The sequence below is a fragment of the Rhineura floridana genome, chromosome 11, assembly GCF_030035675.1.
Source record: "Rhineura floridana isolate rRhiFlo1 chromosome 11, rRhiFlo1.hap2, whole genome shotgun sequence".
Lineage (NCBI taxonomy): Eukaryota > Metazoa > Chordata > Lepidosauria > Squamata > Rhineuridae > Rhineura > Rhineura floridana.
Window position 1 is genome coordinate 34053219 of NC_084490.1, and position 72089 is coordinate 34125307.

The window sequence follows — 72089 nt, forward strand, 5'->3', positions numbered from 1 at the left end:
AGTATGCAGTACTGTAGTATGATAAGCAAGTCTGTGGGACATGAAAACTATTTCCCTCAATCTTGAACATGCTGTATGGTTTTAGGGAATTCATTATCACTCAGCCTCACTCCCTATCTAAAATTTGAGGGATACTGAACTAACCTACAGGACTGTAAATTCTAGTATGAGAAAATAGAAAAAAATGTTGCAGATGATGAAACATCATTATCATCTTCATTTTTAATTATGCTCATTGACAATGTTTCATTCTTTCTATATTCCTTTATCTCTTCTCCACAGTATAGTACCACAGAAATATGCGTAGAAGCACTATGTTTAAAACCTACAACTCTCTTTTTGTTCAAGGAGCTTTAGTCTATGTCCGATAATTTTGATAGTATTTTGTTTCTCTCCTCATAGGGTTTAAAACAGTATCAGAATGTTCAATGGCAATAAAAGCACAGTGACCCATTTCATCATCTTGGGCTTCCCACGTCTGAAGAATATTCAGCTTCTTCTCTTCTTTCTGGGGTTGGTTGTCTACATCTTAACCATGTGTGGACACCACATCATTGTCACTATAGTACGCATTGACCAACGTCTCCAAACTCCCATGTACTTCTTCCTCAGCAACTTCTCCTTCCTGGAGATATGGTATACCTCCAATATTGTTCCAAAGATGCTAGAAGTCTTCCTAACTAAAAACAAATCTATCACATACACAGGCTACATTACTCAACTCTACTTTTTTATTACACTTGGTACAGCAGAATGTTTCATTCTAGCCATCATGGCATTTGATCGCTATTTAGCCATATGCAATCCTCTGTGATATCCGACATTCATGAATAACAAAGTTTGCCTTCAGCTGGCTGTGTGTTCTTGGATTGGTGCCTTCATAGTCAACATTCCCCCACTGGTTGCACTCTGTAGGCTCTCATTCTGTGGCCCCAATGAGATCAACCATTGCTTTTGTGATGCACCACTCTTGCTGAAACTTTCTTGCAGAAACCCACAATTTCATTGTGGCCACTAGTGTCATTGTTAGTTCCTTCCTCCTCATTCTGGTATCATACATCCTCATCCTCATCACTGTTCTGAAAATTCCCTCATCAACAGGTCAGCAAAAAGCTTTCTCAACTTGTGGTTCTCATTTGGTTGTAGTCACCATTTTCTATGGCACTCTGATGTTCATGTATGTCCGCCCAACGTCAAACTTCTCTACCAGTTCGGTGAATTTCAACAAAATAGTGTCCATGTTCTATACTGTGGTCACTCCCATGCTGAATCCAATCATATACTGCCTGAGAAACAAGGAGGTCAAAGATGCCATCAGGAAAGCAATCAAGGGGAAGCGTATGCTCCTACCAAGTAGCATTATCAATAACGTAATGAATTAGACTGAAGGTTAGATGATTATACAGTATGTGCAAAAGTTAGGGGAAGCAGAAATAATTAGCTTATGTAATTGTAACAAACACAGCAGCTTGTTTTCCCCATGTTTAAGTATCTCTATACAATATGTCTTAATATCCAGTTAAACAAAATGGGCATCCAGAGAAGCTCCCTCAGATGGAAGCAGCTCCAACTAAGTATAGCTTTTCTGAGCCCCCCCAAACCATTATTTAGATTTTGTATAAGTTCAGTTAAAACCTTTTCATAACAATTCTGAATGCTTTGCCCCTCTTTCACTACTGGCATTAACATATTAAAGCTTAGAAGGGTACTTAGGCTGCTTTCACACATGGGACTGATTGCGGTAGTTTAACAAATTAAAATGGTAGTGCTTCTGTGCCAATTTCTAAAATTCCTTTCACACTGCAGTACCTGTTGCATTAAGGAACAGTAGCTTTTTCAGCCAATATACCGGCATTTCACTCAGCTGTCTTTCACAAGGCTTGTATTTGTCCCTCACCCGTTATACACATGTGCACTGCTTCCCACTGTGTAGGAGATCTAAGAACTTGTCCCATTGCCATGCATGCCCTTTAGGGTCTGACTTTTAAAATATTTTAGTTGTTTCAACACAGGGTGTGTGTGGGAAAGGCTGCTGCTATCTGCACCTATGCTGGAATACTGGTACAATTTTCTTCAGGGAAAATAACCCCAGCACGACTAAAGGGCGGGAATGCGCTGCACGCTGGGATGCCTGACACGTGAGCGGCTGCAGCTAGTGCAAAACTCCCACAGTCTTCCGGGTTCCCAGCCTTGCAAATGGAATATTTCTGGTATATTATTATTATTATTATTATTATTATTATTATTATTATTATTATATTTATGTCCAATCCTTCCTCCCAAAAGGAGCCGAAACAAACAAGCATAAAAACATTTTTATTTTATATTTTTTTTTAAAAAAAAAACCAATTCCAGTGCAAATGCAGACAGGGGATTAAGATATCTACTTTAAAAGCTTGTTGAACAAGGAAGGTCTTCAGTAGATTTCAAAAGAGAATAGTGATGGTGCCTAGGTTGCATAGCTGCAGTGTAAAATTCCTCAGTGTGAATTATGGTCATTAGTTATGTTCACCCAAATTGAGCTAGGGTTCTAATTGAATGGGTGAGATATTGTACATGCAAATAGGTGGTCTATAATCTTGCAACTTTAAATGTACACTATTATTTTGCATCTTGAAATGTATACTTAAATGTGCACTCGTCAAATGTGCAAAAACTTTTTTTGAAAAACTGGGAATTTTGAGCCTACAAAAGAGCCGCTTAGCCCCTGCAACTCAGCTCTTACTGAGGCGTAATTAAAAACAAAACAATACCAAAAAGCCCTCACACTTTAAACTTATACATTATTTTCCTAAGTGCCATCTTCACCTCGTTATTTTTCAGACTGTAAATGATGGGATTTAACATGGGGGTTAAGATGCTGTACTGGATGGAGATGACTTTGTCCAAGTCTAATGAGGATTCTGTGGTAGGTTTCATGTACCGAAAAATGCCTGTTATGTAGAATAAGCAAACAACAAGGAGATGAGAACTGCAGGTGGAGAAAGTTTTGCTTTTGTCCTCTGTGGAAGGTATTTTGAAGATGGTCGAGATTATGTGAACATAGGAGACCAAGGTGAGAATAAAGGCACTCAAGAAAAACATCACAAGAGAAACTAGCAGTACCACCTCATTCACTAAAACATTGGAGCAGGACAAAATCAACAGGGGAGGAAGTTCACAACTGTAATTGCTCACTGTGTTTGGCCCGCAGAAGTGTACTGTTAATAAGGGAAGAGTATTAGTTAGGGCATGAAGAAAGCCAACTGCCCAGGCACCCCCTACCATCTTCTTGCATATTTGTTTGTTCATGATGTCTAGATAATGCAGTGGGAGACATATAGCAGCATATTGGTCATAGGCCATTGCTGATAGGATTAAAACTTCAGTGCATGCCAACATCATAATGAAAAACACCTGAGTGATGCACCCATTGGCAGAAATGGTCTTCTGCTCTGCTACAAAATTCTCCAGCATCTTTGGGACAGTGACTGAGGAATAGCAGATATCCACAAAAGATAAGTGAGAAAGGAAGAAGTACATTGGGGCACTAAGGTGAGGATTAACCACAATAACAAGAATAATAGTCAAGTTTGCAACCAGAGTAATGAAATAAATAAGTAAAAACATCACAAACAGTAAACTCTGCAGTTGTGGGTCAGTAGAAATTCCTTCAAGAGTAAACACTGTCACTACAGTGAGGTTTGCCATCCAAGCTTGTTCAGCAAAGCTGTTAGCTAAGGAGAATCACATTTTCAAATAAAGGTTAGTTATAAGACAGTTCTCTAACACTACAGTCCTAAATGTGTATCTTCAGAAATAGGACCCTTTTAGTTTATTCTTCGGGGTCCAAGGAAGACCGGGGTTTTGAGATGTCACTCCCACCACAACCTATGACAGAGTATAACACTGAAGACCATCAGACCCATTCTAATCCTACATTTTTATGAAGTAGTAGTTTTCTGTCTATAATTCCCCAAAGCATTTATAGTTTATACTTTCTAAACAAAGGTTGGTCCAATAATATGTACCGTATATTCCCAGTGTTCCTCTGATTCTTTAGGTCAGATATGAACAACTTGGGACCCACCATGCCAAATGCAGCCCAACATCTATGTATAGCAGTCTATCTGAGGCTTAAAATGCAATCTGCTTTTCTATATGTCTGGGACTGCAAAAAAAAAAGGGGGGAGCTCAAGGACATGGTGGTCACAGTAGATAGCTATTGGACCACATTTGACTCAGTGTCTCACAAGCTGTACAGATTTTCATTGGACAGCAATATGCAATTAGATCAAGGAATCCTTTGGGAAATGGAACAATCACTTCATCATCATTTAGCACTTCCTAGGAGAGAGACAGCCAGTGTGATGTAGTGGTTAAGGTGTTGGACTACGGCCTGGGAGACCAGGGCTCAAATCCCCACATAGCCATGAAGCTCACTGGGTGACCTTGGGGCAGTCACTGCCTCTCAGCCTCATGGAAGCCCTATTCAGAGGATCGCCATAGGTCGGAATTGATTTGAAGGCAGTACATTTACATTTTAGGAGAGAAAGACATAATTTTAAACCAATGCTCAGTGCCCAACTCCTCACCTAAGACTAACGTGTTGCTTGTAGTCCATAAGAGCTCTAATCTTCAGTTTTGATGTTCTCACACCCAACCAAATAAACTCCATGGTATTATTTGTGCAATCTTGAAGATTCTTAAGATAGTGTGGAGCCCCGCACCCACCATTTTTCTTAACAAATAGCACTGGGAGTGAAAGAACCTAATGAAGACCCTACCTTTCAGAGTGTTGTTATTGCTTTCCTTAGTCTCATGTGAAGCTCCTGTTTTATATCTAGAAAACAGATGACTGACTAATCCCATTTCTCTCCCTTTTCCCTTTGGGAAATGTGATCCCTTGAAGTGTTTCCTCAGCAACAGTCAAATGCATACTGAAGAGAAGTATATGTGGTTCACATACGCTGTACTTAAGAGGCTCAATGAAACATGAATGCAGTGTATAATATACTTTCTCTGACATAGGGACCTACTGTAAAAAAATAAGTTCAAAGAAAAATGGGAATTTCTGAAATGATGACAGGTCTTAAAGCAAGGGTGGCCTCAAAAGCAGGGGTGGTTAACCTGTGGCCCTCCAGATTTTGATGAGCTATATTTCCATCAACCCCGGCCAGCATGACCAAAAGCACATTTCCAGTGTCCCTCATGTGATTTTTTTAGGGCTATAATCAAGAAATATAAATGTGAGAGGAATTATGTATTCAGGGATGATGGGGCTTGTGGTTCAGCAACAACTGGAAGGCTACAAATTAGCCATCCCTGACTTAAATAAATCCAGATCAATTGTTAAAGTACTGAATAGTTAGTCAGCCAGACATGCCACAACGGTAGCTAAGGGTAGCTAAACTACAGAAACTGGATTATAGAACCTCATTTTGTTCTTAAGCAGCAATCTCAGGCTGCATTCAGACATGGGGTTTACTGAAGTAGTTTAACTGATTATAATGGTAGGACTTCTGTTCCAGTTTCTAACATTCCTTTCACACTGCAGTACTTTTACCAGTATAGCACCATGTCATGCTAAATTTCATTCACACCGTAACAACAAACAATTAACTTCTTGCCATTGCTCACCCGTTATGCAGATGTGCAGTGCAGTTCCCTCCTATGCTAAAATACAGGCACAATTTTCATCAGGTAAACTGACACAAGCCTAAAGTGAGGGCACACATTGTATGTCAGGATACCTCATCGCAGCATGTCACGTGAGTGGCTGCAGTGAACGGCAAAACTCCCACAATTTTCCAGGTTTCAAAGCTTGCAAGTGGTTTATTTGTGGAATCATTTATCCAGGAAATGAGCACTGAACTTCCACTATATTTCATTTGATTTCTGAAAGTGGCTTCTGTGTTGTGTGAAAGATCAAATACAATGTGGAAATTATGAGGTAGGGAATTGTTGGGGAAGCAGGATAAAGTGCAGGGTGAATACAGCCTCATATGAGCAAGAGAAGCATGAACAGCTCATCCTTCATTTATCTGGCACAAGGCATGGCTTTTGTGCCATGAATGGCTGAGATAACAAAAGGGTCAGAACATTTCACACCTATGGGGAAACCTGTTAAAACTGGTACAAGGGACAGTTGGATGCATCTCAGAAGTCAGTCATTGCATATAATGTCTGTTCTGGACTTTCTTTCTTTGCTGCCACACCCGTGAAAAAGAGTCATGAGACCAGGCATTGGATTAATGTTATATTTATTAAAATGTAACAATATGCAAATCAGAATTAAACATCTCCAATGAACCAAATTAGAAATTACTAGCAGGTGAGGAATTCATCTACTTCTGGTAGGGAAGTCTCCCTCCAAACCCCATGGGCATGTACTTCAGCTCATAGTTGTGACTCCCCAGCAAAGGATGTGGAATAACTTTCCCTCCTTGCTAAATGAACCTTGGACATGGATCCCTCATGTGCAATCTGGCCCCTCTGTATTCACGTTCACTCAATGTGCATAACAGTCTACAAAGGGGCACCCCTCCAGTTCACCCCAGACCTGAAGGCCTAACAGTTCCCTGGAGGGTGCTCTTTACCCAGTAATGCCTCAGTATACCTAATTATTACCCTCCAGTTTCTCATCTTTCCAAACTCAAAACTGTAACAGGCATACTGCCACATCTCTCCCTAAAGCCAAACAAATTAGACCCAAGGCAAAACGTGAAGGGTCCCAACAGAGGAGGCCCAACTAAAAAAATCCTACTTGCCACCAATAAGATGACAGGCATAGTCCATACTGCATGCAGGGAGGGAGCAAGGGAGGGTGGAAACAAAATGTAAGGAGGAGGTTTGGGGGGCACAGCAGACTTTTAAGCTCTGCTATACCCCTCCCCATAGGCCAAGAGACATCATATGTCCCTTCCCAATCATGTCTCCCTTTGGGACACACCCTCCTGAGTCTTTTTTTCCAAAGGGAGGGGTAAAGGAAGACACCCCCCCGAGTGACTGTGGGAACACTGTTTTTTTCTTTCGTCCTTGTATGTGATTAAAATCATGTGTGGGAGAGTGGGACTGTGGTGGCATACTCGTGAGTTTTCCCGTTTATGGATCTCAATGAGTTTAAGGGTGAATATATGGTTCAGAGAGCATCTTGTATATGTGAAGGATTCTACCCACTTTAGAACTCTAATTATGTGGTGTTCTAAATCATGCAGGGAGCATGTAGATGTGCAGGACACTCCATCTTGTAGAAGATACCGTACAGGTCATGAAGGGTTGTAAACAAAGGGGAAGCTGAAATGCCTGCCGGGATGGGTGTTGCCAGCACATCTCCACTTTCCCTTATGTGATTTTTGCACTCAAGTCCTGCTTACAGACTTGGTTGGCCACTGTGAGAACAGGATGCAGGATTAGATGGGCTACTGGACTGATCCAGCAGGCTCTTCTTATGTCCTTATGCTTACTTGGGCTATAATGAAATAGTGTAAACATCTAGAGGAATTATGTATTCATCAGTGGAAAAAAATGAGAAAACTGAGTGAACACCAAAGAAAGAAAGAAAGAACCCCAGTTGCTAGAAAATGTAGTTTATTGTAAGCCCACATGTGCACAGATGTACACACACACAAACACAGGTACAGGAACTTTTTAATTTCTTTGGAAAAAATCAGTGGGATACACACTCTTAAAATAAATAACACTTTTTAACAACATCTATCTATCTATCTATCTATCTATCTGTCTATCTGTCTGTCTGTTATGTGTTGTATTATGTGTGTGGTTTTAAAAAACAATTTGTTCCTTTACAATAATCCTTACAGACAGGGCCAGCTATACCATTATGCGAGTGAGGCAAGTGCAGGAAATGGTTTAACTTTTTAATTTTATTATTATTGCATTTTTTACTACCAGAAGGAGGAGAGGTACTCATGAGATTTTCTGCCTCAGTGTCAATACAGTGTGATTGGATTCTATGTTTTCTGGCTTGGGGATAGGGAGCTTTTATGTTCTGTTTTGGGCAGCAAAACATCCAATACTGATAAGAAGTGCTTTAAAGGTGTTAGTTAGGGATACTAAGAAATTAGACTGTAAGTAGAAAACACATTTTTGGCCACCTTTTGATATTTGCTTCCGTTTTGGGGAAATTACATCTAGATACTGTGTTTTACATCAGCTAGCTTTAAAGGACTAGTAACTACTTAACCTTAATAGGTTTTACCTTGTTCAAATGCTTATTCAAATGCTTATTAGTACTACATTCAAATGGTTATTAGTTAAGGTTTATGTTTTAAAAAATGGATTCAAATAACCAAAAGGAGTCCCAAAGCAATTTACAAGAAAACTAAAATACAAAATTGCATAATAAATTACAGATAAAATCAATACGTATGCATTGTTTATGCAAAATCACCTGAAACAGAGAGTTGTATCCAATGCTAGACATGCTCAGAGTAGACCCATTGAGGTTGATGAACATGACTGACTAAGGGTGTAATCCAAACCCAAGGGCTCCTACTGGGAGAAAGGGTTGGATATAAATAAATAAATAAATAAATAAATAAGAAAGAAAGAAAGAAAGAAAGAAAGAAAGAAAGAAAGAAAGAAAGAAAGAAAGAAAGAAAGAAAGAAAGATCTGCTGGGATGAGCAGGTTAGGATCTGATGGCTGTTTCCCTGCTCAGCCATACATCTGTGAACTTAATTTGGTCAGCCGGCTTAGCCGGCTGAGCTGAGACTGGCATGACTTATGCCGGTATAAGTCCTGAAAAATGGGTATTCCAGGGAAGTGGAGGGAACAAGACCAATGGGTGGGGTCTTACATGGATCCTAACTCCATTCAGGTCAGCCACATAGCCTGGCAACCCATTAAACCATACTCCAGTCTAGGGATGGAGGAGAAATTCAATTTAGTTAGCAGTTAAAGCTGAGTTAATCAAATTTGTTCTTTCCAAACCAATACGAGAACTGAAACTCAGCCATCTTTCAAAATTTGCACTTATCTGACTTTTTTGTTGCAGTTCTCCAACTAAACAACACACAAATGTACATATTAGGGAAGAATGAACATATTAGTGAAAATACCATACAAAAATACATTACATTAGGATAAATTACTTGCAAAAATGTGTATAGTCAAAAGTGCAGACAAAACTATGTTTAGTAGGATAAATTCTCACTAAAATATTAGACAGTTTTCATGAGGATTTTTAAAAACAAATTATTTCAGAAATGTGGAGAACCAAATTTAAGATTAGAAAAATGAAAACTGAGAGAACCAAAATTGATAGATCCTTCCAGCCTTACACTTATGTAAGTCAAACTGTATTTTACAAGCTTGTTTTCCATCCACTAGGTTTGGGTCAGATCAGCCAGCAGTAGGTCCACTTTGAACAGGGTTTGGATCAGCTGCACTTTATGCCGGCTTAATTTAAAGTGACATAAATTATGCCGGATTCCAAGGCTCAGCGTTGCTCTTTAACTTAGATTCATTAATTTCAATGGGTCTACTCTGAGTGGGACTAGCACTGGATACCACCAAATAAATTCACCTCTCTCTCACACACACACAACACAACACAAAAATGGACACAAATGGAGTAATAAAAATTGGGACTAATATATGAGCCAGCCTTATTTTGTACACTTTTTGTCAGGATCCCTTGAAAAAGGTTTTATGAACCGACTCTGTGAAATCCAGAATTTGGCCATTTTACACACAGCCACTTGGATATCTTTATTTCTCAGGCTGTATATTATGGGATTCATCAGTGGCGGCAAAACTGTATACAGAACAGCTGCCAGCAAGTCTGTGGATGGGGAGGATAATGAACTTGGTCTCATATTGGAAAAGGCAGAGGTAAAAAGAAACAAACAAAAGACAGTCAGGTGTGGGGTGCAAGTAGAGAAGGCTTTGTGTTTACCCTGAGCTGACTGAATTTTTACCACAGTAAAAAAGATGTAACCATAGGAAACCAATATACACAAGAAACAGAATAATCCCACAGTAACAACGCTGGCAAAAATGACCTTCTTGTTTGCCAGTGTATCACTGCAAGAAAGTATTAGTAACTGAGGGATATCACAGAAAAACTGCTTTATAACATTAGAGTTGCAGAAGTTTAACCTAAAGGTGTTTGCAGTTTCCACCACTGCATGGACCACACTGCTTATCCAAGAAACAGCCGCCATTCGTAGACAAACGCTCCAGTTCATGATCAGCGTGTACTGCAGAGGGTGGCAAATTGCTACATAGCAGTCATAAGCCATGGCGGTGAGAAGGAAAAGCTCAGCACCAGCAAACAGAATCACCAGGAAAACCTGACAGACACATCCAGAGAAAGAAATCAGCTTGTTGCTTGTCAATGAAGTGGCCATGGATTTTGGGATAGTGACAGAGATGAGGCAGACATCTGACAAAGATAAGTTGGCCAGGAAGAAATACATGGGGCTATGAAGGTGTGCATCCTGAGTTAGGGTTACGATGAGGAGAAAGTTCCCCAACAAAGCTGCCAAGTAAACAAAAAGAAACACCACAAAGTATAAAATCTGTAGCTCTCGGACCTCAGAAAAGCCCAGGAGAACAAATTCTGTCATAGTAGTTTGGTGTAGCATTTCCTTTCTTGAAAAAGAAAATTATGTGGAAATAAGAGGGATGGAGGGAGGGGGAGAGGGAGAGAGAATGAAATTGAAAACAAGTGGGTTGGAAGTTGAGCTACTTTCATGTCTTTTAAAGAGAACCTAAGGAAAGAAGAGCTGCCATCAGAAATGTGAATGATCCTACATTCTCTCTGACACAACCTGAGCCGTCCAGGGTCATGATGGAACAAAAATAAAAAGCTGGGAAACTGGGAGGGAGGGACATGGCTCCTCATTAATACTCTTGAATCACCTTGTCCTATTTCCAGTCACACCCTTTGGGTGCTTAGGTAGGTGCAAAATTGGGTGCTTGGGTAGGTGCAAAATTGGGGTTCTAGTCCACTTCACCAATTCTAAATAGAGCCATGCATGATAGGTAACCACACAGTGTGTAGGAGCAGTGAAAAAAGGCATATTGCATCAGTTCCAGCCCCAGACATTTTGCTATCTCAAGCAGAGCATACACACCTTTGGGGGTAACACACGAGTGCATGCGCACATGCACACACACCAATGAGACATCAATTCCTGCATTCATGTATTTCCTTCCCCCCAAAAAATGGCCATCTGAAGCAGCCTACTTTACCATCAGCCACAGCAGGGTTGTTCCTGAATTCCATGCTATGATTTGGAAAGAGACTGAAAAGAAGTATTCTACTGTCATTACACACATCAGTGGTGCAGCCACACATGAAATACCGGACTTTGTATACCTGGAAGAGTGGAAGAATGGAACAGTCATGTTTTCTATAAGGAAAGGTTACAAAGCTGTTTAATAAAAGTTGACCAGCTGCAATATTTATAAAAAAAATTGGCATAGTGAAGAACGCAGACAAAGAGAAGTTTATCTCCCTCCCTCAAATAATACCAGAACTTGGGGTTGTCCAATGAAACAGATTGGCAGGATATTTGAGGTAGAAAAAGGAAGAACTTCTATACACAACACATAATTAGCTTATGGAATTCAGAGTCACAAGATATGGTGATAGCCAAAAGCTTAAAATCAGACAAATTTATAACATACAAGAAAAGTTACTTTCAAACAATTCATTATCTAATTTCAACCAATTGTCTGCCTTCGTTTAAATGAGTAAACCTTGCTATTTTTGACATTATTACATACATGGTACCACATTTTTCTTAAGTGATGGTATCTTTCTTTCTTTCCAGTGTTTGGTGTTAATTAACTCTTTCATGTCTCTATACCTAGTACTTTCTAAGCCTTGGAAATAGTTGCACCACTTCATTAAAGCTAAAATATGTTTGCACTGATGAACTAATGAATCCCTTTTGAAATCCCCAATCCATACACCTGTAGACTTGGTCCTTCCAGCTTTTCAACAGCCATCCGTAAATGGTGTGCATCAATAGCTGCCATGCCTGGGTAAGGTTAGTCCTACCATTAAGCAGAGTGAGGCAACTGCCTCAGGCCCACTTCATTTGAGAGCCACGATAGGACAGCAAATTATAGGCTAATTAATTTCTTGCTTTTGTATTTACAATCTGGGAAAAGAGGCACTTCTGAGATCTTCTGGCTCAGGTGCCAAAATAACTTGGCTGGCCTTAGGGTGCTACTCACCTTGATTTTGGATTGGAGTGGGGAATTTTCTATTCCATTGCAGGCAGAAAATTGTTTTGGACTAGCCCTGACTATATGTCATCCAATTACATTACCTCTAACTGTAGTTGCTTTGCTTTGTCTTCACATAACTGTCCTATTTTATTGATACTTATTTTGCCATGGCTTTAGCTGCATCACTGAAAATCAAATGTCCCATTGAACCATTGCTACTCCAAATATTATTGTACAATCTTTTATTCCTTACCTTTTCTCCTTTTTCCCCTCTTCACTGTGGCATTCTTGGAAATAAGAAGATGAGAATGCATGTAAACATTTATCGACTTCTACTCCTATTTGGATTGTCTCATGAAGCAGCTCTCCAGAGCCCTGCACTTCCCAGGAGCATAGAGGCCAAGTGGCACAAACCCTAAACGCAAGACTATTCTCCACTTTTTGCCAGTGTGATACAACACTTCCTCCACTTCACCATCCTGTGTTATTCTATTCTCTTGTAAGGAAAAAGCATCCATGCAATACAGCCATTAACTGTGTTTGGAATGGGGGCAACATGTCAGCATTCTATAGTTAGGATTGCTCTGTTAAAAACAAAAACAAAATTCCCAAGGCAGTCTACGATATGATGATGTTACAACATTTTTTTAATTTATAATAAATATATTTATAAATAAATAAATATACAGTTCAAAGGGTGCAATAATATATATCAGAATAATAGCAACATCTAGCCAAACTTCATTGATAAAAAGCCTGGTGAAATATTAATAAAAATATCATCAGAGCACGATCAAAAGCAGGAAGAGAGGGTGTTTGATGAAATTGTGCAGACGCAACTGATAAGGTCCTGTCTCTGGTACCTGACAATCTGATCATTACTAACCACAAGCCAGAGAGCAAACCTTCAAAGCTGATCTTAAGGTCCAGGTAGTTTCATAATATGGCCATAAAATGACCTTCATGTAATCTAGTCCTAGCGGTTAAGATTAGAGTGCATTCTCTCATAGGCAACATTCTGGGGGTCACATGCCAGTGGTAGAAGGGACCAGAGGCAAAAAGTGGACAGAGACAAAGTGAGCAAAGCCATATGCATGAATATAGGGTTCATGCTGTAAGGGATATTCCAACCACAAAAAAGCTAACAGTTTCTAACCACCACCCCCATCTCTCTATCCTGCATTCAGGCAAGCAAGAGGCATTATCACAAATCAAAAGCATATCCTACTGAGTGAAAAGTTAATAACCTGGAGTCCTGATGGCAAGCTAGAGAGGACTGGATGGCCACATTCAGCCCCGAGGCCTGAGGTTCTCCAACCATGTCCTAGACCACTAAAGACCTTTAAAAGTTAAAATCAGCATAATCTACATATTATAACTATCATGTGGTTACTACATGCTTCAGCCCTTTTCATGTCAATGTAGGCAGAATTGGGGATGCACATAGGGATCAGAAACAGATTCCTCCCCTCAAGACCTATGTGCATTCTGTATCACAGGGACAAAATCCGGTGTGTGTATTCACCTGTACATGATGTGGGGCTTTTGGCATACATTGTAGTGAATGTGCATAAAATGCATTGCCCCCCTAATTTGTGTGCACTCATTTTGTTTTGAAGACTGGAAAAGGATCAAAAAGGTGTTTTTCAGCTCCTGTGGTGCACGGGGGGCTAACAGTTTCCTCCACTTGCCTCTTCCTGATGAAAATCATCTCCCAGATGCTATTTGCGATTGAAAGTTCTGTTTTTCAGTAACATCAGATGGATGGTGGTTTTGGTTGGGAAAATGGTATAGAGAGAAAAGAGATAACCCCCATCTACTCCACATGCTAAAGTCCTGAACCAGCTGCAGACCAATGACACAAGTGTTAATAAGTAGTACACTGAGTAGAAAATATTAAGTGGTATTTTTAAAAGCATGGCTTGAAGTGACTGATACATCTATTACTGAACAGGGGGCAGATTATCTTAATGTTGTCATAACTCTGCCATGATTTCTAGTTCTATATATAGCCACCACCACCCACCTCACCAAGGGAGGGCAAGGAGGAGGGAAGCGGCCCGAGAGCAGGACAGTTGTTAAGCAGCTGCCCTGTCCTGTCCTGAGTAATCCTGTGTGGCTGACCTTAGCTGGCCACCTCCCTCCTCTGCTTCCCTCCTCCTTGTGGGAGAAGGATTGTGACCTGAGGAAGAGGGGAAAGATGGCAGGCAAGCAAAGTAAGCAGGAGAGAGAGAGAGAGAGAGAGAGAGAGAGAGAGAGAGAGAGAGCTGGTGGCACCATGTCAGTGGGGCAGTGGAATCCACTCTGGATTTTCCTGGAGCTGTCCAATGTACTGAAATCTCAGCACCTTGGGTAGCTCCAGAAAAAAACCAGAGTGGGTTCCACTTCTCCATTGACATGAATCCACTAGTTGCATATATATGTGCTGGTATTACTGTAGTTGTGATTTTGTACTTTGTATTTTATATTTTGCATTTTGTTTCATTCAATAAACAGCTGACTGACTTCAGATAGCATGCTTAACACAAAATGTAGTTTGGCCCTACAAGAAAGAGGACAAGTGAGCTGGGAGCTGGGGAAAGAGTGATTATGAAGTAACAGAAGACTGAGATAATACAATGAACAACAACTAGGGTCACATATAAGGTTGGCAAAATCTGGGGAAATAGATTTCACCTTTCCCCTGGAATGAAAACACAAGACAGTTGACTGGAGTTGCCCCAATTTTATTCATTAAAAAGTACCTGCAAGAAGTACACAGAACATTCATAACTCTAGTGAAGGCACCCTGGCACTCTACAGTTAAGTGGTCCCTCCATCTGTCATCCCAATTTGGGCAACACCACCATGGCTCAACTCAGAAAACTGGCACAATTTGTAAATCAATACCTTTCCTGGCCCATTCACCATAAAGGTGAGCTGGGTTGTCATTCTGCTTCACTCCACCCCTGCTGGTCAGCATTTGGTGTAAAGTTATCCAAGGCCCATGGAAAACCCCACCCCCTCATCCTGATGAGCCAACCATCAACAAGATTTAGGTCAGAACAACACCTTTTTATCCTCTAGGAGGTAGGTACCACAGGGTGTTCACAGGATAGCCTATCTTACTAGATCATGGCCTGCCAGTTGTGGTCAAGAAAAAAAAACCCTGCCATGCAGCCAAATCTCTCCCTCCCTCTCCCTCTCTCACTCTCACTCTCACAAGCACATACCACCACCATACCCTCACCATACCGAATGGAGTAGGTGAAAAAAATCCACACTCTGACAAATTGTAGGAACATCCAAGAAATAGAAATGCCTACTCAGCCCCTATTGGGTGACTGCTACTCTGTGACACTATTTACCAAGCAGGTGGGCTGGTTGTCACTCTGGAACTTAGAAGCCAGGGCCATCTTAAGAAAATTTCTGCCCTTTTATTCAAATCCCACTCCTGGGATGCAAATCCTGTGTCTCCCTCCCACTGAGATGGGGTGAGAGTCAGAGAAGAAGCATGAGATAACATGACTGAGGATTGGGAAACTGAATAGAAAACAGAGGAAGATGAATTGCTGAAGAAAGAAAGATATGGAAGGGAGAATAAGTGATAAAGAGACATGGAAGAAAGAGGAATTGATGGGACTGGACTGAGGAAAGATGTAGATTGGGGTAGCCAACTTGTGGCCCTACAGGCATTGTTGAACTACAACTTCCATCATTCCTGACTTTTGGCCATGCTGTCTGGGGCCAACAATATCTGAAGGGCACCCAGTTGAGTACTTCTGGCATAGATAATAAGAATAATGCCTGCATGTATTGGAGCTGTGGGACCACACACACACAAACACACGCACACACACACACACACACAAATTCTGCATCTTCCCTCAGGATGTAGTAAGTACAGTGATAGTGTCTTCTTGGCAGAAAGATAGAACAGGCAAGGCATTTTGCATCAGGGTGATTGTGAGTCACAGAGCATACAAGAACAAGTGGCATGGGAGTGAGGTGGAGAGCAAATCTGAATATGACATATTGATGAATATGAATATAGACCTATGTTATGAATTTGAATTCTGTGGTTGCACATTCCTACTCCATTACATTACTGAAAAGACAGAAGTCATGCTTCCACTATAACAATTCATTATGGACTCCAAGTACAATGAATTAAATAAGCTAGCACCATGTCCATGCTAATAAACTAGGTCTGAAATCCTATACCACTTGTCTGGGGTTAAGCCTCATTGAACTAAATTGGACTTCTGACTAGTGATGAGGGAGAAATTTGATTCAGTTCACATTTTACAACTGAATTTATCAAATTCACACTTTCTGAAACAATAAGAGAACCAAAACATGGCCATCCTTTGAAATTCGCATTTATCCAAATTTTGTGATGCATTTCTCTAATGAACCAATCTTTACAAAAATGCATATATTAGGGGGAAGCATTCATTAAAAATGAATATATTAATGAAAATAATGTACAAAATCCATTACATTGAGAGAAATTCCTTGCAAAAAAAATGTGTGCATTAGTGTGTGCATGGGGGAGAAATTTCAGTTTGGTTCTGATTTTAATACAAAACTTATTGGCAGTTCCTGAAACAATATGCAAACTGAAACACAGCTATCATGTGAAATTCACCATGCAGGTCTCCAACCACAAATGCATGTAAAGTGTTTTAAAAATGCATAGATTGGTGAAAATTGCATACAAAAAGTGTACACATTAGGAGAAATGTGCCCTGAAATGCTGGCAATTTTTGAAAATGACTTTTAAAATATAAATTTCAAGAGCTGATACGGCAATGTGGAGAATGGAACTCAAGAATGGAAAAAATATAGAGAAACTGAAACTGACAAATCAGTCCATACCTCCACATGTGCTGGGGAAGTCCAGCTTCCCTAATAGCTTTAGGCTATTACGCTGGCCCCAGGCTGGAGAAGCTGGCCATTTTGTCTTTAAATTACGCTTTGCCCTCTTTTAGAACCTTATCATGCCCATGGTTATAGGAGCTAAATGAGGATTGTTTCTGAGGTTCAGAAGGAAATATTAGATAGCCAGACGTAGGGATATCAGATTGATGACATTTTATTTATGGGGAAGGAGCACTGTCACTGATTTTTTAAATTATTTTTCCTGTCAATTTTAAAGCATGTTGTTTATTTATTTATTAGATTTATATCCCTCAATTTCTCCCAGTGGGAGCCCATATATATATATATATATATATTAAAAATCCCTATGTGGAGCAAACCAGTGTCGTCGTCCCCACTGTCTCTACCCTGGATTCAGTTCCCTAGGTTGCATGCATAAAAAGACCTTCAGCAGGATGAGGCCTTTGATTTCTTGGAAGTGGGGCCAATGTTTCCATGCACACAGTGACCGCTGAATTTATACTGATATGGACCCCTGATTAGTATAGTGCACGTTACTGGCTATAACATATTTTTAAACATTCTGAAGAAGGATGTGTGGTAACTCCATGTCTCCCTGCTATCTGTGTTCACTATTAAACGATCAGAAAACCACCCTCAGTGTGAATTCAATGATTCCCACAAGCACAGCAACTGAGTTGTGTAACTCACCTTGTCAGCTCAGCTGTTTTAGTACTATTCTTTTTGTTTGCTTTCTTTCTTTCTTTCTGAGGAAGGTTTTCTTCAAAGCTTCTTTCACATCCTTGTTCCTCAGCGTATATATCATTGGATTCAGCAGTGGTGTGATGACAGAGTAGAAAACAGCCACTATTTTGTTGGCATTTGATTTGTATTTTACTGCTGGGCGTACATACATGAAAATGAGAGTCCCAAAATAGATGGTGACTACAGAGAGGTGGGAGGCACAGGTAGAGAATGTCTTCTTCCGGGCAGCAGCAGAAGACATTTTCAATATGGTGATTACAATTTGCACATAGGAACTTAGAGTAAACAAAAGAGTAGCCATTACAATGACAGAGCTGAAGCTGTAGCCCACCACCTGGATGGCGTAAGTGTCAGTGCACGCAAGGCGAAATATCTGCCCAGCATCACAGAAGAAGTGGTTGATCCTATTGGGGCTGCAGAAGGAAATTTTTGCTAACATGAAGGAGGGGAAAAAAGGGCAGATGAATCCCACAAACCAACACATCACAGCCACATTTCTACATGTCTTAGGGTTCATGATGGTGGAGTAACGTAATGGGTTGCAGATTGCTAGGTACCTGTCATAAGCCATGGCTGTCAGGATAAACAGCTCAATGGCAGCAAAGGCAAAGAAGAAGTAATATTGGGTGATGCATCCAGGAATGGAAATGGTCCTCTTCTGTGACAGCAAATTTTCTAACATCTTCGGCACTGTGACAGTGGTGTACCAGACCTCGACCATCGACAGATTGCAGATAAAGAAATACATGGCAGTCTGCAGGCGGGAGTCCACCACCACAATAAGTATTATCAGCAGGTTCCCCATAAGAGAAAGGATGTAGATGATTAAGAAAAACACAAACAACACCATCTCCAGATTTGGGATGCTAGTGAAATGAAGAAAGACAAATTCTGCAACCACAGTTCGGTTTTCTTTCTCCATTATATCAGAAAGCTACAGGGGCATAAACAATAACAAAAATAATAATCATAATAATTTTTGAAGTGATGGTCACAGGGCTGTCTCAACATTGCAGAAAAGTATATAGGCTAAGTCCTTCATCCTTCCTCTCAATATTTTCCATTAAAATAAAAACCTTTGGCTCAATTTGATATCTATATTTCTTATACTCTTTATATATATATTAAAAAACTTGAATCAATAAGAAAGGTTTGATATTGTTTCCTTGGTGCACTCCAAAAATGACGCATGGGTTTCAAAAGTATAATGTACAGTGATAGCTACTGCCATAAAAGGCTTCTTGGAAAGGATTGCAAATGTGTAGGCTTATTGGTAATAACTAACCTATACAGTGTCAGTGTTCCACTGAAAATCAGATGCTGTAGACAAACAATTAGGGAAGAGTACAATATTTGTTATTTTTTATGAGTATCCAGGTGCATCTGAAAGTGAAAGTGAATGCTAGAGTGGAGGACCTTGATCGGTTTCAGTAAAGCAATCATTGTGCTCTTATGAAGCATTATTTAGAGGCACACAGAATGTCAATCTTCCTCTGTGCCTCGGTAATTGTATATATTTACTTTACATGTACATACTTTTTAGCAGGAAGAATGGCCCTCCATATGTTGTTGGACTCCAATTTCCATGAGCTCCAGGCAGCATGGCCAATAGTCAGAGATGAAGGGAGTTGTATTCCAGCTACACCTGTAGAGCCAAAAGTTAGCCAACTCTGCTTCAGTTTTAGTTTTTTTCTTTTTCCATGTATATTTGCCTCCAAACCTCTCGTTTAGTTTTACTACTTTTTGCCATGATGCTTTTTAATGGTTGGTTTTATTGATTATGACGTTTGGCCTCAGATGCAGTTGCATCAGTAATACCCCCCCCCATTTGAGCTCCCATAACACAAACACAAGAATGTTCTTTGCATATGATTAATCTACAGACTGCCATGGAATGTTTAGAGGAGACATTCATGAAGTGATATAAGAACTTCATTGCCTGTCTCCAATAAGAATAGAATAGCAATTGGAAAATCCTGATTCCACCCAGGTGCACCTATGTCCAGCGCTACTGGTAAGTGAACTATTCATACAAAGACAAAACACTGATAGCAATAGCAGGTTGATGGCTTAAAATGGACATGTAGATAAATTTGTCAATGACATGATAAGACTTAACCTGTCTGCATAGTGTATCATTCCAGACAAATGAGGCATCACAAGGTTCTTTCTAGGCAAAGGGTGCATGTAAGGTTGCAATGTTTTTGCTCTTTTATATTCAACATGAACTACTTAATTCCAAAATGCTACTTCTGTAACCCTGACTGTTTTATTTAAGTCCCCATCCTTTGCATTTTTGGTGTTTTCCAAACTGGCACTAAAGAGGAAACATGTTGGTCCGTACAGTTTATTGGTCAAAAGATTTTATCTCATATATTTCCAACCATTTTTACAACAGGTTAGAAAAAAATACTTGGTATATTATTTGGTTTATTCCCAGAATTTCTTCCCTTTTTTTTCTTTTTAGCATTTCCCCTGAAAGGCCTATCTGTCTTTTTTCATCACAATTCTATAGGCATGTTATCCAGGAGTAAATCTGACTAGTTTCAATATAACTTATTCTTTAGTAAGTGTGCATAGGATCACATTCAAATTGCATTCAAAATGAATGTAGCCATGCATTTAAAATGTTCTACATGTATGATTCTTTTTTTAAAAAAAATAAAAATAATATTTCTTAATTTATAAACAAGACAGAGTTCAGTTGAAAACATGATAACATTAGATGATCAACATTATATGCTCACCCTGTCATTCTTTAGAATCTTTGCTTGGAGTTGTTTTCTGTGATTCCCTGATCATGTCATCTGATGCCCTGATCATCAGTCAGAGAACATGAACAGGTTGTGTACATGTGTGGTGAGTTAGTGTCACTGTTACTGATTATTATACCTGAGCTGCATATCTGCTTACTGCACAGATGTGTAGAAGGATTAGACTCAGGGAATAGGAACTTGTGGCCCTCTAGATGTTGTTGATCCCATCAGCTCCACCCAGTATGGGCAATGGTCAGGGATGACGGAAATAGTAGTCTGGATCACAGATTGCCTGCCACTGCTATAATTGGAGGTGCATAGCAGCAACAACAGCAACAACAGCATTGTAATAGCCCTCCTGGATCAGACCAATGCCCATCTGATCCATCAAATCCTATTTTCAATTGTGGGCAACCAAACATCTCCAGGAACTTAAAATCAGGACATAAAAGAAATATAATCCTCCCCTTCTGTTTCTACCTGGCATCTGGTTCCAGGAGGTATGGTGCCTCTGCACATGAATATTCCATTTAGCTATCATAGCTATTAAGCTATATATAGACTCTCATCCATAAATTTGTTGGATCATTTTCTTCCTTCCATTTTTAAAGGCCATGTAAAAGTAAGTGAATTTCATAAGTTAATAATGGAAGAAGATAAACACATCAACATAGAGAAGTGTTATATAAAGAAACTTACCAGGAAATTTCCTGAAGGAGCAACTGTGAGGACACTTGTTATAAGAAATCTAATTTATTTCCTATAGAAGAAGAAGGAGGAGGAGAAGGAGAAGGAGAAGGAGAAGGAGAAGAAGAAGAAGAAGAAGAAGAAATAGATATGTAACTTTCAGTTGAGTTCAGCCCAAGTCTCTCCAATATTGCTATAGGAGTGATTTATTATAGTAATTGCATGTATTCATCTTAAGTATAAGTATATATAAGTATATACTTTAAAAATGTGATGCTGAATAATGTGCTGATAATGGCTCTTTGTGAAACTGAAATGGAAATATATGCTGTTGATATTGGTCTATGGCGTATCTCCAGAGAGTTCTTAAGAGCTTTCTGCATCTTATGCTTGCACTTAAGTCTCCTAGGAATACAAAGACTGTTCAGTACATTTAATTAAGCTCTCTATTCTGCAGTGATATGTGTAGTCCATACAAACTTTTTTTAAAGTGAGAAAGGGTATTAACAGGCAATGCCGGTTCTGGCATTGTTCTAGGTCAGGCATGTACAATTTGTGAGTACAGCTCATGTCCACCATACTTTCAAGTGCTTGACAACACTCACACACACTGCCGTCATCACTGCAACATTATTTCTGCACTGCTGGTAAAGCAGGAAAAAATAGTATGTCTGTAGAACTACCATATATGGCTGGTGGGCCATTATCAGCTTGATGGTTTACAACAAGGATGGGGAACACTTTTCAGCCTCATGGTTGCATTTCCCTCATGGAAAAGCTTCCAAGGGTGGCATACCAGTTGTGAGCAGGGCCAGGAGAAAAAGTGGGTGGAGCAAGAGCTATGACTCTTCTCTTTGTACAGGAGGCTGCATTCAAACTATGCAAAAGTCAAAGGTTTCTACATAAACTTTCACCCTATATACATCTCTTCATGCAAGTTCAATGATACACTCCAGCCAGGCAAATGGTCTGGCTGTTTCTTGGTGTTCACTCTTAAGTGGGTGGGGTGGTTATTCTATGCTGTTGGGTGTTTTTTGGGGGTGAACATTATCAGTACATTTGTATTGTTTTTAAATAGTGTTCTAGTCTGTGTGAGTGTGTATGTTCTTGTAAATTGCTATTGGACTTCTTTCAGTTGTGTTAAACTATGCTTAAATTGCATAAACTAACTTTGGGGACATTATTTTAAGATGTGCTAAGCAAATTTAACAGTTTGGATTCAGTAATAAACATATGAGGCACACATCAAAATGTTGCAGAATATTCCCAGCACCTAATAGGAATGTTCATGTTCAACCCACATTGGGGAATTGTTAAAGTTTTTCCGCAGCTCAGAAAAAAGACGGGCAAACATTTTATTAGATGAGGCATGAGAGTGTTGCATAAGCTAGAGCCAAAATTTATTTACTTTGGTGGTAACAGGATCTGCAGCCTAAAATGTGTAGGTTTAATTCTTACCTCAGTCTAACTAACTAGCTTACAGATTGGAGGAGTCATGCCACTAAAGTGTTCCCAGAGGCCACACCACAGTTGAGGGGGGACTCCTGGAGCCACTTTCCCACTATCCCCAGCATTCAAGGTAGGTGACCTGGACTGGCCCCAAAGGGGACCGATACTCTGTTGCAGAGTAGGCTTTTATTTCACCTCAAGGAAGATAGACACTACTGTAATCTTTAAAGTGGACCTTTACTTAACATCAGTCATTATAAGAAACAAGCAGAAAAGGTGAAGAAAGAATCTGAAACTCAAAACACAGCAAGGCTACTTAAGTTTTCTGGAACTAGATACATTAACCCTCTAGTGCATTATTTTCCTCTCAGTACAGAGGGTATTAGAGACTGTTGCTTATTCCAACAGGACCTCATCTCTCAAAGGAAAGGTTTCCAGCATTCCCCCCTTAATTTTTCTCTCCCTGTGGTAATTTTTGAAAACAATGTCTTATCTTATTAATTGATGGACAGTGAATGAAGAAAAATACAGGATAAATGTTTAGAACAGCACTGATATGATTTTATTTTTATTGCATCGAATTTCCTGGGGTTGGTGTTTCTGTTTTGTAGAGCTTAACTGGCACACACATGCACTCCATCAATAACACATTGCACAAACAAACCCACAATGGTAATGCAATGGCATCAATTTCTGTCAATATTGTCTCCCCTCCTTTTTTGTGAGTGGGAGGATTTCACATCAGTGCATGGAAACTGAAGGGTGAAGGAAACCTGAAGCAACCTGTGCACACACACAGGAAAATGAAGCCCCACTTACCTGTGCAGCATGGATAAGCGGGGCATAGTTGCGAGGAGGGAGCAATGCTGCCGCACCCATCTTCGTTAAGGGCATTGTTGTGTGTCGCAGCGTTATGTGTGCGTGATGTGTGGCAGGGAGGGGAGGGGCCATGGGCCTATTTAAGGCCAGGCCGCCCCTCCTACTTCCTCTTTCAGCGAGTGATGAGAGGACAACGAGGGACATAGCAGAGAAAGCTGCAGGACAGTCGGCATTGGTTGGGCCTATTAGGCCTAATTGGTTACCCCCAGAGGGGGTTTTGGGAGCCCCAACAGCTGTGGGTGGTAGCGTTGCGGCATGGCTGCGACTGGGGCAGGCCTTGTAAAGGGGCCTGACCAGTGGGCCTCGTAGTGGGGCCTAGCAGCGGCACGTACGATACCCCCCCACCTAGCAGTTGTGGAGGGGTTGATTGAGGCTTTTTATTGAGCAGCGCGATGTTAGTGCTGCTGCTGGTTAAAAGAAAGACACAGGAAGTTTAAAAATAAATGAGACTATACTGGATATACAAACAAAATTAAATATAGTCATGCTAATACACTGGTTAAAGACAGACTCATGGACATAAAGGGAAATTATAAATAAATCAGAATAAAAGGGACGAACAAAAGAAATTGTGTCTAATCCTTCTAGTTTAAGTTCCCTCTGAGCACTCTCCCCCCAACAGGTTCAGCTTAGCACCCCCTGATGATATACACAGGTTGGTTCTTTATTATATTATTACAGGGTGGATGCATGATGTGATGGCAGAGCCCTTTTGTGAGGCTTATGACTTCTTGCTAGGCCCAGACATAGGGGGAGGATTGTCCACCCCCACAGGGTATCCAGCTTAGCCCCCCCGATGATATACACAGGTTGGTTCTTTATTATATTATTATAGGGTGGATGCATGATGTGATGGCAGAGCCCTTTCATGAGGCTTATGACTTCTTGCTAGGCCCAGGCATAGGTATAACTTCTTGCTAGGCCCGGGCATGTATGAGGTTTGAAGTACTTAATTATATGATTATTATACTACATACTAGTATATTGGTGGGGCCTAGTGAGCCTTTTTAGCCTTTGGGCCTTTCATAGTTATATGATAATAAGGGCGGAGATAACAGTTTGCTAGAAAATGTCTAAATCGCTCTATCTTAAGTGAGCAGTCCTTTTGCATTCCAAGTGTTAATTTCAGGCTATTTGTTCACTCTGAGACAGAAGAGGCATTTACCTGAATTTAGTTAGGAATGGAAAGTTTAGCAGATGGTAATCATATTGATTGGGGAATAGGAATAAAGAGGAAAGCCCGATTTGCCTAATAGAGATCCCTCATATTACAGGATCTTAGACTCTTATTGACATAGGGCTGCCTTTTAAGGTCCAGGCAGACTCTTCCCCCATTTACTGAGGATTGTGGCACCAACAACGAAACATCATTACCTGAAATTACATTTTAGTTAGGACTTCTGATATCATTACCTGGAATTACATATAGCATGCAACTGTTGCATCTATTTAGATATGTGTTGGAAAACCTGCTATAGTGCAGCCACATATTGGCGACAGCAACACATCCTCAGCATCTGCTGCTCTTGGATTTATGATATTATTTACTAAAAAGGGATATAGGAAGTTAATGTTGCATTTTGGACATCTATTATGATAGGTGTTTGGAAGCCTACAAGGGGGAGGCCGCTGCAGTGGGCCAAATATGGGTGGCAGCGCCATATCTCCAGTATCTGTGCTTTGGGGAACTGGGTTAGCTGCACTAAAATGGTGGCTGGGAAAGTGTGCTTACTCATAAATTATTTCCTTTCTTTATGTGAAACAGGGAAATATGAGGCCAGTGGCCCTCACAGCAGTGAGGAGAAGCACCCAGCAGTAGCTGCTCAAGGAAAGTGTTCCTCCCCTGTTAAGCTCGAGGTACTGGGACCTTGCTTGCAGACTGCCCAGTTCATGGGCAGGTTTGTTTTGTTATGGGGTTTTCTTTCAGTTTCTGGACCCCATACTGTAGTCTCAGGGCTTGCCTTAAGGGACTGCACTCTTAAATTTGTCTTGGGCATAGATGCAATGGCAATCAGTAATGGCTTCCTACCAGTTAGTTAATGCACTGCCTATGGGAAAGTATGACATCTAATCTGTTTTTTCATCTACTGTGGGGATACAAGGGGATTTATAGCTGCTGGGTTTTTGCCTTTTCAGTCAATTCTATGAGGTAGAGCATTACATATAGGCTGCTCTATTCTCGCATGGAGCACTTCAGCTCCTTCCTTGAAGGGGCTGTTGGGATGAGAGGGTAAAAAAAAATTTGTTTGGATGCATGTTAACACCTGATGTCACAGATTATGGAATGGCTATGTAACTGGTTCATCTTAATGGCTGTGTCAATGGACCATCCTGCCTGGTGTTAACCTTCCTGGGCATACCACCTAATTCACCACCAATCATACTCATGTGGTCAGTCAGTAAGGGTTTCATGACAGTTAGGCCAAGAAAGTGTTTCTTGTCTGCCCTCCAGGTATTAGAGGTCTTTTCCGGTGGTTTATGAGGTCGTAGCAGGGCTTCCACAGCCTTACTACAGGTTCAGGTTTGTGGCTGTATAATAATTTAATGCTTGTTGTGATCAAATATTGATCAAGAAATTAGAGCCAAACTGCAGGTTACATTTTATATTCTTGCCCAAATCATTTGGTCTAGTTTTCCCACACTCCTGGGGAAGAACTAACTAACTTGCTGTAGAATTACGTGACATAGCTCAGGGCTAGAGCCTCTGAACTGCAGGCTGAAGGTCCATAGCATCTCTAGGTAGGGCTGGGAGGTAGAACTGGAAGTCTGTGGATGCATCGGGGTTTTTGTGCTGGCTGCAGGCTTGGACTTACAGGCAGTGAGGCTTGGGAACTCTCCCGTCCATTTTAGGTAGGGTTATGGCCCTTGTCTGTTCCTTTGTTCTCTAGTGCCCAGATTTTAATGTTTTCTTTTGGGGCATGGTGAGGTAGACTCAGGTGGAGCAGTTCAGCTGTGCTGTGCAACTGCACATTGGGAGATTGGGGAGCAGAGTCAAAGATGACCATAAGCCGGTCTGTCGCCCCAGCATGCTCAACAGCTATCAGAATGCAGGAGGGGTTTTTCCCAGGACTTCTGGGCCGGCAAGGGCTATGCACCAGAGTGGCCTATTCAGTGAGTCACCTGCTGGGATTGCCTAGTGAATGGCTGGAGACTGGGCCTCTCAGTCCAAGCACTTCAAGCTAAAGGCTGATGATTTTCCCACTTATTCCAGGGACTTCAGAGTCCACCATATATTAGCTGGGTGGGCTAGAGAACACCCTGCCACCCTCGATCCCCATTGCCCTTTCTCACGGGACGTTTTATTGCGTATGGTGGGCCAGTGAAAAACAGTATGCTCCTCAAGCAATGAAGCCAGACTATTCCAGGTGGCAGCCCTTATGCTGGTTTTTGGAGCTTTTAGGATAGGTGAGGTGGTGGCCGGATCCAAGGGAGATTTGTCTCGACGGGCCCTCCAGCAATCAGATGTCTCCAGGGAAGGGAGTTGTACCTGTATAACATTGATGGACCGGCAATGTTGCTGGACAGGGATGGAGCAGCTGCGCACCCTATCCTGGGCTTACAGTTAGGCCTCAGTCAATGGGCTGCAGTGTGGTGGCTTGGCTGGCGAGGAATACTTTGGGATGGGCTCCTACTCACTTTGTCCCAGCTTGGTTCAGTGCAGACATCTCCGCATATGGTGGTCATTCCCAACTCAGTATTTGAGGCAAGGCCCTCAGGTGGCGGGCATGTGCAGACATGCAGTTCGGGACGCAACAATGGCCTCGGTTACCTAAGGGCATGACCCTCAGTTTGGCAGGCATATGCAGACATGCAGTTTAGGAGGTGACGGAAGGGCATGGCCCTCAGTTTGGCAGGCATGTGCGGACATGCAGATGGTGAGACAACGGAAGGGTATGGCCCTCAGTTTGGCAGGCATGTGCGGACATGCAGTTCAGGAGGCAACGGAAGGGCATGGCCCTCAGTTTGGCAGGCATGTGTGGACATGCAGTTCAGGAGGCAACGATGGCCTCGGTTACTTAAGGGCATGGCCCTCAGTTGCAACGAAAGGGCATGGCCCTCAGTTTGGCAGGCATGCATGGCATGCAGTTAATAAGGCAATGTCAGCCTTGGGTACGTCTGCTTTGGTCAGACATACTCCCGCGAAGGGTTTGGCGTGGTGTCTGGAGCCCGACAGGGATGGACCAAGCGCAAAAGAAGGTCAACCGGCAAATTCGGTTGGCTATTCTGGGGCAGGGGGAGTTGGCTATTTCACACCCTGCATTCAGCATTGGATGGGTGAACTGTACAGGGCTGATGGCGTTCACCTGTCTGACGCAGGTAACGTCTTTTTGGCAGATCTGCAGCGGTGTCTGCGAGAGGTGCTTCTCAGGAGTGGGTAAAAGGGGACTAAATAGAGATTTGTCCCCTTTTTGTGGTGGGAAAGTGTGGAAAGGGAAATAGGTAAGGACAGCTCAGTGGCCTCCTTAGGCACCTTTGGAGGTGATTGGCAGTTCCAGAGGCCTGTCTGTCAGAGCTTTGCGGCTTGAGGGCAGGATATGGGGTGCTTTTGGGGCCAACTTAACTCATCCACCCGAGGGTTGTGAGGCCCTGGGGGGTGGTGACCTGAGAAGGCCCCCCTACTCACCTACTGGGTGTGGCTGGCGGAAGGGGTAAGCAGATGTATGGCAAGATGCTTGCTTATAGATAGTTCCGCACCTAGGTTTCCCTCTGCAGGTCACTTTAAAAGGTGTTTTTGTATAGTTTAATAAAGTGGCCCTTGTTCAACCCAAGCTGATGTGTCCTTGTCTTATTTCGCCCCTTCACTCGCAAATGAAGCCCCTTACCTGCGCAGCATGGATAAGTGGGGCATAGTTGCGAGGAGGGAGTGATGTTGCCATGGCCATCTTCATTAAGGGCAATGTCGTGTGTCGCAGCGTTATGTGTGCATGACGTGCGGCAGGGAGGGGAGGGGCCATGGGCCTATTTAAGGCCAGGCTGCCCCTCCTACCTCCTCTTTCAATGAGCGATGCCCACCCTGCTCTCCCTCTCTTATAGTGTGTTCAATGGTCGCTTTGGGACCGAGTAGGAATTTTTACCCTGCCCACCCTTGTTTGGCGGGCAGGTTTTTTGCCTACTCCACACTGTGAGAGTGGGATGGAATCGGGTTAGGGGGCATTGTGATTAATAGGTGAATTTGGCTAATTTGGCTATTTTGTTATGGTCGAAGTTTAATTGCCGTAGGAGGGCAGTTTATAATTGGGGCACTGGTGTGGGAAGGTGCGGAAAGGGAAATAGGTAAGGACAGCTCGGTGGCCCCCTTAGGCACCTTTGGAGGTGATTGGTGGTTCCAGAGGCCTGTCTGTCAGAGCTTTGCAGCTTGAGGGCAGGTTGGGCTGCTTTTGGGGCCAACTTAACTCATCCACCCGAGGGTTGTGTGGCCCCGGGGGGTGGTGACCTGAGAAGGCCCCCCTACTCACCTACTGGGTGTGGCTGGTGGAAGGGGTAAGCAGATGGGGCTTGCCCTTGTCCCAAGCAGGGGCTGGTCGCCCGTGAGCTGTATGGCAAGATGCTTGCTTATAGATAGTTCCGCACCTAGGTTTCCCTCTGCAGGTCACTTTGTTTTTGTATAGTTTTTGTATAGTTTAATAAAGTGGCCCTTGTTCAACCCAAGCTGATGTGTCCTTGTCTTATTTCGCCCCTTCACTCGCAATGAACAATTACTAATGCATTGGTTTCACTTCACTAACAAGACCAGGTAATTCAGAACTTCAAAAAGCCAGGGCAACATTCAGAGGACAATTTCAGAATCATTCTTAGCCTTCAAGCCTCTTCTGACCATGTAATTCACTAAATCCCCCCAAGAGGATCAATTAATTATTTCAGGCATACTTTTAAATATATCTGCAAATCTGGTACAAAGAGTTCATAATTACGTGTGGATCAGAGTCCCAATGATTGAAACTCTTTGGAAATCCCTATATACATGAGTATCCAGTGAGAATATTCTCTTGTTAGGATCTGTGACAGTGTGTCTCTTCACCTGTAGAAGAAGCCAACAATATATATGTGTACGAAAGAACAAGGCAAAGCAAGCAAGAACACAGCATGCACATCTCTCCTTGCCAGATGATGTTGAAACATCTTGAATTCTAAAAGACAAAGTAATAATAATACATCTCCTATTTTTTGGTCTCAAGAACAATTTGGGTAAGTTTGATTTGCTAACTATGCTGACTGACAAAAGCAGAGCTGAAGACACCTTTATTACTTTTGAGCATAACTTTAATTTGTACCATACTGCATAGAACGGTATAGCCTTGAATTGTCCATTTAACACATATTGCTAAAAGGTTGGTAATACCATCTGTGGCATTAGAACAACTTTCTAATGTGTTCTGAGAAGGAAAGGCATGGATACGATCTAATAACGATGATCATAAATGTTTGCATTGTTATTACTGTGAAATTTAATAGGAACAATGCCCTGAATCATTTGAGATAGGTAGTGAATGCAGTGAATTCAAAGGCTCATATTCCTGGTCATAGTCTGATAGTCTCCCGATATGAACCTACCTGTACACTGCGCTCAACATTGAAGGCCCTCCTCCGGGTCCCTACTCAGAGAGAAGCCCAGAAGGTGACTACAAGAAAGAGGGCCTTCTTGGTAGCGGCCCCCGAACTATGGAACACCCTTCCTGACGAGGTACGCCTGGCGCCTACACTACTATCCTTTCGGCGCCAGGTGAAAGCCTTCCTCTTTGCACAGGCATTTTAATATTTTTAGTAGTTTTAGTATTTTTAGTATTTTGTATTTAATGTTTTAAAGATAGCTATATGCTACATCTTTTTCTAATTACCTTTGACTTATTTAATATGGGTTTAATTATGTTTAACTTTAGTTTTTTGATGTATGTTTAAATTGTTTGACTTTGATGATCAGGTGGTTTTAAATTGTATGTGAAGTTTTTATTCGATGTACACCGCCCAGAGGGCCTTGCTATGGGCGGTATAAAAATTGAACTAAATAAAATAAATAAATAAATAAATAAATAAATAAATAAATATCTACACCTTTAAATATATTGACAAAGTGATAAAAGAGAAAGCTTTGTATGTCAATCATGGAAGAAAAAGTGAAAGGACTGTGAAGGGATTTGTTATTCACATAATCTTTGTACCACAGAAATCTATGGATGGCAATCAGTTTCTACTCATGATGGGCTGCATTGTAAGAAAATGGCACTGGGGCCTAAGGGGTCTCTCATAAATATAATTTGAATACTCACAACCCCCCCTATTCCCATAATGTTAGTGCTTTTATACTGACTTTTAGAAATGCTGCTTCTGGTCCTGTAGTATATCTATACTGCCACCAGAGCCCCAGTTCAGAAAAATGGGAATGGGCAGGGGGCTCAGGGGAAATGAGTGGAAGATGACTTACACTTTCTCTATCCCTGGACATTTACTTCCTGTGGTGACCATCTCACTCCAGCTAGCGGTAGAGCTAATGGTCTAGCTAACGGCAAGATTGAAATGGCTCCCTGAAAGAGGCATTGTCTTACCTCTCCTGTGAGGGCTGTTTCATACTGGTTTTGAAAACAACAAAACTGGGACAGAGTTTTACCTGGGATCTCAGTACCCATCATTTAGGAACTTGTGAGAAGCCTCCTTCAAAAATGCCACTAGTTATTACAAGAGTTATTACAAAAACGATTTTTCTTTCCTTTGATGTTCCTCAGGTAATTTCACATCAAATCCAGTTTTATTGCTTATCAACAAACGAGCCAAATGCCTACTCAGACGTAATTATAAAATCAATAACATAAAACAGTAACAAAACAGCAAAATAAATACCCATAATATGTGTTACCATAATAAAAACAGATTACAAACATTATCCCACAAAATCTGTGCAATGTATGTTAGCATATATCCTCTTCAGAAACAGTTGATGGCTTCCTTTTTCTCAGGGCCAGTTTAATAAATTAGGCAGTTCTGTATGATATATAGTAGTCTGTGCCAGTCAATAAAAATGTAGTAGCATTTTCACCTTAATTGTTGGTGATCTTGGCTAATAAGGGCTTGAGGTATTGAGTCCTCAGATCAGAGTACAGGGGAAATTCTGTTATATACCAGTGAACACCAGTGGTGAAGCTAGCTGAAATACTGTACTGTCTGAAAACAGAAGTAGATGGCTGCTTTGAAACTTTGTAGCAAATCTATTCTTTTTCTTTTTTAAAGAAAAAGGAGCTCTAGTGCTGTAAGATCTCAGTTGGGACCTTACTCAAGCATAATCCAAAACCAAATCAATAGGAGTTTTTCTCTAGAGATGTTCATGTTTGTTTTTAACTTTTTCTCATTTTATAGACGTGCATCATCAGAATAACTGCCCATGGGAAACCAAACTGCTGAATGCTACTTTTATCTTCTCGGCCTCTCCAACAATCTGCAGCTCCAGATTTTCTTCTTTTTCTTTTTCTTGTTGATATATCTGCTAACCCTGGTGGGGAATATAATGATCATGCTGCTTGTAAGGACCAGTATGCATCTTCAGAGTCCTATGTACTTCTTCTTGAGTCACCTTTCTTTCCTTGATGTGTGTTATTCATCTGTCACTGTCCCAAAGATGTTGGAGATCATCATTGCGAAGCAGAAGACCATCTCTGTCAGTGAATGCTTCGCTCAGGCTTCCTTTATTTTGTTTTCAGCTACCAGTGAGGTTTTTATTCTCTCATCAATGGCTTATGACAGATATTGTGCTATATGTAAACCACTGCGTTACATGGAAATAATGAATGTGGCATTCTGCAAAAAACTAGTGGCCAGTGCATGGATGATTGGTGTCATTCAGGCACTTGCAAACACCTTGCCACTGTTGAAGTTACGATTCTGTGGATCAAACATCATAAGGCATTTCAATTGTGAGCTCCCTTCCATCCTCTCTCTCTCCTGCACTGAAACTTTCTCAAACAAAATGTTGTTCTTCATATCTGGAGGCATAGTTGGGGTGTCATCCCTTTTCCTCACTGTGCTGTCTTATATTCACATAATCTCCACCATCTTGAGAATTAACTCCTCAGAAGGGAGACGTAAAACTTTCTCGACCTGCAGCTCCCACCTTATCGTAGTCACTCTCTTCTATGGAACAGGTTACTTTCGATATCTGAGGCCTAGCTCAGCTTCATCAGTACTTTTGGATGAAATATTATCCATTCAATACTGCATCCTCACACCTTTGCTAAATCCCATCATCTACAGTTTAAAGAACAATGAAGTGAAAGCAGCCTTTAGGAAAATATTGAGACTGAAATTTTGATATTCTCTTCCAATTCAAAACAACAGCACAGTGCATAATGAGAAGAGAGTGTCCCATTGGTTGCATGGCCACTGTCATATATTTCCACAAATGAATTGACTTACAGTGTTGCCAATCATTTAGCCTTACACTGCACTCCACAGAAGTTGAAAATATTGGACACCCGTAAGCCCAGTTCTTTCTCCATGCCTGTGTGAATCACCTAAACAATCTCATGGAATAGGTCCACATGATTTGTGATCCACCAGGTGAAGTGCAGCCCATCACCCACATCCAGTCTAGTAGGGGCTCTTTATTGGTCTGCCTGATTGGGATTGCAAATATGGCAGTGGGAGACATTATCAAGCACATGGCAGGCTACATCTTGCGCTGTACAGCGCTGACATGGAAGAATTTGACAGTGTCAGCTGACTCGAAGGTATCTTAGGATACCACATTTAATTATTGAAAAGAAGAGCTGAGAGCTCCATCAGCAAGCACTCCATTTAAAAGGACACCAACCCATCCATCCACTAGACGATTAGCAGGGGCAAAGGAGAGGGCTTTTTCTGTGGTGGCTCCCTACATCTCTAGATCCACTGACATCTTTAAGTCCACCCCACTCCATTTTTATGGAACATTGTGAAAACCTGTGTATTTCAGGTGTTTTTTAGATAGGCAATGCCATTCAACTGTGGGGATCCTTTATTCTTTTTTTTAATGAACTATATTTTATAAAAAATTGAATTTGAATTTGCCTTTATGAGTTTCAGGGAGAGGATTTTTTATTTTAGAGGAGATGTTCTTTTAATATGTAGGCTGCCCTGGAAGAATTTGGATTCAGAAATGTAGTATATAAATGTTTTACATTACATTATGTAATAATGCCGTTGAATTTGGACTGAAGCTGAATGGATTTTCTTTCTTTTTTTGCGTGTTTTGATCGTGTGCTTGGAAATTTTGTTTCTGAGAGGCTGTGCAACTTGCTTGCTGCAGATGGTTTGCAGCCTAATTCATTGTATTCTTAATTGTATCTTCTTTGTTTTCCTAAAAATAAACAGGATACTCATCATAGCCCGAGTGTTTCTTTAGAAATAGAAAAGCATGATATAAATTTTCCTAATGAACATATTTTCTCCTGATGACTAAGTCAATGGTAATTATGGGTAAGTTTGCTAAATAAAGCAGGTGGTTTCATAACATTCGAAATGCAACTGGAGAAAGAAAATGATCCATTTGCACAGAATAGAAAAATTAAACCAATTGGACAACAATAGCATATCTTTCTGATTAAATGGACAACACGATCAGGATTATGTAGAATGTATGTGCATTAGCTAGCTAGTTTGTGATTTGAATGGGGGACTATGAACATAAGATGAATCACGAGCAGAATATAAAGATAGGATATGAATCAACTTGTGTGTGTGTGGGTGCGTTTGTGTGTGTGTGTGTAAGGGGAGGGCACTTCAGAACATCCTATTATTTCAAATATTACATATCCACCATTGCACATAAATGTCTGAAACTTACGCCATGTGAATATTTTGTTCTAGAAAACAAGCTGCTTGGTTGATGTCGAGAAACTTCATGAAGATTTAGACTGGATACAGAACATTTTAATTCAGCAGTGACTTACTTTTTTTTTGTCCCAAAGGCTTCATTTGCCCTTGTCCAGCCACCCAGAAGCTGCACAGATCAGCAGTGAGTCTTGCCAAAAGTGGATGTGGCCATCTCATACACACTAGGGATTGGATATGCTTGGTGGTTCTGGCTGGATCATATTCAGCTGAACCAGCATGCAGTTACAGTCCATTTTGTGTCATTTTTTCCCACTACCATTTGCTTTTTTGTTGTTGTTTGTTCCTGAAAAATAACATTATTGTTATTATTTCTAAAAAAATGTTTTTGGTTCAGAAAGGAAATGAGCTTTCCCTCTGCTCTTTGCCCACCCACCTAATCACCCCTTTACCTCCTCCTTCTGTTCCTGAATCATATTAGATCTTTCCTCTCCCCAGCTGTAGAAGAAAGCCAGAGATTGCATGGTTAATTATCTTGATAGAAAGGGAGACATTGTGTGGTCAGTTACATGTTAGCAAAGCAAAGACACATGCTGATCAGTTAAATGTTAGCAAAGCAGATGCATCCTAGTCAGTTTCACATTAGCAAAGCAAAGACCCAGCTAGTCACTTTCATGTTAGCACAGCAAAGACTCATTCTTATCATTTTCACTTAGCAGAGCAACACAGCACAGGGAATACAATGACAATAATATTGTTATATTGTTATATGGGATGTGTTTTTTTAGAAGACAATAGTGCCAGGAAAAATAATGGGCATTCACAGTATTTGAGACCGGTCCACAAAGATAGTGAACATGTAAACAATGGGGAAATCCAGTGCCAAGTTTCTTTTAGCAAAATTCTCACCCATCCCTAGCACACACATAATATGCACACACAACATAGAAATGAACGCAGGACACACACACAGCTCTCTGTTGAGCCCATCATTGTATTTCGTGAAAACTATCAAATTTAAGGCAAGACAACTTCCATTAGTCTTCTACATACATTTGTGCTCCACCTGTCATTATCTTTATTAATTATTAACTTTATTATTAACATTATTAACTAAGTATTCCAACACTCAAACAACTACGCTACACTGGCTCTCTCAAGTCTAGGGAATTCATTTGGTGTTTGTCATAATTAATGTCAAATTTTATAGTCTCATCTTTGGTATTAACCTCTTCTAAAAATTCAATTTTGTATATTTAATATGTGATTTTGTTCAGATTTGCCCATGAATAAGTTGACAAACATATTTAATATACAAAATAATTTTGGAAAACACATCATCCTATACAAGAGATATTTGGATGATATATTTATGATATGGAAGTGTCCTGAAGATACCATCTTGGAATTTTATCATCATCATCATCATCATCATTTCCACTACCTCATACCTCTGATTGGTGCGGACAGGCTGAAGATAAAAACTTTCATTGTAAAACAATGTATGGTGTTATGACATCATAGCACAACTATCCCCCATGGAAAACTAAGTAGGCAGTAATTGTTAGCCACATATATATAACAGAATTTGGCTTGAATGTGTTGCTGCCTCCACAGCATTATCATCCAACCCAATCAGGACTAGATTAAGGACACAGTCCAAATCCAAGACCTTCCTGGATGAATGAGGTAGGACTCGACTGATCTCCAGCTCAGCCGGCTGGATCCCAGCTCATTGGGGCTACAATGGTGTAATTTGCTCATCCCGGCTCATTCAGAGATAGATCAGCTTAACTTGCTTATGCTGGCTCAGCCAGGGATCAGCCAGTGGAGTCTGGTGTAGCTTATGTTGACATCAGCCCCCAAAATGGCCATTCCAAGGGAGTGGTGTAGGCTGAGGGAGGATGCTGGATCCTAACTCCATTCATGTGACCTGCAAAACTGGCAGAACTTACATGGGAATTGTCCACCCCCATGCTCCAGCTCCCTGCCTCAGCTGAGCTCTGAGAAAAGGCCAAAGGGATTTTTCTTCTCAGACTAAAGCATTCTGGGTGGTCAGGAAAATGCATGTGCCACCATCACAGTTCCCCAGCTGTGGTAGGCAAAGGCAGCTAGAAAGATGTATTGGATTTCCCTTTTTCTTTAAAAAATATCTTTCTAGTTGCTGCTGCAAACTACTTCACCTAGCATGCCACATGGTAAAGAAGAACATCTTTTCTAAGAGCCCAGGTACTGACAAACCCAGGTGCTAGAGATGGCAAAGAAGCTGCCAGGGATGCTGCTGCTATTGCAATGGCAAGGAATATATTTTTAAAAATTAGTAAAGAGGGGGGCAGGGAGAGGAGGAGGAATGGGTGTGGCCAATGGGAAGAGGGGGATAAAGAGAATGAGGGACATACAGTATCAGGGGTCATCAACTGCATGGGCCTTCCTCAGACATTCCTCTCATACACAGGCAAGCTGTGGATCAATCTGTTGAGCCATTTTCAGAGAACAAGCCATTGCACATGCTTCCCACCCCCGCCACCAATTTCTGATTAAATGGAGGAATGTAGTTAATCTATCTCACGCTTAACATAGGATTACCCGGCTGCAACAAGAGTTGTCAAAGAAATCCAATGAAAATAGAAATGGGAGCAGAAATGGCTCATGTTTGCTTATTCATCCCATGTCCAGAGCGGAAATCAATGCAGTGAATACAATCAATATTCATGGTTGTTGTTGTTTTTAGTCCAGAAACTACTGTATATATAATTGATTACTCCCACATTTGCATTGTGTTTCCTTTGCATTTAAATTAATGGGGTGGAATAACATAATGACAACAAAAGTTACAAAATTTATGTAAAGTTGGCAGAGGACAGAAAGATGAATGAACCTACCCGTACACTTCGTTCAACATCGAAGGCCCTCCTCCGGATGCCTACTCAGAAGGAAGCTCGGAGGATGGCAACAAGAAAAAGGGCCTTCTCAGTGGTGGCCCCCGAATTATGGAACGATCTCCCTGTTGAAGTACGCCTGGTGCCAACATTATTATCTTTTTGGCGCCAGGTTAAAACCTTCCTCTTCTCCCAGGCATTTTAACATTCTTAACATTTTAACAGTTTAACAGTTTAGCATTTAGTATGCCAGTATTCTAGTATCTTACTGTGTCTTAAATTGTTTTATATGTGGTTTTAATTGTATATTGATGCTTATTGTTGTGAACCGCACAGAGAGCTTTGGCTATGGGGTGGTATAGAAATTTAATAAATAAATAAATAAGATAAAGTATGTGGTTTTGGGCATAAGACAAACTGCATCAGAACAGAAACAGTGGTGCATGTGCCAAAAACAGGAAGATGATGCATTTGTACTGCAACTACCATATAATTATAACTAACCCTAGCTGCAACTGCCATATAATTATGCTGAGAAAGAGTGGCACAGCCATCTAGTAAGCTTCATGGGCAGTGGCAGCCAAAGGCATTTTGCTGTCTGAAACACAAGGCACTGAGTACCCAAGGCCAACTAAGTTATTTTGGCACTTAAGGAACAAAATTCCATGAGCATCTCTCCCCCTCTCAAACAATAACACTAAAATATAAACAAATAACTATCAATGTGCAGCCCTTTAATCACATCCCAAATCAACTGCCTGAGGTACCCATCTTGATTTGCCTACTGGTAGTTTTCTGAGAAGAGGGTCTGACTGTTATGTTACTCTGATATTATAGTTCTGTGAGGAGAATAGGAGACTCCCATCAACTCTCAGCATCTTAACAAACTACACTTCCCAAGATTCTTTGAGGAAACTGTGACTGTTCAAAGTGAAATAATAGTGGAATCAATGTATGTGTGAATGTGGTCTATTACGGGCCATTCCTTCTTTGGTAAATGTATAGACAAAAGATGGCTGCTCTTTTGTACCTACAAGGACAGACATCTTTTCCCCCATGCAAAATCCTTCTAAAGCTACAAGAGCCATTTACAGAAACAATATGGCTGTCCCACACTACAACAGGCAGCCATATTTTTCTCCAACCAATTACCCAGGAAGGAATGGAAGATTGTTAAGTGTCGCTACTTCCTGGATATTTTAAAATATATTTTCAATTAGCATGGAAAACACTGTGCATTCTAGTTGTTCCAAATGGCTTGAAGTTAGAAAAGCCCTCAAGCCACCAAGTGCTTTATGTTAAAAGCATGCAGATTTTTAAAAGGATGCTTTCCATAAACTATAGCACAGACATGGAGAAGAATGGGTCTTGCAAGACATCATGCACAAAAGGGACATGAAGTCGATGAAGACCATTCTGCCTATCTCTAATTAAAATGGGCTAGAGTAAGTAATGGTCTGAGTAAGGAAGCTACATGTGTACAAGAACTTACTCTTAAACTGACTATAGATTTTACATCTATAATGAACATGTGTGGGTTTTTTTGGAAGAATAAACTAACAAAGTTGGCTTTGACTGCACAGGAATCTCCAGAGAAAATTAGATAGAAGAAGAATTTCATGGGATCATTTCCAGAAATAGAAAAGATGACATCATATCACCACCCTTTCTATATTATCTTGCTCAATAAAACATTCTCCAGTACTGAGACAGAATGGAGACTGAACAACGTACCGAAAGATTTGCGGCATTTATGTGTGTTGAGCAAAGGAGGGTAGCTGATTTTTAAACTCTTAATGTGATTAGACTAAAAATGAGGTTTAGTATAGATCAAGGATAAATCAAGAGTACTATTGGACTCTAGCTCCTATGAGCCTCAGCCAGCAAGTTCGGTGAAATGCAGCAACTGGTTCTCTGGCCATTATCTCAATGAGCAAGATAATATATGAGTGGTATTTTTTTGTTTTCTTTTTTTTTAGAACAAAATTTATTTCATAGTTCCCAGAATTATTGTAAAATGGATGGATCTGTCTTTCTCATACAATTCTGATCAAACCTACACAGTGTTGCAGTACTTGCACATCTGGATTCACTATTGGGTAAGTAGCAATCTGTTTCTGGTGGCTTCATTCAGTGGACTGCATGTTTCAGGCTGACTCAAATAGAGAGTAACCGGGACAAGATATCCATTTAAGGAGAGATTCAGTATTGTCTTCAAGACTCTACTGTCTTGCACAGTGAAACGAGAAATCAAAGTAAACAGTCAGATCTGGGAACATAGGAAGCTGCCTCACACTGAGTTAGATGGTTGGTCCACCTGGCTTAGTACTGTCTACAGTGATTAGCCATGGCTCTCCAGGGTTTCAGACAGGACTCTCTCCCTGCCCTGCCTGGAAAAGCCAGGAATTGAACTTGAGAACTTCTGCATGCAAGGTAGATGCTCTACCACTGAGCTATATCTCTTCACTGAGGAGTGCCCCTCTGAATTCTTCAGATCTTGAAGAATGGTTGCACATTCTTAGGGCACCAGTGAATTAGACCTTAGGAAAACACACACAAACAACATGGTACATTTAGAGATTCCTTCCTGGACAAACCATTTAAGAAGCACTCTTTCAGTCCTTCTTAGATGGTCTGCCCAGGTAGGAATCTCAAAACACACCTTGTTATTTGTTATCCAGTATTTTTTTCTGTGCTTTTAAATATGAGTACATCAAGATTATTTCTGTGCAGTGTCTTGTCAATGTGAGTGTGGGGTTGCAAATGTGAAATATCTACAGGAGCAATTATTTCATGAACAAACACCCTGACTATTGTTCAGCCATCTTTCACTTTATTACAGTGCAATCCTCACCAACACTACTCAGAAATAAGTCTTGTAGAATCAATAGAGCTTAGTCCGAGGTAAATTGGTTTAGGACTGCAGCCAGGATTTCCTCCTACATTAATCTCCTCCTACATTGATGTTTTTATTAGCCACTGCTCAGAATTTATTTGTTTTCCATTTCTACAGATGTTAGGGTTGTTTCATTGCTTGAGATGGAAAATCAAACTATAATAACAGAGTTCATACTCCTTGGACTCTTCAGAGATCCACGGCTACAAGTGATTTTCTTCTTCTTGTTCCTGATGATATTTTTGGTAACGCTATTAGGAAACTCGGCAATCATACTCATGACCAGGACTGAGTGTAGCCTTCAGAACCCCATGTTCTTCTTTCTCAGTCATTTAGCTTTTGTTGACATCTGCTATTCATCTATTATTGTTCCCAAGATGTTGGAAAACATCATAGGAAGACAGAAAACAATTTCCAAGGAAGGATGCATTGCACAGATTGTCCTCGTTTTCCAGGTTGCTGGTACAGAAGTATTCATCCTTGCAGCAATGGCTTATGACCGATACGTTGCTATATGTGAACCATTACATTATACCACAATCATGAAAAAAGAAATTTGCAGGTATCTAGTGAGTGGAGCCTGGGTTATGGGTTTCTTGTATTCATTAGTGAATGCCCTGCCTTTACTAAATTTGCATTTCTGCAAAAGCAATGTTATTGACAACTACATGTGTGAGCTTCCTTCAGTCTTGGCACTGTCTTGCATTCAGACCCTGACCAATTACATTGTTCTTCTTATATCTGTGTTGGTCTTTGGTTTCAGTCCATTCCTCCTCACCCTCATCTCTTACACTTACATTATTTCCACCATCTTGAAGATTCGTTCAGCGGAAGGCAGGCGTAAAGCCTTCTCCACTTGCAGCTCCCACCTCATTGTGGTGGGGTTATACTACATTGCAGGTTTTTTACGGTATATGAAGCCAAGTTCAGAATCACTCATCTATTTTGACAAAGTGACGTCTATCCAGTATAGTATATTAACTCCCATGTTAAACCCTATCATTTACAGCTTGAAAAACAAGGATATCCAAAATGCTCTGGCAAAAAAGTTTGGAAAGTGTAAATTTCTTAAATAACGTTACTGTCTATTCTCTAGAAAAATGTACAGTACAATAAGTTATGGTGTTAAGGTTGCATAGAGAAATCAATCACAATCTTAAGGGCAAAAAAGGAGAGCAGCTGATTTTAAAAATGTCTTACTTCTCTTATCACTTGAGGTAGACCCTGAAAAACAGAGAGATGATATAAGATTAGGTCAAAGAAAATAAAAAGGAAGAAAGGACTGGATAAAATTTACTTTTGGGGCAGAATAATGGGGGCAATTAACTAATGGGAAATCTGAAAGAGATTTTTTTTAAAGGAAATCTGGGAGAAAGTAAATTTTGTTTCTGAAGGAGAACAATGAAATCTTTGAGATATGTAGTCAAATGGCAGTACATGACATTTGCAGAAGTAATAATTGGTTTTGGTTGTTGCAGAAGAACATAGGAAGATCAATCCAATTGAGAGCAAGGTCCACAATTCCACACTGCAGGAATGATGAGCCTGTGGCCCTTTGTGCACTGTTTGACTCCAACTTTCATCAGCCACAATCAGCATGATGGTTAATGATGATGAAAGTTGAAGTCTAACATCATCTGAAGGGCCACAGGGTCCCCCATTTCTGCTGCAGTGACCAACAATATGTCCCTGGACATTCACAAATAGAGAATATTGTATGTCTGTTGACATTTGATTTTCTACTTCATCAACCTGTTTTCTATAAAATGGACATATGTGGGAGGAAAAGAATGGCAACTGAATTTGGTATTTATGTCTTGGAGCCCAATCGCTGCCTCACATATAATTTAGGTTCTCGGGAAAGTCTGTTGCTTCCATCTAGTCTGGCACTGTGAACCCATCCAGTAGCCAACCAGCCAAATGTCTCTAGGAAGCTTACTAGCCAGGTTGAAGAACCTATTTCTTGTCTTCAGCATCTGAGCCACATAGTTAAACTGTCACGGAACATAAGGCCAGGGAAAGGAGGCCTGTGTCCCCCAAGATGGTGGATAACTCCTGTAATCTCTGACAATTGGCCATACTGGCTGGGGTAACGTCAAAATTACATCTGGAGAACCATTAATTCTCCATCCCTGTTATGAGTGTAGCTGGGTTGTGAGGTTTTGTGTATATATTGCTGAGGAAACCTGAGGTAGGAATGCCTATTTAAGGTATGTGGGACTTTAAAGGTGGTTAGGATATTCTAATCCATATCACTTTCATTCATAAATCCATTTCATACTAGTTCTGCATTTTTCTGTTACGAATTGTGCATTTAAATATGTATTAAACATACTTTTGAGCTTGTTTTCTCTTAAAATATGCACTTCTAAATACATCCTATTGCAAAGTACTCACTTCTGAGTGTATTTGATATCAAAATAAAAACATTACATATATTCTTATATGTTTTTTTAAAAAAGAAATCCGCACATTAATCCAGAAGGTGCAATTTGAAACATTTTGCATTGTAATTTGCAAATGTATTCTTTAAACATTTCTGCTAGAGTATCCACATATTCTACAGCCATTAAAGTTATGATGGCTGGCTAGCTAACTAGGTAGCTAGATGGGGCAAAACATACACGTAACTATTGCAACTTAACATTTATATCTGCTTTGGGGACAATCTTTGTGACTACTACTTATAAAACACATGCTCTGTATCCACATGAATGTCAAATAAAGACATAGATAATCATTGTCCGTTATTTCTCCTTCCCCAAATTCTTTGGTCAATTTCATTTTAAACAAATTAATTTTCTTTGGTGTCCAGACATCTTACAATGTAGAGAAGGAATCTCTCTCAAAGGGCTAGTCATGCTTGGAGACTAGGTATACTTCTAAAAATTCCCAGATTCACAATGGAAACAATTGAGAATATTGATGACAATAACACTCTAGCTATTAAGACTAGCATGGAGGATTGTTTTGGTTTGTTTTGGTTTCTGACTTTTCACTTTGAAACTACCCAATCCTCCTGTAGGCAGAGATAGACTTATATCAGGTTCCCCATTAGAGCTGCCTGCAATCCCTGCCGGTTGAATCATATCTTCACAACCACAACCTCTAGATAGCAGTCCAATTCATAGAGCACTCATCAATGTATCAACTAGGATGTTCCTTCTTGGCACCTTCTGGTGCTACCCCTATTTTATTTTAGATGAAGACTAATTCTTCTGCCAAAAGTAGAGCCAAAAGAATAAATTAGCCAAATGACCAAATTAACATTCCACCCAGAAGGTGAAATGTATGTCTAGTTAGTCATTCAGAGTTCATATACAAATTCCTTCCTGCCCCCTCTAAAGAGAGACCATCCAGTGAACTCTTTTACTCAAGTGAGTCAAGTGAGTCACTTGTACATTTTTCCTGCCCCAACTGATTGATGGGAAAAGTAGGAACCGGGTCTTTATTTAGTAAGAGCCTTAGCTCAGTAGTAGAGCTTTCCTTTTATGTGCAGAAAGTCCAAGGTCTATCTCTAGCATCTTCAGGTTCTGCTGGGAGAGACCCCTGTTTCAAATGCTGGACACCTGCTGGTGGTCATTGTAAACAATATTAAACTAGATGGACCAATTTGGGCTGTCTCAGTATAGTATAAGGAAGCTTTCCATGCTTATTGGTTCCTTCCCACTTCTTTCTCAAACTCATGAAATCCATGACCAAACCAAAGGTATCACTAAATGATGATGATTTGTTATTTTTTTAAAAAAATGGAAATTACAAACTAACATGGAGAACTGATTTTAAGAGTGGAAAAATAGAAACTGAGAGAACCAAGACTGATTGATCCATCCACCCTTACAGAGCAGAAGCTGTTCTTTTGTCAGAACCTCAAGGGGCAGGATTCAGTGTATTGATGACATGTGTAGTTGTAATTGCCTCTCTTATATGTCATGGCCCCTGAGTTGGTCCTTGTAGAAGAGAAACAAGCAAAAAAATATTCTGTGGAGTTTGTCCCAGCCAGTATATCATCATAAGACACTTACTATTTGGTCTTAGCAAGGATGAGAACCATACTTATTAGTTTTTCTCAGGTATTCTTGCAAAGAAGAAGAAGGCAGGTTCACACATGATTGTATTTTGTTTTAAGGCAGCAGTCTGTCAGGCCCCTTCCTGTGGTCACCGTCTTGTCATGATCCCACCTCAGGGTCCTGGTCTCTTAACGGTTCTCTCACCGGCTCTCGCAAAGATCTCTCAAGATCCCTCTGCTAGGCAGCACCACCAGACACTCTCTGTAAACAATATTGCCTTGAGACTGTGCCTTTGTCTCCTCCTGGCTTATTGCTGCTTTGTGTCTGGGTGTACTTACAGGCCTCAACCCCCCTGTATCTTTGTGCCTGTAAAGATTACAGCCCTGGGTTGCTCTTGACTCCTGATGATGTTACACTATCTCTTCACCACTGCCACCATTGATACTGTGCCCAACCTTGGTATATGCCCTGCCCACCCTTCTGGTCTGTGTAAACCGAGCCAAGGATCAGGCGTTTTGGTAAACCAAGAAATATTTATTTATATACACAGGGAATAACAAGATTACTTAAAAGTATAGTCAACAAGTGTGTGGTTTCATAAGATGCGTTACTCTTCATGTTTCTAGTCGTCAGTAACCTGCCTCACTACCCACCTAATCCAATCCACCCTCCAAACCCAAACTACAGAACCAACTGAACCAATTCTATCTCAACTGTCATCCTCTCATTTATACCTTCAGACACTCAAATGCTCAGCCAATAATCATACAACATTCTCCAACATTCCAACCCATGTACTCCCCCCTCACTCAGTCTACTTACCTCATTTACTCTAATAAACCCACACTTACCATATTTACAATATTATATATATACAGGGACATCACACAGTCCTTTACCCAACAGCAAGCTCCATTGAATGGAATGGAACTCAATGAATCTTCTGAGAAGATGCACATTTGACTGTACTGTTAGGCTGCAAGCCTAAACTCAACTACCAATGTGGTTGGGATTTACTTTATTTATCTTTCCTTTTTTTTTAATTTTAGAACTTGTAACCACTCTACATTCAAGGAATACCTGAGTAGTGTACAGAAATAAAATATAAAATATAGATGTGATCATAAAACTGTATTTAAACCATAAAAAGCAGCAATAATTAAAAACTGCATAGATAAAATACTCTAATTTGGGAAGTCTTGGGAGAAAAGGAACATTTTCAACCAATGTTAAAACGATGTTGTAACATGCTTCATTTCTAAGGGAAGAGAACTTCTAAGTAAGCATAGGTTTGCAGCCCATAGCCAGGAAATGAAGAGGCAAGACAAGATGAAGTGTGGGTATGATGACTCGGGGCCAGTGTTTTTAAGAAAAATGCACAGAAGAGAAACTAAATGTTACAAGGCCTAGAGAAGTTACATGCCTTGCTGAAGGTCATCAGTAAAAGAACATGCTGGGAAGCTATTGTGTGATGGCTAGCTTGGAATGCAGATATGGGTAGAGAAATTAATGTGCTGGGTGCATAAGAAATGATGGGCATGCATAAGTTAGAAGATGAACCAATGGAAAGGATGGCATTAGGGGGCCAATTAGAATGTGTCATAAATTTTTGCTTGCATTGTATAAAAGTGTAGCACCCCCCCATAAGGGGTGTGCTTGTTTTGCGAATTATCACCTTGCACCTCTTCTGGCCAGTATGAAATAAAGCTTGTTGGACCCTTCAACCTGGGTGTGGTCTTTTGGCTGTACTGCGCACCGGGCAACGAACCCATTTGGGAGACAACAGGTAAATCAAGGGCCTTGTTTATTGAAATGAACCCAATTAAGTGCTTGATTGCATAATAAATGATCTGCAGAGCCAATTGAGGGACCTAACTCATGCACAATCAGGTGAGGACACCTTGCCATGGGAAAGGAGGTGGTCCAAGCCCAATCCCCTTCTACGGGCCCCATCACCACAGGGTGGTTAGGGAGGCCTTCCTGCTTCACCCCCTGCTCAGGGCTGCACATCTCTGAGTGGGTGTTACAGGTTATCCCCAAATGTGAGCCTTATCCTACCAACAGGCCACACAACCCTGAAGACAAGCCTCAGAACTCACTGATCACCTTAAAGGGTACCTAAGGGTGCTCACCAAACCCTACTCAGTGAAATGTCCACACATATCCACCACAGAAGAAGACAAGTCTCAGCTTATTCCCTCTTCTCCCACCTACGACCAATAATTTCATGCAGGGCACTCTGCAGATCATACAGGAAGAGATCATTACCAAAGTCAGATATATGACTACTGTCTAGCCAGTAAAGATCAGCCCGCCCACACTTCACCTCCGGGTGATGTATTACCTCACCTTGCCAAAAGGTAAGAGTGAGCCTGACCTCCCTATTTACTTTTTTGCTAGCTTTGTTCAGGCCCCTGGGGTCAATCCCACCTCTCCAAATCCTCCTAGGGAGGACAATCATGGATCACTACCCCCATGTAAATTAAAAATCCTGCCATCCAATTACCCCAGGTCCTATCCACCTTTTTCTTTTTAAATTTTTCATTGTCCCTTTCCTCCTGCTTATCATTTTCCTTCTGTTCAGATTCTCTGTATAACAAGGAAAACACATCAACATATTCCCCTTTCCAAATACACACCTTTGTTGCCAACAACAAATGACCCCCCAGGGGAGCGGAAGTCTCCCCAGAAGGCAAGGTGTCAGACATAACAGAAACCAAAGGATCAACAGAAGCCCAAATCTGCCTGCAGGCTTTACTCATGGGCTGCTGCTATACTGGAGGAGACATCCCCTTTCCATACCCAGCAGGCACCACCCCACATAACAAAGATAAGGCCACCCCTGAGCAGCTCCCCAAGCTGTGCCCCAAGGCCCCATCGCAGGCCACCCAGGCATTCCCCATACATTACCTAAAAGAGCGGACTCACCAGAACCTTTATGAGCTGCAGCCTTCTCCATCACAGGACTCCCTTGAGCCACCACCTCCACCTCATGCACCAGAGAAGTGGGTGCAAAATTACCCGAAAAGTCCTCCAGCACAGCTAATCGGTCTAAAACAGAATTCCAAACGGCATCATACTGACCTTTCTTATCCTGAGGACCCCTAGCTGGCTTAGCCTTCTTCCTGCTAGCCTCGAGAGGTTGCCTGTTCCACCTCTCCAGCACTCAATAAGGGCTAACACAGAGGCCATATCAGGCCCCTCATCCTCTGAAGATGAAGCCTGCTGGGGGGGAGGCGGCTGCCATGGAGCTGGCCTCTTCATGGCCTTCACTTTCCCCTTTGGGCCACCTGTGCCCATCTTAGGAGGCATAGTAGTACCATTAGGCCTAGCCCCACTGAAATAAGCAATTTGGGCCCTCCCAAAGGGCCATCGCACAAAAGGCAGCAAAATGTGCTCAAAATGGCCACCACACCAGAGGCAGCAAAATGTGCTGAAGGTGGCTGCTCCAAAATGGCCACCGCACACGAGGCAGCCAAAATGTGCTCAAAATGGCTGCCCAAAATGGCTGCCCAAGAAGAAAAAAGTAACAAGAGTCACCCTGCCAAAAAGACCAACCTATCCCAAAAGGGGGGGGGAAGCACCTGGCTAAGACTTAGCCCCACCAGACTCAGACTCAGCTCCTGTCTTCCAATGGGTATTAAAGAGACCCCCGGAAACTGCCAAATGATGGCCACAACAAAGGCCAATGCCCAGGCCCAACTACACCCTCACTCCAAACCTTGTGGGCCCCGCAAAGCCCGCCAGAACTCATATTCCAGGCCCACACTGCCTTGCTGCTATTGCTGCTCCTCTGAAGCTCACCAGCCCTGTTAGACCCGCGCTGCCTCACTGCTGTTGCCGAACCCCGCCACCCCGACTAAAATATCCTGAGTATGTACTTGGGAGCATGCTACTAGCACTTTCTTTCAAGGAAACATGGACAGACCCATTGACAGCAACAATATGGAAATTTAAGCATGACCACTGATTTTTCAGTGGAGCATAAAGATGCTTAACATAGGTTGGATTCAGCTCTTTATTGTATGAATTCTTTTTCTTTCTTCCTCAGTGTTGCTTTGTTTTTGTGAGAATTATGTTTCTTTCCCATTAATAATAGGTCAACCGTTGACCAATTATTTATCAGTCTACTGTTCTGGAATAGCGCAACTACACCCACCATTTTTTCTGCTTGTGTTTAACCATACATTTGTTCATTTATTTGTGGCAGATTACACTTTTTCTGGAAAGGAAATGGAAAACCAGAGCACTGTGATATGTTTTCTTCCCATGAGATTTTCATACAGTCTTCCAGTCCAAATTTGCCTCTTTCTGGTGTTTTTATTCATTTATGCAATAACTCTGGTAGGGAACATCATCATCATGCTGGTAATAAAGGAAGACAGCAATCTACAGAACCCCATGTACTTCTTTCTGAGTCAACTGTCTTTTCTGGATATCTGTTATAATTCAGTCATAATGCCTAAGGGTCTCATGACCGTGGGCATTGACCATGGGCATTGACCGTGGGCATTGGCATTATTCCAGCTATTGAGAGTATCTACAGTTGTGACTTCTTAACTCTTCAGATTCAGCAACCAGCTTGCACAAGATGCCATAGGTGCTTTTTTGAAACAGCTAAAAAATCCTATTGATTTCCTGCCTGGAGAATTGTTCCAGGTTGTGGTCTTCTCCTTTCTTACTTCCCTTCACCAAAACAACAAGAGACTTGGCGAGGAGGAACTACCCAGGGCTGTTGTACATCCTCCAGGATTTCAACAGTATAGAAGAAGAGGATTTTTCTAATAATTCCTGCTATATCTGATCAGATGGTGAAGATAAACAACTGGCATACAGCTTCATGGAGCTTCCAGATGCTCCTTATGACTTGGTCTCTGGGGAAAGCCAGACCAGCTCTATTCCTTTTTATGAGCTAGAAGATCCTATATTGCTTCTTAGTTGATGTAACAATTAAAATCTGCTTCAAGTTCAAACTACCTTTACTGTAAAACTAATTTTGCCATACTGACATCTGCTCTGCACATAAAGCATTTACAAAAAGGAAACACAAAAGATTTTTGAGAGCCATCACTATTTTTTCTACTTATGAATTTTAAAATCCTTACATTGAAAAGTTGAAGTGCATGTTTTATGCAGAATGGCTCATGTCCATAGCATAAACAGGGTTTATTTTAATATTTGTATTGGCCAAGAAGAGAGAGGACTGAATTTTTGCTTTGTGATTTGTTAATGTATTATTGGATGTTGTAACTGCTGCTTTTTGTAAACTGTATTTTTTTATTGATGTATTTTTATATTTGTGTTTATTTTTTGTAAGCCGCCTTGAGGGCCTTTCGGCCAAAAGGCGGGGTAGAAATAAACAACAACAACAACAAAAACAATGATATTATTTCACAGTCAGACAATTTTATACAGTAACTGCATCACCAAGATGTTTTGCATCATTCAAACAGGATGCACTGATCTTTTTTTTTTTTATGGCAACGGCTTATGACAGATATGCTGCCATATTTATTGTATTTATTATTTGATTTATATCCCGCCCTTCCTCCCAGCAGGAGCCCAGGGCAACATATGCAATCCACTGCATTTTGTAGAAACTATGAATGTACCATTCTGTAAACACCTGGTGGGAAGTGTATAGGCAATAGGTTTCATACATGAATTGATTAATACATTGCCTGTGTTGGAATTAGTATTCTGTGGTCCAAATACTATCAGGCATTAAGTTGTGTACTCCCATCTTTCCTTGCCTTATCCTGCAGATAAACTTTCTTGAACAGGATTGCATTCTTAATTACAAGTAGTATGGTAGTTCTTTCTTCAGTCTGTGTTATTCTTGGGTCATATACCCACACAGTCTCTATGGTCCTGAAGATGAATTCAGCAGAAGCTAAAAGAAAATCATTATCCACCTGCAGTTCCCACCTCCTTGTTGTAATGTTATTCTATGGCACTGCCTGCTTTAGGTGTTTGAGGCCAAATCCAGCCTCATCTGTCATTCTGGATGAACTCTTTTCCACCCAATATAGCATTTTGACCCCCATGCTGCACCCAATTATCTATAGCTTGAAGACCAAACAATTGAGACAAGTCATTAAGAAACTAATGGGATACAAACCTATAATATCTCCTGCTATATAAAACACTTAAATATTAACAAAATCAATCAAAACAATACATTCAATGCAATGTATTTAAGATGATGCAAAATGTTGCTGTGTGATTTATTTGAATGTATTGGAATCAATATTCCATAGTCATTTAAATGATAATAAAGCAAGGTCATTGTATTCTAAATCAATTGCCAACTCTAATTTGCAATAGGCTTTCTGTTTAATTAACTAATAGTGCATCTCATGCTTCTCTTCTCAGAAGTAAGTCCCACTGAGTTACTTCTAGGTAAAGTGCATAAAATTGTAACTTTATTTTGCTAATGAAATATCTACATTTGTGTCATGCCAGGGTAGCCAATAAGGTGTCCTTCACCTTCCATCATTCCAAGCCATCATGGCTAGTGGTCAGGTATGATGGGAGATGCTGTCCAACCTATTTGGAGTACACCATGTTGGTTACCTGGGATATAATGGCTATTGTGCTATCTCCTGTTCCCTCTTGTGTATAAGCCCCCTTCATTAACCCTAGATAAGCTGATTTTTAAAAAGTACATAATGCAATATATATATAAAAGAAATATTTGATAAGGATAAAATATTCAGTAATTAATATTCATTCATTCATTCATTTATAGTAAGACCTGGTATTCTATTTATCAATTTAAGTTTTCTGGAACCAGATACATTAACCTTTTAGCATATTATTTTCCTCTCAGTGCAGAGGGTATTAGAGACTGCTTATTCCAACACACCCTCATCTCTCAAAGGAAAGTTTCCTGCATTCCCCCCTTAATTGCTGTCCCTTTGAATATTTTTAACAACAATTTCTTATATTATTAATAGATGAACAATGACTGGAAAAACACAGGATAAATGGTTAGAACAGCACTGATATGTTTTTTATTTTTATTGCATTGAATTTCCCTGGGGCTGATGTTTTTGTTTGTAGAGCTTAACTGGTACACACATGCACTCCATCAATAACACATTGCAAAAAGAAAATCCACAATATTAATGCAATGGCATCAATTTCTATCAATATTACCTCCCCTCCTTTTTTGGGGGGGGGAAGGAGTTCACATCAGTGCATGGAAACTGAAGGGTGAAGAAAACCTGAACCAACCTGTGCACACACACAGGAAATGAACAATTACTAATGCATTGGCTTCGCTTCACTAACAAGACCTGGTAATTCCAACTTCAAAAATCCAGGGCAACATTCAGAGGACAATTTCAGAATCATTCCTAGCCTTCAAGCCTCTTCTGACCATGTGATTCACTAAATCCCCCCAAGAGGATCAATTAATTATTTCAGGCATACTTTTAAATATATCTGCAAATCTGGTACAAAGAGTTCATAATTACGTGTGGATCAGAGTCCCAATGATTGAAACTCTTTGGAAATCCCTATATACATGAGGATCCAGTGAGAATATTTTCTTGTTAGGATCTGCGACAGTGTGTCTCTCCACCAGTAGAAGAAGCCAACAATATATTTGTGTACAAAAGAACAAGGCAAAGCAAGCAAGAACACAGCATGCACATCACTCTTTGCCAGATGATGTTGAAACATCTTGAACTTTAAAAGACAAAGTAATAATAATACATTTCCTATTTTTTGGTCTCAAGAACAATTTGGGTAAGTTTGATTTGCTAACTGTGCTGACTGACAAAAGCAGAGTTGAAGACACCTTTATTACTTTTGAGCATAACTTTAATTTGTACCGTATTGCATAGAACGGTATAGCCTTGAATTGTCCATTTAACACATATTGCTAAAAGGTTGGTAATACCATCTGTGGCATTAGAACAACTTTCTAATGTGTTCTGAGAAGGAAAGGCATGGATACGATCTGATAATGATGATCATAAATGCACTGATATTACTGTGGAATTTAATAGGAACAATGCCCTGAATCATTTGAGATAGGTAGTGAATGCAGTGAATTCAAAGGCGCATATTGCTGGCCATAGCCTCTTTATAAGTACACCTTCAAATATATTGACAAAGTGATAAAAGAAAAAGCTTTGTACATCAAAAATGTTCAGCCAGAAATGTATCATGATCCAGGATTTAGAAACCTTAGTACAAGTTAGGTGGGTAGAGATGGGTGGGATATGAAGCCAGGAATGATTTAGTGGCCTTAAGACACCTTAAACATTGTCAGAACATTGGTAATCTGAGAGCTGTATTGTCTACCCTGATTCTTAGCAGGTCTCCAGACACTCAGCTGGGGTGTTTTCTTCACCTGACAAAAATACTTTACCTGATGATACCAGGGATTGAATCTGGGACTTTATGCATTCAAAACATGTGCTCCACCATTTAGCTCCAGGTATGAAAGAAAGGGTGAAAAGCCTGTGAAGGCATTTGTCATTCACATAATCTTTTGGCCATAGTAAACTATGGATGGAAATCTGTCTCTGCTAATGATGGGATGCATTGTAAGAAAATGGCACTGGAGTCTAACGGGTCCTTCATAACTGTAATTTGAATACTCACAATCTCTCTCCTATTCCCATAATGTTAGTGCTTTTATACTGACTTTTAGAAATGCTGCCATGTGTCCTATGCTGCTTCTGGTCCTGTGGTATATCTATACTGCCACCAGAGCCCCAGTTCAGAAGGACTGGGATGGGCAGGGAGCTCAAGGGAAATGGGTGGAAGGTGACTTACACTTTCTCTATCCCTGGACATTTACTACCTGGACATTTACTATTTCACTCCAGCTAGCGCTAGAGCTAATGATATGGCTAACAGCAAGATTGAAAAGGCTCCCTGAAAGAGGCATTGTCTTACCTCTCCTGTGAGGGCTGTTTCATACAAGTTTTGAAAACAACAAAACTGGGACAGAATTTTAGCTGGGATCTAGTACCCATCATTTAGGAACTTGTGAGGAGCCTCCTCAAAAATGTCACTAGTTATTATAAGAACTCTTTTTCTTTCCTTTGATGTTCTTCAGATAATTTCAAATCCAATCAAATATTATTGCTTATCAACCAAACATGCCAAATGCCTACTCAGATGTAATGAGAAAATCAATAACATAACACAGTAACAAAACACCAAAATAAATACCTATAAAATGTGTTACCATAATAAAAACTGATGTTAGCATATATCCTCTTCAGAAACAGTCAATGGCTTCCTTTTTCCCAGGGCTGGTTTAATAAATTAGGCAGTTCTATATGATATATAGTAGTCTGTGCCAGTCAGTAAAAATATTTGTTGTTGTTGTTATGTGCCTTCAAGTCGATTTATGACTTATGGTGACCCTATGAATCAGTGAGCTCCAATAGCAGAGTAAAAATGTGGTGGCATTTTAAGGGGAATTGTTGGTAATCTTGGCTAATAAAGCCTTGAGGTATTGAGTCCTCAGGTCAGAGTACAGGAGAAATTCCATTAGGGAATGCACCATGTCCTCTATATTGAAACAACCATCTGGACAATATCTACTCCCACCATACTGAGCCCTCTTGCTGCCATCACATCCATTAACTTTATTTCAGTTTGCATTTGGTTAAGAGCTATCTCAGCTGATGTGAGGATACAAGGGACAGGTATGGGGGAACCTTCCCAGGAAGTATAACAAAACCTTTATACATCAGGCTGGAGCAGTCTCCAGATGCAAGTGCCATCATAGTCTGAATATTGGTATCTTGTAGTCATCTGGAGATCTGCTCTCTGGTGCCTACATAGCCCCTTGTGGACAAATGGGCCAGTGAAAAACCTAGCATAGAAATAAGTAAGCAAATCTTAGCTTCCCAAAAATCCCCCCTATGTCCTCATATACCAATGAACACCAAATATAAACAAAGCTTTGAAACTTTATAGCAAATATTTTTCTTTTTTAAAGAAAAAGGAGCTCTAGTGCTGTAAGATCTCAGTTGGGACCTTATACAAGCATAACACAAATCCAAATCAATCAGTTTTTCTCTTTCATGTTTGTTTTTAACTTTTTCTCATTTTATAGACGTGCATCATCAAAATAATTGCCCATGGGAAACCAAACTGCTGAATGCTACTTTTATCTTCTTGGCCTCTCCAACAATCTGCAGCTCCAGATTTTCTTCTTTTTCTTTTTCTTGTTGATCTATCTGCTAACCCTGGTGGGGAATATAATGATCATGTTGCTTGTAAGGACCAGTACTCATCTTCAGAGTCCTATGTACTTCTTCTTGAGTCACCTTTCTTTCCTTGATGTGTGTTATTCATCTGTCACTGTCCCAAAGATGTTGGAGATCAACGTTGCCAAGCAGAAGACCATCTCTGTCAGTGGATGCTTCGCTCAGGCTTCCTTTATTTTGTTTTCAGCTACCAGTGAGGTTTTTATTCTCTCATCAATGGCTTATGACAGATATTGTGCTATATGTAAACCACTGCGTTACATGGAAATAATGAATGTGGCATTCTGCCAAAAACTGGTGGCCAGTGCATGGGTGATTGGTTTCATTTATGCACTTGCAAACACCTTGCCACTGTTGAAGTTACGATTCTGTGGATCAAACATCATAAGGCACTTCAGTTGTGAGCTCCCTTCCATCCTCTCTCTCTCCTGCACTGAAACTTTCTCAAACAAAATGTTGTTCTTCATATCTGGAAGCACAGTTGGGGTGGTATCCCTTTTCCTCACTGTGCTGTCTTACATTCACATCATTTCCACCATCTTGAGAATTAACTCCTCAGAAGGGAGACGTAAAACTTTCTCGACCTGCAGCTCCCACCTTACTGTAGTCACTCTCTTCTATGGAACAGGTTACTTTCGATATCTGAGGCCTAGCTCAGCTTCGTCAGTACTTTTGGATGAAATATTATCCATTCAATACTGCATCCTCACACCTTTGCTAAATCCCATCATCTACAGTTTACAGAACAAGGAAGTGAAAGCAGCCTTTAGGAAAATAGTGAAACTGAAATTTTGATATTCTCTTCTAATTCAAAACAACAGCACAGTGCATAATGAGAACAGACTATTCCATTGGTTGCATGGCCACAGTCATATATTTCCACAAATGAATTGACTTACAGTGTTGCCAATCATTTAGCCTTACACTGAACTCCTCAAAAGTTTAAAATATTGGACACTCTTAAGCCAAGTTCTTTCGCCAAGCAGATGTGAATCACCTAAACAATCTCATGCAGTAGGTCTAAATGATTTGTGATCCGCCAAGTGAAGTGCAGCCCATCACTCACATCAAATCTAGTAGGGGCTCCTTATTGGTCTGCCTGATTGGGATTGCAAATATGACAGTGGGAGGCATTATCAAGCACATGGCAGGCCACTTCTTGTGCTGTGCAGCTCTGGCATAGAAGAATTTGACAGTGTCAACTGACTCTAAGGTATCTAAGAATACTACATTTAATTATTGAAAAGAAGAGCTGAGAGCTCCATCAGGAACCATTCCATCTAAAACAGCACCGAGGCATCCATCCACTACATGATTAGCAGGGGCAAAGGAGAGGGCTTTTTCTGTGGTGGCCCCCTACATCTCTAGATCCATTGACATATTTAAGTCCCCCCACTCCATTTTTATGGAACATTGTGAAAACATGCCTATTTCAGGTGTATTTTAGATAGACAGTGCCACTCAACTGTGGGGATGCTTTACTGCTTTTTAAAGATTAATTCTATTTTATAGAATTTTTATTTGACTTGGCGTTTATGAGTTTCAGGGGGAGGATTTTATTATTTTACAGGAGTTGTTCTTTTAAAATGTAAGCAACCCTGAAAGAATTTGGGTTCAGAAATGTGGCATATAAATGTTTCTACTTCAAATTATACAATAATCCATTGAATTTAGCATGAAGTTGAATGCATTTTTTTTAGCAAGTGTGTGTTCTGAGAGTGTGTTTGGAATGTTAGTTTCTCAGATGCTCTGCAACTTGTTTGCTCCAGATGGTTTGCAGTCTATTTCATTGTATTCTTAATTCCAACCTCTTTGATCTCTTAAAAACAAACAGGATATTCATCTTGAACCCCCTCTCCCGGCTAACAATTGGCCACCCCTATTTTAATGGGATCCTTCCAAACAAGTTCTGACTCCTTTCTATTGCTTTCCTTTGTCCCTTAATAATAGCAGGACATCACCAGATGTACACGTGGACATCACCAGATGGTCAATATAGGAATCAAATTGATTATATAATTGGAAACAGAAGATGGAGAAGTTCCATATTTTCTGCAAAAACAAGACCAGGAGCAGACTGCGGTACAGATCATGAACTGATCATATCGAAAATCAGAGTAAAGCTAAAGAAGAAGAACAAAGCACTCATAATGCCAAAATACAGTTTAAATAACACCCCAGAAGAATATAAAGATCAAATAAGGAACAGGTTTGAGGCTTTAAACTTAGTTGACAGAGAACCAGAAGATCTATGGACTGAAGTCAGGGACATTATCAGGGAAGAATGCAAAAAGACAATACCTCTTGTTAAAAAGATCAAAAGACCTCAATGGATGACTGAATAAACTCTTAAAATAGTTAAAGAGAGAAGGAAAGCAAAAGCAAAAGGAGATAGAAACACAGTCAGAACCCTAAATGCTATACAATGACTAATACGTAGGGACAAAGAAAACTATTACAATAGTTACTGTATAGAAATAGAAAAGGACAACAAAATGGGAAGAACAAGAGCCCTATTCCAAAAGATTAGAGAAATGAAAGAGAAATTTAAACCAAGAGTAGGGATGTTGAATAATCAATAGGGGAACACACTGACTGACTGAGATGAAATAAAAGGAAGATGGAAGCAATACACTGAAGAACTCTACAAAAGAGATGCAAGGATGACAGATTCATTCATGGAGGAATCATATGATGAAGAACCAGAAATTCTAGAATGTGAGGTGAAAGCTGCTCTTAAAATTCTTGGAAAAAACAAGTCACCAGGAATAGACGGCATACCAACAGAGTTGCTACAAGCTACTGAGACTGAATCAGTCCAAATTTTGACAAAAATTTGTCAAGAAATATGGAAAACAAAACAATGGCCCACAGACTGGAAGCGTTCAATATATATCCCACTTCCAAAAAAAGGGGATCGCAGAGAATGCAGTAATTACCAAACTATTGCCTTAATATCCCATGCAAGTAAAGTAATGCTCAAAATTCTACAACAAAGGCTCTTACCATATATGGAGCGAGAAATGGCAGATGTCCAAGCTGGATTTAGAAAGGGAAGAGGCACCAGAGATCATATCGCAAACATATGTTGGATAATGGAACAGACTAAGGAATTTCAGAAGAAAATCACCCTGTGCTTTATAGACTACAGCAAAGCCTTTGACTGTGTAGATCGTGGAAAACTATGGAATGCTTTAAAAGAAATGGGGCTGCCACAGCATCTGATTGTCCTGATGCGCAACCTATACTCTGGACAAGAGGCTACTGTAAGGACAGAATATGGAGAAACCGATTGGTTGCCCATCGGAAAGGGTGTGAGACAGGGTTGTATTTTATCACCCTATTTGTTTAATCTGTACGCAGAACATATCATACAGAAAATGGGATTGGACCAAGATGAAGGAGGTGTGAAAACTGGAGGGAGAATTATCAATAATTTAAAATATGCAGACGATACCATACTACTAGCAGAAACCAGTAATGATTTGAAACGAATGCTGATGAAAGTTAAAGAGGAAAAGCAGGACTACAGCTGAACATCAAGAAGACTAAAGTAATGACAACAGAAGATTTTTGTAACTTTACAGTTGACAATGAGGACACTGAACTTTTCAAGGATTGTCAATACCTCGGCACAGTCATTAACCAAAATGGAGACAACAAGAAATCAGAAGAAGGCTAGGACTGGGTAGGGCAGCTGTGACAGAACTAGAAAAGGTCCTCAAATGCAAAGATGTTTCACTGAACACCAAAGTCAGGGTTATTCAGACCATGGTATTCCCCATCTCTATTTATGGATGTGAAAGTTGGACAGTGAAAAAGGCGGATAAGAGAAAAATCAACTCATTTGAAATGTGGTGCTGGAGGAGAGCTTTGTGCATACCATGGACTGCGAAAAGGACAAATTGGGTGTTAGAACAAATTAAACCAGAACTGTCACTAGAAGCTAAAATGATGAAACTGAGGTTATCATACTTTGGACACATCATGAGAAGACATGATTCACTAGAAAAGACAATAATGCTGGGGAAAACAGAAGGGAGTAGAAATAGAGGAAGCCCAAACAAGAGATGGATTGATTCCATAAAGGAAGCCACAGACCTGCACTTACAAGATCTGAGCAGGGTGGTACATGACAGATGCTCTTGGAGGTTGCTGATTCATAGTGTTGCCATAAGTCATAATCGACTTGAAGGCACATAACAACAACAATAGCAGACTGAAATGGCAACAAAGTAGGCGCCTCTGATCTAGGGTGAAACCCTTTCCCTGAAGCAAATAATATTATACATAAACCATTCCAGATAAATTGTTTGTCTGCCTTCATAAGCAAGCAAGCAAGTCCTTTAAACTAGATGTGTCCCCACATGTTATCTAGAGTTAATTTGTGAGATCAATTTGAAGGGAAGGAGTGGCATTCTTAGGAAAAACTACTGAGGAATTTTGTGAAAGGAGATGAAGAGTTTCGGTAAGGGAGATACATGTTTGTATACAATAAGAGGGGTGCTGCACATCCCTAGCTTTAAACATTGAGCAGGTGTAAAACTATGGACCTCCAGATGTCAATGGGCCAATTGATCACTGCAGCAGCTTTATTAGACAGTCGGTAAGGGAGAAATCCTGAGCGATGAGATCCAGCATAATTTATGCCAGTTTAAGCTAAGGTAGTGTAAAGCATGCCTCATCCAAACCCCATTCAGGGTAGGGCTACTGCCAGCTGAGCCAGCTCATTTGTCCGGGCTTATGCTGGCAGAAGTTACACTGGTCTCAGCTCAGCTGGCCGAACTGCATCTAAAGTGGGATGAATAAACTAAGACAGCATATCTCTGGTTGGAATATGGGAAACTGCCTTATAGTGAATCAGACCAGAGGTCGATTAGCTCAGGATTGTCTGCACTGATTGGCAGTGGCTCTTCAGGGTTTTCAGGCAGGGTTCTCTCCTAGCCCTACCTGGAGATGCCAAGGACTGAAATTGGGATCATCTGCATGCAAGGCAGATGCTCTAAGGCAGGAATATGGCCCTTCCTCAAGCGGGAGATCTGCCAATGCTAACTTGCTCCTCATCCTGGAGGATCCTGGGTTTGGATTGTGCCCTTAGTTCATCAATCTAAATGTTATTCAGTGCCCTTTAAACTTTTTTTTTTGCAATATAGCTTACACATGTTCTGCAACTGTACCATTGGTTACAAAGAGCTTTCAGAGAATAGGGCCTGGCTCAGCGATAGAACTTACACTGCACATGTAAAAGTTCCAAATTCAATTCCCAGCATCTCCAGGTAGCGTTGGGGAACGCTGCTATCGGAAACCCTAAAAAAGCCAGATGGAGCAATGGTCTGGCTTAGCGTAAGATAGTTTCTGATGTTTCTTCTCAATGGCAATTCTACCTCCTTTTTGTTCCGTTTTTCCAAAAAGAACTTTTATTCAAAATGTCCATGATAAGTACTGTTTTTCTCTTCAGATCTCTTCAGGGAGTAGATGTAAATCATGAAAGGTTTATCACAGACTGAACATAAAAACTTTCATTTTAAAATGAATGTATGGTGTTATGTTATCATAGCACGACTAACTTCCATGGAATATTAAGTGGCCAGTAATTGTTAGCCACATGTATATAAAATAATTTGGCTTGAATGTGTTGCTGCCTCCACACCATTGTCATACATCCCAATCAGGAGTAGATTAAGGACACAGTACAAATGCAAGACCTTCCTGGATGAGTGAGTTAGAATTCGATGGATCTCCAGCTCAGCCAGCTGGTTCCCAGCTCAGTGGGGCTACAATGGTGTAACTTGCTCCCAAAATGGACATTCCAAGGGAGTGGTGTAGGCCGAGGGAGGATGCTGGATCCTAACTCCATTCAGCTCAGTCATGTGACCTGCAAAACTGGCTGAACTTAGCTGGGAACTTTCTGTCCCCAGACTCCATCTCCCTGCCTCACCTGAGCTCTGAGAAAGGGCCAAAGAGATTTTTCTTCTCAGACTTAAGTATTCTGGATAGTCAGGAAAATGCATGTGCATTTTAAATATTCTGGTAACATCATTACTGGGTTATCAGTCAAAAGCTGTGGTAGGAAAAGGTAGCTAGAAAGAGGTATTGAATTTTTCTTTTTCTTTTAAAAATATATTTCTAGTTGCTGCTGCAAACTACTTCATCTAGAATGCCAGATGCTAAAGAAGTGCTGAGGAGCCCATGTGCTGGAAATGGCAAAGAAGCTGCCAGTGATGCTGATGCACAGGGCCGGTTCTAAAGGGCGGCCAGGTGGGGCACTGTCCTGAGGGCCCCTGGAGCTCCAGCACCCCCAGCACCCCCTCCACTCCCCTTCTGAAGCCCCTCTGCTCCACTACTGAAGCCTGTAGATATCACGACACAGTGAGACACGGTGAGACCAGAGTTCAATTTCGGAGCCCCCCTCGTAATTCTGGTCTCCGCTTTTATTTTACCTCCGCCTGGAGGCGTGGATTATTTTTTCTCCATCAACAGCCTATGACCTTTAACTATTGTATAACATCACGTACATACATAGTACAACAGCATTATCTACGTGGCAATATGCAGGCAGTTATTTAACCACTACAGATGTCAGTATCGTTTACAGCCATAAAGTTAACCACATCCTGTTTTTCCACTGGTCAGATCGCAATGTCTTGAGAGATAGTGTACTGAGAACAGCAGCGTGGTTTGCCAACGTATGCTGTTCATTCAGTCCACCCCACATCTCCCCCTTTTTTATTTTTTAGCAAAAAGTAATTACTACGTAATGGTCGCGGAGCAACAGGTGTACACGTCTGGAAAAGGTATTGTAAAAAACAGCATAAGCCTATACTTAAAATGAGTAAAAGAATAGCATATCTAAGAATCTGACTTAGCCATCCAGTGGGCAGCCAACTCCAAAGCCACTGCCACCAAGTTGTAGGGGCGTCCTGCAAAATGTTATTAGCTAGATCCTTCAAGTTTTTTACCTGTGCTCTGATTTCAAAACTGTTGTCAGTTAAATTAAAACAGCACATATTCTTTATAGTTTCGCACCCCAACTGATGTTGTAATAGCAGGTAATCTATAGCTGCACGATTATCCAAGATAGCTTGTCTTAATATACCCTGCTCTTCATTTAACAAAGCAATGGCTCGAGAGGTGGCATTTATCGTCTTAACATAATTACAGGCTAATTTATGTAATTGATTGCTGTTACTTACTGCCAATGCAGGAAGTCCAACAAGGGAGATGGCTAGTGATACACTTTCTGCTTTATTAAGCAATTCCACCTTGTCATTACAATCAGCCGGCATGGCAACAGCTTCTCTTTTCCTACGTTGGGCTAGCAACTCCCTTTTATGAAGGAAAATGGGAACCAGTCGACTCAGGCAACAGATGGTATCAGAAATATTAGCGGGAACATAATTAAAAGTGGTTTCTCCACATGTCCAAAACCATCCACCTGGTAAAGGAATGTGTCCGTACATACTGGATATGTTAATGTGCTGTGTACAATTCCATGTGGGTCTCCCAACCTTTAGACATCCCTTCTGCACCTTATGTCGACTACAATTAACCATCCGAGCACACGTATTATTAATGGAATTTGCAACATGTGATGTAAATAATTGAAAAGCATTAACAGGCAGCTGGAAGGTTGGAGTTCCCCAATTCGAAACAGTATGATATTTAATCTCTGAAGTATTCATGAACCGCCCAAGTCCTGTAATGTTCCCAATATCCCCAGGTGCTTTGCATACGGGTATTAAACATGTTCCCAACATACCCATTTCCTGTACATGTTCAGTCATGCAAAAGTCACTCACATTTGTCATTCTTGCTAACTGAACCCAGATATTGTGTTGAAACCGCATCCCCAACTCCTGCCCCAACCTGTCAGCCCCGGCGCTTCCTAAAATCCAACAAATGCAAAGTACAAAAATAGAATTTGTATTTAAAGACGCAATTAAAGCAAGAATGGTATTCTCAGTTGTCTTGTCCACCCCGGCTTGTTCCATTGCTTTTTCTGCTTGTGTTGCTAAGTTCTTTATTTGGCCCCAAGTCACGGGAGGTTGCGGAACATTCCGACCACGCTTCCTGGAAGACATCCCAGTATCCTGAAGTTGCAGAGAAAAATTAGGGATGGGATTCTTAAGATTATCGTGCCAGGACATCGTCTTTCCAGGGCCGGATACACCTAGCAGGTACCCACACAGGACCGTCAGGCGTAGACACAGCCGCGTAACCTCGACCCCACGTTATAAGCGGAACTGGGCCTTTCCACTCTGGATTTGGTAGTTGCCGAAACTGCACCCGCGGGGCAGGTAGAGACTCCGACTGCTGAAAATGCCGCTGCGCTCGAGTAGAAAAGGAAAAATGAGTATTGGGAGATTGAGACAAATTTAAATGATTAATGGTAAACAACACTTGTGCCAGCCACTCCTCTTTGGTGGCCAATCCCAGTGGTACTCCTCCTTTTTGTTTTTGTTTAAGCAAATGCTCTTTAAGGGTACGATTGGTACGTTCGACGACAGCTTGACCTGTAGAATTATAAGGAATACCAAACAAATGTGTAATGGACCACTTAGTGCAAAACTGTGCAAATTGCTGTGAAACATATGCAGGGCCATTATCAGTTTTTATCGTCTGAGGTTGGCCCATGATGGCAATAGAACGAATGACATGATTAATAACATTCTTAGTTTTTTCCCCTTTCTGAGGAGTTACCCATATGTATCCGGAATATGTATCTACTGTAACATGCAAATACTTCCATGGGGAGAAAGTAGGAAAATGTGTAACATCCATTTGCCACAACTGGTTAACTATGAGACCTCGTGGGTTCACTCCTGGTTCTGGGGATAGAGTTAACTGTGTGCATTGGGGACATTGTTGAATAATGGCAGAGGCTTCCTGGGCAGTAAGATGGAATTGCTTCTGGAGTGCTTTAGCATTTTGATGATGAAGGGCATGACTTTCTATGGGTGTGCAAAGGAGGGCACGAAGAGCCTGATCAGCATATTGATTACCTTCTGTTAACAATCCTGGGAAAGGTTGATGACTGCGAATATGAAATATAGCAAATCGACAAGACCGAGTATGTATGAGTTTTTGAAGTGTAAGCATAAGAGCAAGTAGATTAGTGTCCAGCATGGGAGAGACATAACTACCGGGTAATGCAAGTACAACATTCTTAACATAAAGACTATCGGTAATAATGTTAACCTCCTGATCTGCAAAAGTCAACAGCGCCATACTAACAGCGGCCAACTCAGATCTCTGAGCGGAAGTTTGGGGTAAGGTGAAAATTGTCTTCCAAACCCCCTGCTCGTGCCATGCAACAACCCCTCTAGTTGGACTGCCATCAGTGTAGACCGTGACCGCAGGTAAGGGTTGTAAACTGATTACAGATTGAAACTGGATAGGAATTTTTTGTGTAATTTGAAGCCGTGGATCTGATGAGGAACGACATGAAATTGTGCCCAAATAAGAGACTAAAGCCCATTGAAGGTCATCAGAAAGTGCAACAGCATTTTCCCATGTGTAAAGTTTAAGAGGCAACGAAATTTCAACCGGATCGATACCTAATAATTGCCTTGATCGTAATCGTGCTTTTTGGATTATTTCTGCTGCTTGCATTGGCAAAGTTGTGATAGATGACTTTGGTGTATGGGCTAAGTAAAGCCACTCTATTATATGTGTAGCATTGGAGCCTGACTCCTGAGTGAGTGCAGCAAAAAGTTGGCTTCCATCAAATAAAACAAATAAAATCAGTGGTTTATTCAATATTTGTCGATCCACCCAAATAGCTTTTAACGTTGTAGAAACTAATTCTAGGGATTGCCTTGCCTGTTCCGTTAAAGTAATAATATCTGCAGGTTGACGTCCTTGTTTTAAACATTCAAATAAAGGCCCCATGTCTTGAGTGGTAAGTTTACAATATGGTCGAATCCAATTAATAGAACCCAAGAATTGTTGTAGTTCTACATAAGTTGGCTTCATTGACAAAGTAAGACAGGGCAATACAGGAGTGGAGTAGGATTGCATTAATTTATGTCCTAAATACAGAAATGGTTCTTTGAGTTGTACCTTTTCAGGGGCAATCTGCAACCCTGACTGTGACAAATGATCAGTAAGGTGTTGTTGCCACATAGATGGGAGGGTTCTCCCAGCCACCAAGATGTCATCCATATAATGGTAGACCAATAATGTAGGGTATTGAGCCCGAAAGGGTCGCAGGGCCATGTCTACAAACTGTTGACATAGGGTTGGACTATTTAACATGCCCTGAGGTAGCACTTTCCATTGATATCGTTGCGCAGGGCCAGAGTTATTATATACGGGAACAGTAAACGCAAATTTCGGTGCGTCTTGCGCTTGTAACGGTATTGTGAAAAAGCAATCTTTCAGGTCTATAATAGCTAAGGAATAGTCATATGGAATTAAATTTGGATTAGGCGTCCCACATTGTAGCGGACCCATGGGCACAATTAATTTATTTATTTCTCGTAAATCATGTAAGAGCCTCCACTTTCCAGATTTCTTTTTAATCACAAACACTGGGGTGTTATAAGGGCTATTACTTTCTGCTATATGATCAGCTTCCAGTTGCTCCTTTACCAGTTGGTGCAGAGCTTCTAATTTTTCTTTGGGTAAGGGCCATTGTTCTACCCAAATGGGTATGTCTGTCTTCCATTGTAAAGGAAGAGCTGCCTTTTGTTGGCTAATCATTAATAACAATGGTGGTCTGGAATTGCTCCAGTAAATCCCTTCCCCACAGATTTACTGAAATGTCCAAAATACAAGGGCGAATGTGGGCTATACGATCACCATCAAGAGCAACAACTTGTATCCAATCCTTACTCCGTTTTGAATCCTGAGCTCCGCCCACTCCCCACACAGAAGGGGCCACTTCTACTGGCCAAGAGGATGGCCAGTTATGTTCAGCAATTACTGTGACATCTGCCCCAGAATCTATAATACCTTCAAAAAGAACATTGTTTAAACAATACTTACGAACCGGTTTCTCCCTGGTCACTTCTGCCAGTACTGCAGCTACCTGTGGATGGAAAGGATTACCTGAAATACTCACACTCGGCGATTTCGTCCTTGTAGATCCGAATCCACCAGTACGTTTTTGGGAGGAAGTGTTCGATGTGAAAAGACGATATGGCAATAACAATAGTTGCGCAAAAGAATCTCCCTTCTTCAACTGAAGGGGAAGGTGACTCCAATACTGAATATAAATAATTCCCTGATAATCAGAATCAATAACACCAGGTACCACCATTATATTATTCTTGGAAGCAGAGGATCGCGGTAGTACAAGGCCTACGGTGCCTTCTGGTAAAGGGCCAGTGAGTGTGGTAGGCATTAAAAGAACTGCTCCAGGCAAAGGAACATCTTTTGACTCTGCATGTATTAAATCAATTCCAGCGCTTCCTTGAGTAGCAGGGGTGGGTACACTTCCTTGAGATTCGGGGCTGGAAGCCTGCCCCAAGTTCAGTTTCCCTCAATAGGACGGGAAGACACATTGGTATTGGTAGTGGGAGCTGAACGACACTGATTAGCCCAATGATAACCCTTTTTACATTTCGGACAGATCTTCTTTGGCCGGTTTGTAACAGTGCCCCCACCTTTAAATGCTCCTCCGCCAGGAGCCCGACATTCCCTTCTGAAATGACCAGGCTTTTGACAATTAAAACAATTGCCTGTAGGTTTGTTACCCTGTCTTAATGCCCCAGCTAACAATGTCATGGCATGAACATGTGTACCTACCTCTGCACAAGCTTGAATCATGTCTCCCAATTCATATTGCGGTCTATGAATAATGTTTTTCAAAATCTTTTTACAGTCTGTGTTAGAATTCTCGTAAGCTAATTTTAACAATAATTCCCCTTGTGCCTGAGGGTTATCAACCTGCCGTGTCAGAGCCTCTTTCAAACGGTCAACAAACTGAAAATAGGGCTCTGTTGCTTGCTGCCGTACATTCGTAAAAGAACGTAAGGGTTCTTTCCCAGCAGGCACCTTTTTAAATGCTTTCTGTATACACTCAGCAGTTCGATGAAATGCGGCTTCAGGCAATACCCCTTGTTGTGCTATGGTAGCAAAATTACCTGACCCATAAATTTGCTCGGGAATGATATTAGCATCCCCAGCTGCTATAGCAGCATGTCTAAATTCTTGGTCCCAAACTACATATTGCGAAGGAGTCAAAATCATCCTAAAGAGATCCTTCCAATCTTGAGGGATCATGTTATATCCAGTAGCTACTCCTTCCAACATCCCTTGTACATAATTAGCCGTAATCCCATATTCTCTTACTGCCTTATTTATTTCTCTAATAACAGAAAACGGAAGAGCTGTCCAAGTTGCTATGCGATTATTAGCATTATTAGGATCTGGCTGATATGTAACGGGAAAAGCTGAAATTGTACCCTCCCAGTCTCCCATTTCTTCCATAGATAATAATCCTGAGGCTGCAGCCTGAGCTATGGCTGCTTTAACCTTCCCAGTAACCTGTTCTTGTTGGACTGGAGGGCTATATGGAGGAGCATTTACAAATTTCTCAATATCCTTTTCAGGTGTAGGTAAAGAAAGTTGGGGATAAAGAGGAGTTTTCTGGTCAGAATTGGCAAACAGCGATGTCTCTTTTATCCCTAAATGACTAATGGCCTCAGCACACTTTTGCCATAATAAGAGATGGTGAATAGGTGCTCTTGGTTCTTCATGTAATTTTCTCCCTATCTTTATCCAATCTGACTGACGTAGCGATCCTTGCTCTGGATACCATGGACATTGACATTGAATTGTTTTTAACAATGATTCAATGTGAGAACGACTTACAAAAGCTGAGGTATCCTGTTTTAAAATTTTTTGTAGCTCTTGTGCATGAACCTTCTGCTGAGCTGACAATTCCCCCCCCATACTCACGAATGGGAGCTGTACGCTGAGGTGCACCGTTGGCTGATCCTGCCAGTGGGTACGAGGGTGTTTGTTCTGAATCACGTCGGGGTCACCAGATGTAGATATCACGACACAGTGAGACACGGTGAGACCAGAGTTCAATTTCGGAGCCCCCCTCGTAATTCTGGTCTCCGCTTTTATTTTACCTCCGCCTGGAGGCGTGGATTATTTTTTCTCCATCAACAGCCTATGACCTTTAACTATTGTATAACATCACGTACATACATAGTACAACAGCATTATCTACGTGGCAATATGCAGGCAGTTATTTAACCACTACAGATGTCAGTATCGTTTACAGCCATAAAGTTAACCACATCCTGTTTTTCCACTGGTCAGATCGCAATGTCTTGAGAGATAGTGTACTGAGAACAGCAGCGTGGTTTGCCAACGTATGCTGTTCATTCAGTCCACCCCACAGAAGCCCCTGCCACCATTATAGTTGATGGCAGAGATGCGTGCACATAGCACGCACGAGTGCCATCAACAAACATGGTGGTGGAGGCATCATCCCCTTAGGGAAACTGGGGCCGCCATCTTCATTAACGGCACTGGTAAAAGACAGGAGACAAGTAGGTGGGGGGCATGTGCATGTGCGCGCACACACACACATGCTGGAGCCCAGGGCAAGCTGATGCCCAAGGGCCCTGGTATGCCTGGAGCCGGCCCTACTGCTGCTATTGCAATGGCAAGGAATATATTTTTACAAAATAGTAAAAGAGGGGGGCAGGGGAGAGGAGGAGGAATGAGGGTGGCCAATGGGAAGAGGAGGATAAAGAGAATGTAAACAAACAGTATCAGAGGTCATCAACCGATGTGCATGGGCCTTCCTCAGATATTCCTCTCATACACAGACAAGCTGCAGATCAATCTGTTGAGCCATTTTCAGAGAACAAGCCATTGCACATGCTACCCCCCCACCACCAATTTCTGATTAAATGGAGGAATGTAGTTAATCTGTCTCACACTTAACATAGGGCTACCTGGCTGCAACAAGAGCTGTCAAAGAAATCCAATGAAAATAAAAATGGGAGCAGAAATGGCTCATGTTCGCTTATTCATCCCATATCCAGAGCGGAAATCAATGCAGTGAATACAGTCAATATTCATGGTTGTCGTTGTTTTGAGTCCAGAAACTATTGTATGCATAATTGATTGCTCCCCCATTTGCATTGTGTTTCCTTTCCGTTTGAATTAGGGGTGGAGTACCATAATGACAACATAAATTTATGTAAACTTGACAGTGGATAGAAAGAGAAATGATGTCATTTTGGAAGAAGAGAAACTGCAGCAGAACAGAACCAGTGGTGCATGTGGCAAAAACAGGAAAATGATGCATTCGTACTCCCTGAGCTGCAACTACCATATAATTATTCTGAGAAAGTGTGGCACAGCCATCAAGTAAGCATCATGGGCACTTGCAGCCCAAGGCATTTTGCTGTCTGAAACACAAGGCACTGAGTACCCAAGGCCAACTATGTTATTTTGGGACTTAAGGAACAAAATGCCATGAGAATCTCTCCCCATCCAGCAAAACAATAACACTAAAAACTAAACAACTATCAATGTGCAGCCCTTTAATGACATCCCAAACCAGCTACCTGAGGTAGCCATCTTGGGTTGCCTAATGGTAGTTTTCTAAGAAGAGGGCCTGTCTGTTATATCACTCTGACAATTGTAGCTCTGTGAGGAGAATAGGAGTCTCCCATCAACTCTCAGCACCTTCATAAACTACAGTTCCCAAGATTCTTTGGGGAAACTGTAATTATTCAAAATGAAATAATAGTAGAATAAATGTATGTGTGAATGTGGTCTATGAAAGTCTATTCCCTCTTTGGCAAATGTATAGATGAAAAACAGCTGCTCTTTTGTACCTACAAAGACAGACATCTTTTTTTATGCACCATCCTTCTAAAGCTACAAGAGGCCTTTAGGGAAAAAAATGTGTCTGCCTTACAGCCTTATTTTTCTCCAACGAATTACCAAGGAAGGGATGGAAGATCAGGAAGTGTCACCACTTCCTGGATATTTTAAAATGTATTTTCAATTAGCATGGAAAACACTGTGCATTCTAGTTGTTCCAAATGGTTTGAAGTTGTTTTTAGAAAAGACTTCAAGCCACCTAGTAAGTTCTTTATGTTAAAAGCATGCAGGCTTTTAAAAGGATGCTTTCTATAAACTATAGCATAGACATTGGAAGAATGGGTCTTGCAAGTCAGCATGTACAAAAGGGGGCATAAACTCGATCAAGACCATTCTGCTCACCCATAATTAAAATCACAATAGACAATATGGGCTAGAGTAAGGAATGGTCTGAGTATGGAAACTACATGTATACAAGAGCCTATAGCAGCTTACTCTTACATTGACTTTATAGATTTTATATCTATAATGAATATGGTTTTTTTTGGAAGGATGAACTAACAAAGTTGGCTTTAACTGCAAAGTGATCTCCAGAGAAATTGCGATTGAAGAGGAAATCTCATGGGATGATTTCCAGAAAAAGAAAAGATGACATCACATCACAGCACCACCCTTTCTCAATTACCAACCTTGCTCAATAAAAAAATATATCCAGCACTAAGATAAATAAATAAATAAATAAATAAATAAGACAGAATGGAGACTGAACAACCTACCAAAAGATGCAAAGCATTTACTGTATGCGTCTAGAGCAAAGGAAGGTAACTATTTAATCTCTTAATGTGATTTGTCTAAAAATGAGATTTAATAGAAATCATGGGTAAATCAAGAGTGGGGGAACTCTAATTTTGCCTAAAGTGGCCACTTTCTTCTTTCTAATGTTTGGGCTAGTCCTGATTTTCAACGTTTCCTTTCTGTGTGCACTTTGATGGCCCCCAAATATTTCAACTTCATGGTATGGATGGGGAACTTGTGGCCCTTTAGATGTTATTGGTATTCAGCTACCATCAGCCCCAGGGATAAGTGTAATTCAGAAATGGGTTCACTAGCTATTATCTCAATGAGCAAGATAATATATTAGAGGTATTTATTTTTTCTTCTTTTTTAGCAAAAAAAAAATATTTCATCGAATCAGTTCCCAGCATTATTGTAAAATGGATGGATTCGTCTTTCTCATACAATTCTAATCAAACCTACATAGAATTGCAATATTGTGTGTCTGGATTCACTATTGGGTAAGTAGCAATCTGTTTCTGGTGGCTTCATTCAGTGGATTGCATGTTTCAGGGTGACTCCAATAGAGTAACCAGGACAAGATATCCATTTAAGGAAATACTCATTATTGTCTTCAAGACTCCCATGTCTTTCACAGTGAAAAAAGACATCAAAGTAAACAATCAGAATTAGGAACATAGGAAACTGCCTTATACTGAGTTAGATGGCCGTCCACCTGGCTCAGTATTGTTTACAGTGACTGGCCATGGCTCTCCAGGGTTTCAGACAGGACTCTCTCCCTGCCCTGCCGGGAAAAGCAGGGAATTGAACTTGGGACCTTCTGCATGTAACGTAGATGCTCTACCACTCATCCCTACATTTTGCATAATGCTTTGTGCACACTTCACTTTCCCTTACTTAAGTTCACTTGATTATTCCCCACTCACCATTGTACATTAACATGTCCATTGATATCCCCCCCAAAATCCAGTAGTTTGATGTGTTTATAATATGAGTACATCAAGATTATTTTTGTGCAGTGTCATGTCAATGTGAGTGTGTGGTTGCAGATGTGAAATATCTACAGAAGCAATTAATAAACTCCCTGGCTATTGTTCTGTAATTTTGTTACAGTGCAGTCCTCCCCATCCCTACTCAGAAATAAGTCCTATCAAATCAATAGAACTTAGTCCCAGGTAAATTGGGTTAGGATTGCAGCCAGGATCTTTTATTTATTTATTTATTTATTGCACTTGCATACTGCCCCATAGCCGAAGCACTCTGGGCGGTTTACAGCAATCAAAAACATTAAAACAAATATACAATTTAAAACATATTTTAAAAACAATTTAAAACACAATTTTAAAATTTAAAACAATATAAAAACAATTTAAAACACATGCTAAAATGCCTGGGAGAAGAGAAAAGTCTTGACCTGGCGCCGAAAAGATAACAGTGTTGGCACCAGGCGCACATCGTCAGGAAGATCACTACATAATTTGGGGGGCACCACTGAGAAGGCCCTTTCCCTTGTTGCCACCCTCCGAGCTTCCCTTGGAGTAGGCGCCTGGAGGAGGGCCTTTGATCTTGAACGTAGTGTATGGGTGGATTCGTATCGGAAGAGGTGTTCCATCAGGTATTGTGGTCCCAAGCCATGTAAGGCTTTATAGGTCAAAACCAGCACCTTGAATCAAGCTTTTATTAGCCATTGCTCAGAATTTACTGCATAGTAAACAAATTCTATTTGTTTTCCATTTGTACAGATGTTAGGTTTGTTCAATCTCTTGAGATGGAAAATCAAACTGTAATAACAGAGTTTATACTCTTGGGACTCTCCAGAGATCCACACCTACAAGCGATTTTCTTCTTGCTGTTCCTGATGATTTTTTTGGTAACACTATTAGGAAACTTGGCAATCATGCTGGTGACCAGGACTGACTCTAACCTTCAGAACCCCATGTTCTTCTTTCTCAGTCATTTAGCTTTTGTTGACATCTGCAATTCATCTATTACTGTTCCCAAGATGTTGGAAAACATTGTAGGAAAACAGAAAACAATTTCCTTGGAAGGATGCATTGCACAGATTGTCTTCTTTTTCCAGGT

General features: G+C 40.8%; 7 protein-coding genes and 2 pseudogenes across 7 annotated transcripts in view; 6 read left to right on the plus strand and 3 right to left on the minus strand.

Moving 5' to 3' along the window:
• The first annotated feature begins 421 nt into the window (after positions 1-421).
• On the plus strand, positions 422-1382 carry LOC133367861 (olfactory receptor 6N1-like; annotated as a pseudogene).
• A 1381-nt stretch (positions 1383-2763) lies between these two features.
• On the minus strand, positions 2764-3690 carry LOC133367862 (olfactory receptor 5A1-like). The gene has a single exon (XM_061591951.1). It carries the CDS (start codon positions 3688-3690, stop codon positions 2764-2766), a length of 927 nt encoding a protein of 308 aa, XP_061447935.1.
• Positions 3691-9610: 5920 nt separating this feature from the next.
• Positions 9611-10591, minus strand: LOC133367863 (olfactory receptor 14A16-like). The gene has a single exon (XM_061591953.1). It carries the CDS (start codon positions 10589-10591, stop codon positions 9611-9613), a length of 981 nt encoding a protein of 326 aa, XP_061447937.1.
• Positions 10592-17766: 7175 nt separating this feature from the next.
• On the minus strand, positions 17767-18738 carry LOC133367864 (olfactory receptor 6N1-like). The gene has a single exon (XM_061591954.1). It carries the CDS (start codon positions 18736-18738, stop codon positions 17767-17769), a length of 972 nt encoding a protein of 323 aa, XP_061447938.1.
• Positions 18739-31958: 13220 nt separating this feature from the next.
• Positions 31959-32882, plus strand: LOC133367865 (olfactory receptor 5A2-like). The gene has a single exon (XM_061591955.1). It carries the CDS (start codon positions 31959-31961, stop codon positions 32880-32882), a length of 924 nt encoding a protein of 307 aa, XP_061447939.1.
• A 7405-nt stretch (positions 32883-40287) lies between these two features.
• Positions 40288-41232, plus strand: LOC133367866 (olfactory receptor 8S1-like). The gene has a single exon (XM_061591956.1). The coding sequence runs from the start codon at positions 40300-40302 to the stop codon at positions 41230-41232; it is 933 nt and encodes a 310-aa protein (XP_061447940.1). The 5' UTR covers positions 40288-40299.
• A 7167-nt stretch (positions 41233-48399) lies between these two features.
• Positions 48400-50310, plus strand: LOC133367867 (olfactory receptor 5A2-like; annotated as a pseudogene).
• A 3971-nt stretch (positions 50311-54281) lies between these two features.
• On the plus strand, positions 54282-55205 carry LOC133367868 (olfactory receptor 5A2-like). The gene has a single exon (XM_061591958.1). It carries the CDS (start codon positions 54282-54284, stop codon positions 55203-55205), a length of 924 nt encoding a protein of 307 aa, XP_061447942.1.
• Positions 55206-71775: 16570 nt separating this feature from the next.
• LOC133367869 (olfactory receptor 8S1-like) overlaps positions 71776-72089 on the plus strand; it is a 2937-nt gene continuing 2623 nt past the window's right edge. Inside the window, exon 1 of the mRNA XM_061591959.1 lies at positions 71776-72089. This exon is cut by the window's right edge and continues 179 nt beyond it. Coding sequence (XP_061447943.1) covers positions 71776-72089 — 314 coding nt within the window.

Coding starts and splice junctions, on each gene's coding strand:
- LOC133367862 (XM_061591951.1), bottom strand. CDS start 3,690: ATGGCAAACCTCACTGTAGTGACAGTGTTTACTCTTGAAGGAATTTCT.
- LOC133367863 (XM_061591953.1), bottom strand. CDS start 10,591: ATGCTACACCAAACTACTATGACAGAATTTGTTCTCCTGGGCTTTTCT.
- LOC133367864 (XM_061591954.1), bottom strand. CDS start 18,738: ATGGAGAAAGAAAACCGAACTGTGGTTGCAGAATTTGTCTTTCTTCAT.
- LOC133367865 (XM_061591955.1), top strand. CDS start 31,959: ATGGGAAACCAAACTGCTGAATGCTACTTTTATCTTCTCGGCCTCTCC.
- LOC133367866 (XM_061591956.1), top strand. CDS start 40,300: ATGGAAAATCAAACTATAATAACAGAGTTCATACTCCTTGGACTCTTC.
- LOC133367868 (XM_061591958.1), top strand. CDS start 54,282: ATGGGAAACCAAACTGCTGAATGCTACTTTTATCTTCTTGGCCTCTCC.